At 65.0% G+C, this 67,761-nt stretch overlaps 3 protein-coding genes and 1 long non-coding RNA gene across 4 annotated transcripts in view; 1 reads left to right on the top strand and 3 right to left on the bottom strand.

Annotated features, from left to right (window-relative positions):
* IGF2 (insulin like growth factor 2) overlaps nt 1–7,466 on the bottom strand; it is a 10,877-nt gene extending 3,411 nt beyond the window's left edge. Inside the window, 5 exon segments of the mRNA XM_058690036.1 lie at nt 1–16; nt 295–312; nt 314–447; nt 2,281–2,443; nt 7,302–7,466. The exon segment at nt 1–16 is cut by the window's left edge and continues 3,411 nt beyond it. Of these exon segments, the coding sequence (XP_058546019.1) occupies nt 1–16; nt 295–312; nt 314–447; nt 2,281–2,443; nt 7,302–7,463 (493 nt within the window). The 5' untranslated portion in view covers nt 7,464–7,466.
* Nucleotides 7,467–13,418: 5,952 nt separating this feature from the next.
* On the top strand, nt 13,419–15,870 carry LOC131488334 (uncharacterized). Its single transcript, XR_009250168.1, has 2 exons — nt 13,419–13,605; nt 14,482–15,870. It is a non-coding gene; the product is annotated as an uncharacterized LOC131488334 (long non-coding RNA).
* A 10,424-nt stretch (nt 15,871–26,294) lies between these two features.
* Nucleotides 26,295–27,246, bottom strand: INS (insulin). Its single transcript, XM_058690037.1, has 3 exons — nt 27,169–27,246; nt 26,787–26,989; nt 26,295–26,500 (listed from the first exon to the last, which is right to left on the bottom strand). The coding sequence occupies exons 2-3, from the start codon at nt 26,971–26,973 to the stop codon at nt 26,355–26,357; spliced, it is 333 nt and encodes a 110-aa protein (XP_058546020.1). The 5' UTR covers nt 26,974–26,989; nt 27,169–27,246; the 3' UTR covers nt 26,295–26,354.
* A 2,199-nt stretch (nt 27,247–29,445) lies between these two features.
* Nucleotides 29,446–36,878, bottom strand: TH (tyrosine hydroxylase). Its single transcript, XM_058690746.1, has 13 exons — nt 36,777–36,878; nt 35,258–35,470; nt 34,024–34,198; nt 33,722–33,810; nt 33,242–33,309; nt 32,894–32,944; nt 32,345–32,490; nt 32,129–32,264; nt 31,918–31,987; nt 31,250–31,306; nt 30,914–31,009; nt 30,655–30,788; nt 29,446–29,833 (listed from the first exon to the last, which is right to left on the bottom strand). Exons 1-13 carry the CDS (start codon nt 36,864–36,866, stop codon nt 29,674–29,676), a joined length of 1,485 nt encoding a protein of 494 aa, XP_058546729.1. The 5' UTR covers nt 36,867–36,878; the 3' UTR covers nt 29,446–29,673.
* Between the last annotated feature and the right edge of the window lie 30,883 nt (nt 36,879–67,761).

The following is a 67,761-nucleotide window of genomic DNA, read 5'->3' as shown; positions in this document are numbered from 1 at the left end:
ATCTGGGGAAGTTGTCCTGGGGGGGGGGGGGCGGGGAGGACCAGTCAAGGGGCCCCCGCTCCCTGGCTCCTGCCCCCAGCCACCCTGCCCTCCCCCGTGGACCCCTCAGCGGCCCCACACGGGGAGGGGGCTCGCCTGCCCACGGGGAACGGCTGGACGGCCGGCTCTGGACCGGGGTCCTTGGCGTGGGGGACCCGCAAGCCAGGAGCTGGCTGAGCCCCGGTCCCCCCAGAGGGAGGGCAGGAGAGCAGGGTCCCCCACCACCCCCCCCCCCAGCAGCGGCCCCGTGCCTACCGGAAGCACGGTCGGAGGGGGTCGACACGTCCCTCTCGGACTTGGCGGGGGCGGCGCAGTAGGTCTCCAGAAGGGCCAGGTCACAGCTGCGGAAGCAACACTCTTCCACGATGCCACGGCTGCTGCGGCGGTTCACGCGGCTCGCCGGCCTGCCTGGAAGTCCCACAGGGGGAACGAGAGCCGCCCTTGAGCACCAAGTGCACCACAGCCGGGCAAGGGGGCGCTGGCCCCGGGGAGGCAGAGCGCCAGCCCCTGGCCTCGCGGTGCCTCCCTCCTCGCACGGACGGTGGGCACGGCCTCCAGGGTCCACTGCCCAGGGAGGTGGGGAAAGTGCGCAGGCGTGAGCCCGTCAGGGGCCCAGCCGCCCCCCCACGATGCGGGGCGCAGGGTCCCGTCCTGAAGGCCACGCTGGGACGCAAGTGTCCTCCCTGAACAGAGCAGGACCCTGGGTGGCCCGTAGCCCTCGAGACTCCGAGGCAGGCATGGGAGAAGAAGGGGAAGACGGGAGGGGAGGAGTGAGGACCTGCATGAAACCACGCCCCCCTTTCCTCCCGTCGTCCCCGCCCCTCCGCTGCTTGGGCTCCAAGGTCAGCTGCAAGGAAAAGTCCGGCCCTCGCCTTGGAGGGGGAGGGGGAGGCGGGGGGAGGACGGGCGCCAGGGGGGAGGAGGTCCCACTGGGTGGGAGCTCGGCCCAGCCCTCCTTGCAGGAGCCTCACTCCCTGGGCACCAGACCCTACGCAGTGCCACTTCCTGCCCCCAAAAGGAGGCAGGTGCGAGGGTGGGGTGGGGGGGGCACAGGCAAGGCCAGGGTGGACTGGGCTTCCAGAGCGTGGAGAAGCAGGAGTGCTTTTCAAAGAGAAGCTTGGAGAGACCAAGGCTGGCGTCTGTGCGGCCCGTTTCACCGCTGGGTAAGTAGAGGCTGCAGAGGGGGATGCCGCTCGCTCGGGGAGCAGCAGGGCCAGGTGGGACCACCAGGGTCCTCACCATCTCACCTCCCCCGCCCCCACCCGCGACCGGGCTCCTGTTGGGAACAGAGGTGGCTGAGCCCGCAGCAGGGAGCTCGCGCTCCCCACCTTCAGGGTCAGCCTGGGTCTGCTCTGCAGTCCCTCCCACTATCCAGATAAATGCTCCCCTGAGGCCCAGCTTTCTGGGAGGGGAGGGCAATGGCCCACGCCCCTGAGGAAGAGGTCACCTCCAACTGGGGGCCCCACCCAGGGCCCGGGTCAAGGAAAAGCAGCGCTCTAGGGGAAAACCCAGCCCCAGGATGGACCTGGAAAGAGAGAAGCCCAAGAAACAGCCAAAGCCCACGCTGAGGCCCACCCCTCAGGCGGATGCCCCACCCCGCCCCCCTTGTAGGCAGGGCCTCATCTCCTCTCCTGCAAGCCTGGGGTGGGGGGAGCTCGGCACCCCCCCAGCCCATGGGGCATGCAACACACGCTTTGGTTTTTAGGGGTCTCCGGTCCGTTCTACCAAACGCTAAATCAGGTAATCCACAAATACCTGCCCGCCCACCATCTACATGTCAGACGCACCCCTCCCCCCCCAGATGTGTGGGAAACTGTTGTGCCCACAGCCCACCCAAGAGCAGGTCAGGAAGAAGCAGTGAGGGAAAGTCCGCCTCCCTGCCAGGACTGGGGTCTGCCTCCAGCCCACCCTGCACCCCACCCGCACCTGCTACGGCCTGGCCCCCACCTAGATCCCACCCTGCCTGGGAGGAGAGCGTTCTACTTTTCATCGTGTCACAGGAAGGTCAGGGGTGTAGGCACCACCCATGCTCACTGCAGGTGCCCAATAAATGTGGACTCCAGGGTCCCAACTGTGCTCATGGAGTCTCAGTAGCTTCCCTCTGCCTGGCCACCCACACCAGGTATCCCAGGAGGTGTCCATGGGCGTCTGGGAGACGGGAGGGAGGACTCCAGCATTTAGAGAGCACCTGCTGGGTGCGCCCCCCCCCACCCCCGCCCCAACGCGCACTGGGCTACTTACTGAAGTAAAAGCCGCGGTCCCCACAGACAAACTGGAGGGTGTCCACCAGCTCCCCGCCGCACAGGGTCTCACTGGGGCGGTAAGCAGCAAAGCAGCACGAGGCCAAGGCCAAGAAGGTGAGCAACACCAGCATCGACTTCCCCATTGGGACCCCCATCGGCATCTAGGGGCGGAGACAGGAGGCCATGAGCCAAGTCCAGGGCTGGAGGCCACTCCCGCCGCCCCGCCAGGCCGGGGCCTCTGGGAGACACCAGCCCGGCCACCTCCTGATTCCAAGTTCGGTTCCGGCTTTAGATCGCCATGTCCTAAATGTGGCCGCTCTAATGACCGGAAAGAACGCGTGCTCTCCTGCCCAGGCGGGGTGCGCAGTCGCCCCAGGTTTGAGCGGATGTGTGTGAAGCACATCTTTGATGGGCACCAAGTTTCACGAGGGGATGATCGCCCCCGCCGTCACCACCGCAGGGGCTCAGCCACACCCCAGAGCCGCAGGGGACAGGGCTGGACACTGAACCTGGCCTCTGTCCTATGAAGTCATGGGGGGGCGGGACCAGCGCAGGGCAGTGGCCACTCCGCGGGCCTCCCCGCATCAGCCAAGATGGCAGACGGCCCCGCCCCACCGCAGAGCTGTGTGCATCCCAGAGGACCTGCCCCCCTCCAAGCAGCAGGGGTCCTGCTGTGCCAATCCCACCCCTTCCCCCTCCCCCACAGCCTCTTCCACCCTCCCAGCCACCCCCCACCCCCCCACTCCCCCCCCCCCCCCCCCCGGGGACTGAGCAAAGCTCAGGTCGAGGATCCAGTGGTTACTATGCAGTGCAGCCACACTTCCAGGGGCCTCATTCTCCTGAATCGCCCAGTCCCCCACCCCAGCCTGCCCTGGGCACCCCAAAACACACAAAAAGGCCAAAGGCCTCCTCTCCGGGCCTGGCATCACACCCACCCTCCAGGGCCAGGCACCTCAAGGTCCCTGTGGGTTCATCAGACCCTCTCCTCACTGAGGTACCAAACCCCACCCAGGGAGCTGGAGAGAACAAGTCAGGGCAGCTGGAGGCTGGACACCAGGTCCTTGGGGCCCAGTCAGGACCGAGAAGCACGTCTCGGGACACACCCCCTGCCCGGGCTGTGTGGCTGCAAGGCCCCGGGGCCAGGGTTAGCCAGGCCCCTTAAGGCTTGGGAGGGCTTGGGAGGGGGCCTTAGGTTCTCTTTTAGACCCAGCAAGCTGCCCCTGCCCCCTCCAGAAAGTGGAAGCACCCCCCCCCCTCCCAACCACAGGCAGGTAGCCCCTGGAAGCCCTCCACAGGCCCAGGTACAAGCCCCTTCTGGGGCGACAGTCACGGCCCAGTGCCTCCGAGCCCACTGGCACCCTGAGGCTACCCGAGCCGGGGGCTGGGCAGCCTGCCCGGATGTGCCCCTCCCAGGCTTCACACCCGGTGGGCTCGGGGCGGGGGGCGGGGGACAGGGCGGGGGGGCCACCACGCAGCATGCCCCTTCCCAGCCTGGAGCGAGGCCGCTGCACGCTAGGCCCAGGGAATTTCTGGTGCCATAAATCGTGCAGGAGAGGAGGCAACCAAGAAGGGAGCACAGTCCCGCTTCAACTCGGCTAAAGAGCAGAGGCCAGCTCCACAGGAGGGTGTGAAGTGCGCCCCCCCTCACCTCCTCCCGCCTTGGACCGGGCCCCAGCCAGTCTCCCAAGCTGCCCCCCACCGCTGCCCCCTTCCAAATTCTAAGAACAATCTGGCCAGCTAGTGACCGGGCGCCTTCCGAGCGAGCCACAGCTGCACCCTCTGCAAGCCAGCCACTCCAGTGAGGGGTCCCGGCCGGCACCAGCGGAGAGCAGAGGCTGGGTGAGGGGCGTGCCCTCTGGGCCAGGTGAGCCAGCGGTGGCGGGGAGGAGGGAGGCCAGGGGCAAGGAGGGCAGAGGCGGAGAGGAGGGGCTGAGGGGCTGAGGCCCGAGGCCCCCATCAGCGGGGTGGGCAGGGCAGGGCAGGCCGGAGCGAGAGGGCAGCGGGGGTCCTCGCTCAACAGCCCCGGTTACCTGCAGCTGGACAGGAGGCTCGCTGGGGCTGGAGGAGGAGGAGGAGGCTGGAAGGACTGCCTCACAGGAGAAGCTAATGTCCAGTTTGCAGGCTGGTCAGTGCTTTGGCTTTTATGTCTGAGCCGGCTCCTCCCAGCCCCGGCTCCACCCTACCCCCCACCCCTCTCCCTGCTGACCACTCCCCCCGCCCCCTTTGCTCCCGCCCCCTCCCTCTCCCCAGCCAGTCCCTTCTCTCCTGCACCCCCAACAACTTGCTCCGGACCACCCCTCAGCAAAGTACCCCGGGGTGGGGGTGGGGGTGGGGGGCTCCTCCTGCACCCCCAGCCCCTCTAGGCGCCAGGCAGTGGGGGGAAGGGGAGGCAGGGGGGCTGCTCTACACCCCCTTGCATGGAAAGTTCCATCTACCCCACTGGGCAGGGGCAGTTACCCTCTCCAGGCTGTACACTCCTGCCCTTCGGAGCCTTCCACCGGCCCCTCTCCCCAGATTCCCCGGTGGAAACGTTGGGGACAGGGACAGGGAGGGGGCTGTGTGTGTGTGGGGGGGGGGTGCACCCGCGCGTGGGGAGGGGGGGTCAACTGCACATGTGGCGCCGGGTGTGAGCCTTTTGCCAACTCGCCCCCTGTTCCATCCTGGCCCCGCCCACCCCGTTTTCCTCCTTCAGTCTTGCTGGCACGGCGTCAACATACCAGGGTGGGTTTCTGAGGCTCGCGCCCCTCCTCGTTACCCGGCACCCTGGGGGACACGGCCCGCCCCCGCACGGCACAAATCGCAGGCTTTCAGCAACACCCCGCTGCACCCACAAGCCGACCAGGAAGTCGCCTCTGCAGACAGCTCGCACCTCCCTGGGCACTTCCCGAAGCCCCCAGCCAGCCCCCCCACCCCACCCCCGCCCCTCCTCCGCGGCGCTGGGGAGAGCGCGGGCTTCGCCACCGGGAGCCGGCCCCGCGGCCTCCTCCCCTCCCCCCCACCCCCGCCCGGGGCCCGCCGGGGCCCCCCGTCCCCTCCCGGCCGGCCCGCACGCCGCTTACCTGGAAGCCGGCACAGCTGCGGCCCACCTCCCTGCTGCGTATCGCAAACCGAGCAGCGGGCGCTGGCCCTCCTGCCGGACACTCCTGTGCCAGCGCCGCTCTGGCCGAGTCGCGGGGGCCGAATGTGCGACGGGGCAGAACGGGGGGATGGCTTTTTTTTGGGGGGGGGGACTCGTCCGATCGTCTGGGGAGGGCGGGCTGTCCGCGGGCTGGGGCGGGCCAGATGTTGTACTTTTAGGGGGGGAAAGGGTATCGGGAAATGAGGTCAGCTGTTGTATCAAGGATAGAGGGGGGCAGAGATAGTGAGAGACACAGAGAGAACGTGAAAGGGGGGGGGCCGAAGAGAGGGCGAGAGAGGGAGAGAGGACAGCGAGAGGCGGGCAGGCTCGCAGCGGGGGAGAACAGCGCGGAGAGAAACAGAAAGCGTATAATTAATCCGCTTCGGGACGGCGAGGCGAGAGGGCGGGCGTGGAGGGGGAGGGAGTCGGAGGCAAGGAGCCGGGGGGGACGGGAGGGAGCGAAGGGCAGGCTGCGGGAGAGCGGAGAGCGGGCGCCGGGGCCAGAGGCCGGAGAGGGGGCCGGGGAGCACAGAGAAGCCGGGGCAGGGCGCGACGTCGAGGGCCGGGGAAGGTGCGGAGGGGGGCGGAGCGGAAGGGCGCCCGGGCCGCGGGCGCCCAGCTCGGATTGGGCCGACGGAGCCCTCGGCCGTCGCGAGCCCGGGCCCGGGGGTGGGGTGGCGGTGGCGGTGGCTGCGCCGAGCCGCTCGGGACGCGGCGAGGAGGGGGGAGCGGCCGGCCGCGCGCCGGGGAGGGCTGGGGGACAGCGCGGGGGGGTGACAACGCCGGCGGCCTGCGAGCCGGACTGCCTGCGGGGGGGACCGCCTCCTCGGGCGAAGCGGGGGCGGGCGTTGAGGTAGATGGAAGAGGAGGCGGCGGGGATCCGCAGGCCCGGCGGAGCGCGGCCCCGCCGACGGCGCCCGAGGCGGGAGTCAGCAGCGTGTCGGCGGGCGGCGAAGACGCGGGGCCGCCGGCCGGGTGGAGGCGCTGGCGGGCCGAGCGCGGGCGGGCGTGGGCCAGGAGGCGGGGGCGGCCGGAAGGGGGGGGCCGGGGGCCGGCCTGGCCTCACGCAGCTCCGCCGGAGAGCAGGCGAACTGCGGGCGCCAACGCCCGGCTCTTATAGCCGCGCCACCCCGCGGCGCGGCGCCCGCTCGGGCCCCGCTGGCCCCGCGCCCGCGCCAATGGGCGCCCGAGGGGCGCTGGCCCCGCCCCCCGGACCGCCCCCGCAAGTCGAGCTGGGGGTGGGGTGGGGGGGTGGTGGGTGGGCCGCGGGCTGGGGGCCCCCGGCCCGGGGGCGACGGTAGGGGGGGGGTGCTGTGGGGTGCTCGGGGCCAGATTGGGCTGGGGGCGGGGAGCGGCAGAATGCGAAAGAAATCCCGAGTCCCGAGTCTCGCGTTCTGAAGTGTGTGTCGGTGGGGGGGAAGGGGGGGAAGGGCGGGGGGGAGGGGGGACGCTCGGGTTCCCGGGATCTCTAGATTCCTAGGGGTCTCTAGGTTCGCGCACGCGGGGGGCGCGAAGCGAGAAGGGTGGGCGGTGTCCCGGGCCCTAGCGGCGGCCGAGGGCTACGCGGCGGGCGCGCGCGGTCCAGAGTGAGGAGGACGCAGGTGGTTTGGCGGCGCCCGGTCGGGGGGGGGGGGGGTCCCCGAGTCCCGCGGGGAGCTGCAGGGGAGGGAGGAAGCCCGGGGCTTGGGCATGGCGCGCGGCCGCCACCTGCCCGAGCAGGCGCGGCTCCTGGAGTCGCAGCAGCCAGAACCTGAGCGCCCCCCGGTGCCGCGCGGGAGCCGGGGTGCAGCTGCGGCGGCCGCCAGGTGCGGTTCCCGGGGAGCGCCGGCCGATGGGGCTGACCGAGGCCGCGCCTGGCCGGGGACGGAGGAGCAGGGCGGGAAGCGGCGCTCCAATCCTACCTGCATGACCGAGCTCACCGGGGTTCGTCTAAGCAGCTCGCCTTTGGGGCCCACCCAAAATATCCGGAGAATGGTTCCCCCGTCCTCACTGCGTTGGACTTGCGTAGACTCGGGTTCGGCCCCGGGGGCCACCACGATAATTTGGGGGTCTGGGGAAACCATCTCCTGGAGAGTTTGGACGACGTAAGAAGTCGTGATTTTTACCACGTCAAAACCACGCACAAGCCCCGGCGTCCCGCCCGCCCCTCGGCGCCCCCGGCCACCCGCGCCTCTCCGAGGGGAAGGGGCCGCCGCCGGCGGAAGCCCGCGCCGGCTCGCCCCCTCGCTCCGCCATCAATCACTTCGCCCGCGCTCCGCGCGCGCGCCTCCCCGAGTCCCCTGCCTGGCGGACTTGGAGGCGCCGCGCCGCCAGAGCGGGGTGCGCCTCTCCACGGCGTCCCTGCGACCCAGCGCCAGGCCCTCCCCAACTGGGGGCCGCCACGGCCCCTTCCCCCCACGATCGTGAGCTTTGCAAAAAGCAAACGAAAGCGGCGCGGGTTTCGGGGCGCGCGGCCCCAGCAGCAAGCGCGGCCGCCGAGCCGCAAGCCCTCAGCGGACTCCTGCGCCCTCCCGGCGAGCGGCGGCCCCGGCGGGACAGTGGCGGGGCGGGAGGGGAGCCGGGCCGGGGCCGCGGAGGCGGCGGGGAGCTCACCGCAAGGCTGGAGGCTGGAGGCTGCGTCCGCGGGCGCAGAAGGAGCTGAGGCAGCAAAACGAGCGCTCTGAGGCGGCGGTGGACGCTGCTGAAGGTGAGCGAGACCCCGGGGGCAGTCCCCAATGTCCGGGGGCAACGCCCAGTCCGTTGGAAGACCCGGGGACAATGCCCAAATTTGGGGGAAACTGGGGGCAATGCCCAGTCGTTTTCCTGGACGCGGGAGAAGCACTGCCCACGTTCTGGCGGATACGCTGCAGGGCCAAGTGTGTTGGGGGAACGCAGAGAGAAATCTCCCAAATCCGAGCAGCTTGGGGGCTTTCGTAGGAGACGAAGAGAGGCCTGAAACTCGTGCCCCGCCGCCAGCGGGACTGAGAAAGCTGCCGAGGGGCTGCGGGCGGGCCGGGAACAATGCCCAGATATCGGAAGGCAAGTCAGAGCTCCGTGTGGTTTGCGGCCGAAGGCCCCAGTACCCCGACGTAGGAGACCCGAGGGAGGCTCCCTTGATGTGGGGAGCTGTAATCAATGACTAAATCTGAGACTCCAGATACAGGGTCCAAGTCTAGTGGATCAGGGGAAGTTGCTCAGGGCTCGCGGGGGCCAAGAAATCAGAGTCAAACATGTGGGGGCCCTAGCATCTTGGTCAGCAAGCTTAGGGGGAACCCTAGTCTAATTTGTGGGAGGTAGGTTTTGGGGTGACTCTGGGAAAATTCTCAACGCGAAACGCAGGGGGGACCTAAGAGGCACGTTATCTAAAATTGGGGGAAGTGAAACACTGAACACACTTTGGGGGGGCTAGGCAAAGTCTCAGTGTGGTGACGGGAAATACAGAATTGCTTCCACAGTTGACGAATGCAGGTTAGTGGCCTGGATGCCTGCGAGGCCAAGGAGGGGAACTCCATAATTGTGGCTTTGAGGAGAATTCTCACTGTCCTGTAGGGACTCGAGAAATACTGTCTAAATGGAGGAAACTGGGGTGTGATCAGTACACCTGGGAAATCCAGAAAATCCATGTCCTTTTATATTTTAATTTTCTATTCGATTTCAATTAGTTTATTTCTGATGAACAGGGAAAAAATATACTGTTTTCTTGGGCACTGTCTACAATGGCCCAAGTTTTGGGGATCCATGGGAATTGTCCAATGGAGGCAGAGATCTAAATTTCAGGGACCCTGGTTAGTAGCCAGGAAGCTTGTAGGACACAGGCCCATAAGACCTGGGATTTCTAGGATATTTTTTGATCCCTGGACATTTTCATTTTGGGGAGCCCATGGGAAGCTGCCTAAATTTACGGGGACCTGGGGCAAGGGTCATAAATTCAGGGGACTCAAAAATCAGTGTCCAAAAAAGGCTCAGTTGTTTTGTGGAAGTGGGGGGAAAGTCCCAATTTATTTTGAAGGGCTGGGAGACATGTCTCAATTTGGAGGCCCCAGAAAACTAATTTTTGAATCTGGGGATCCAGGGAAGTTACTCAGAGTCCTCAGGAAAATTGGGGATCAATATCTAAGCTTTAAGGGAAAAGATTAAGAGTTCGTAGGTCATGAGGCCTAGAAAATCAATGTCCAAAACTGGTGACCTATGAGGAGTTTTCAGTGTGTGAGAGACCCAGGAAACATTGCTTACATTTTGGGTGACTTTGTGGGTGCCCAAGATGCTTTGGGGCCCAAGGAATTTTGGGGCCTGTGTTGACGGGCCTGGAAGGCAATAAATAATATTTGAGAGGACAGCCCAGCATGTCCAAATATAAGGGAACAGGAAAAGGGTCCAGTGTCATCCTGGGATTTGAGACCACTGTCTGAATTTTAGAAAATCTGGACTTTTGTCAGTGAGCCAGTGGGATACGGGGAAATTTTTTTTTTTAATACTCAAAATCTTATGATGCGGAGAAAATATTCAGAATATTTGGTTCCTGGGAACACCCAACAGAGCCCGGTATAAGGAGACAGGGGCTTTGTGCGAGCGTCTGTTTTGTGCGCGGTGGGACCCAGGGGAACCTGCGTAAACCACAGTCACCAAGAAGCACATCTCGGGTAATTGCTCAGTGTGCTTTCGGGGTCTGGGTGACAGTGTCTAAACTGTAAGGGACCTGATTAGTGGCCAGGGAGCTTGGAGAGCCCTGTAAACAAACGCTCCCACATCTTTCATGGCACCCCCCAACACACACACAAATTGGTCAATGAGTTCTGGGGATCAGAAATCAACCTCTGAACTTTGTAGAAGGCACGAGAAAAGAGCAGACTGTCTGTGGTTCAGAATAGGGCTTGGTGTCCTTTGGGTGTAATGCCTACATGTTAGTGAAAGAATAGGGAAGCCACGTTCAAACTCTGAGGGTTCTGGGAAGATTGCTCGTGGTGTTGGGGGAACCTGGGAGTCTTTGTGTAAAATTTAGGGAACCCAGGCTGGTGCCAGTAAATTTGTGGAACGCGGCGGATAAGATCCCAAACTGTGGTGAACCGGGAGAACAGGGCTTCAGTGTCGGGGAGCAGAGCAGGGACAGAATGCTTGGGAGACCCCGAATTTCACGTGCAAAATTATGGAGACACAGGGGAAGGGCTTCACTTGTTTTGGAGACGATGCCTAAGTGCCAGAAAAACACTGTCCACCTTCTGGGGAGCCAGGCAAATGGGTCAGCATGACCACAGGACCTGGGGGTAACGTTTAAATTTGGGGGGATCCGCATTGGCGGTGTGCGGATCGGTAGGATCGGAGCAGGGTGTACAAAACTGTTAAGAGCCTGGGAGAAAATGCCCAGTGAGTTTGGGGATCCAGGCCACTAGGTGAATCTGGGGGAACGCAGCCGGGGCTCGTGTTTCCAGGTCCCCGGAAATTGATGTCCAAGAAAATTCTTGTGACCTGGGGAAATGCTGGATGCATTCGGAGGGCCTGGGAGCAAGCCTGAAATCTGGAGGATCCCAGGGGGAAAAAAAATAATAATGCCCGCGTTTGGTGGGAGCAGGGAAGTCGCTCGGTGACTGGGGACCCCGGAGGTGGAGGGCTGCCTCGCAGCGGCGGAGCCCCGGGTGCCGGGCAGGCGGCGCGCCGCCGGCGCTCCCCCGCGTCTGGGGTCTCGCGCGCGGAGCAGGGGCGCCCTCCCCGGGGGGCGCGGGCGCGGGCAGGTAGCGCCGGGCCCCCCGGGGCGCGCGCCCCGGAAGGAGCGTTGCTTCTCCCTCTTCTGCCTTCTGGCGCGGTGAGCGCGCCTGCGGCAGCGGCCCGGCGGAGCGGGCGTCGGGAGGAAGGGAGGAACCCGGGCGCGGCTCCCCGGCGCTCCCGGGGCCCCGGGCTCCCTGCCCGGCCGCCTCCGAGGACGGCCCCGCGCTCCCCGTCGCCGCCGCGCCCCACGCGCTCCCGCGCTGCGAGCCTAGGCGAAGCCGCGGCCGGGCCGCCGCCGCGGGCAGGCTCGTCCCCGGCTCGGCTTGGGGGCCCTGGAGCACCCCAGACGGCCACCCCCCGCGCGCCGGGGCGCTCCGCGAGCGCCGCTCCCGCCTTTCCCGGTCCCCAGACGACGGCGAAGCCCATTCGCTTGGGTAACTGGAAAGAGGGGAGGGAATGAGGAACAAGAGAAGAGCCGGCATGGGGAGGAGGGACGGGGCAGGACCGCACGGTGGCCAGGGTGCCAGGGGTGTCCTTTCGTTTTCTCAAAGAGCATTTTCACGCGAAGTCTCTCTCTCCCTGCCGGGAAAGTCAATTGCTTAAAAGCCAGTACTGAACCCGACGCAGGCGCAGGGCGCTGGCGGCAGGAACACGGCCACCCCCTGGGAACTGGGCGATCTTGAGGGTGGGGGGCAGCGACCCTGGGGGGCACCTGAGGGGTAAGGAGCTGCGAGGAAAAAGGCATTGCTGGGGACAGAGGAATGGTGGGGATCCTGGGGCTGGGACAGCATCGCTTGTACCCAAAGTCACCCCACAGAAGGACCCCAGTTAGAGGGGAGCAGCTCAAAGCCTGACATTGTGGGAGGGCAGGGGTTAACGCCACTGGACAGGTGTGGGGACCCAGTCAGGGCTGAGGCAGTCCTCCACATTAGTTTGGCAGGACAGGGACACCCCCCCCCCCAATGAAAAACAGTCCATTTTCCACCCAGAGCCCCAGGCACGTGGGGAATGTTCCCCCTTCAAATTCCAGTCCACATCAATCACCCCGTGTCCCATTCCAAGAACATCTGGCCTGTCTCCCCCCACCCATCACCGCCCCCTCCCCTCTCCGCCAGCCTTCGCAGCCTCCCGTGTCCCTGGCTTTCTGGCCTGGGCGGGTGTGCCTGGGGACGGAGGGAGGGTGAGAAGGGAGCTTCAGGTGCCTTGAAGTCACTCCCCACTGTGTAAAGACCTGTGAAATTGGGGGGGGGGGGTGAGGAACGGGGTCCCTGGGAGCCCAGCACAGATTTTGGATCCTTTGGAGGGCCTCTGCTTATGGACAAATTTAGCCCCCCCCCCCCCCCATTGGCTCTGCTCTGGGTTCTCCACCTTTCCTCCAGGCCTGCTTCCCCAGGGGCTGGGAGTAGGGGGCGTCGTGTGCTGAGGTGACAGTCCCTTTTCAAAGTGTGGGCTTTCCCCCTGGTTGGGGGTGCCTGGGGGGCAATCACGCCAGTGGCTGATCAGTGGGTCCCTCCCCTGCTTTCTGCCCACACAGGCGCCGGCCCTGGAGAAGCCAGGAGAAGCTTGGAGAAGTTCGGAGACGTGCCCTTCAGCTGCTGCCTGGACCTTGGAGGTAGGACGGCTGAGGCCACTTTGGGGTGCCAGACTGAGCCATCAGGGCAAGGGGGGAGCGCACATGTTCTTCCTCCCCCCGCGGGGCTGCCTGCTGAACCCTCGCCTTATTTAGTCAAAAGTGTGGCTAGAGGGGCAGGCTTGAAGGGGGCAGATCCGGGTCACCCTAGGGCTCAAAAAGGGCACTGGCCGCCCCTGGCCAGGACCAGCATCAGGCTCTCCCCGACTTCCGGCCCTCCACGGTAGGAAGGGAGCTGCAGCTCAGGCCGTTGTGGGGCTGGGGTCCCTTTTGCCCAGAGCTTGGCTGGCGGAACTTCAGCCCTACCCCACCCACCCCCACCCCCCACTGCCCTGCTCCAGCACCAGGGCAGCACAAGCCTCCCCTGCAGATCGCAAACCCATGCTCCACGGAGAATCATCATCCCCCACGATTGGGACTCACCCACTGATCCTGGCCTCTACACGCCAGGCCTGCGGCTGGGCTGCGCTCGCTCCCTCCTGCCTCCCGGCTCCCCGGCTCCCCTGCTCCCCTGCTCCCCTGCTCCCAGCAGGCAGCCTTTCTCCTTCCCCGGCTCCCTCCCACAGCTCTGGCTCCAGGCTGGCCGCCCCTGCTCCCTGGGTCGAGCCCAGCAATCTACAAACCCTGCTCCATTCTCTGAGGGTCCCCTGAGCACCCCTCCCTCCCTCCCCACCGCAGGGCACCCGCCGCCGCCGCCGCCGCCGCCGCCGCGCGGCCGCCGCCGAGGCCCAGGCCCTGCTCTGAGCTCCGGGAGGGACGCAGCCGGCACAGCCCCAGCTGGAAGTGAGGGACCAGGGACCCAGCGGGTCCACCCGGAACCACCAGGACCCGACAGCACGAGCTACCCAGGGCACAAGACACCACAGGCCACAGATCAATAAACCAAAAGCCTAAAAGTAGGTAGGGGTCGGGTGGGGGGCGCAGGGGAGGGGCACTGAGCACTGGCACACTGGGGAAGGACCCAGGCAAGGCCGCTATTGTACTGTTTTATGTAGCGTCTGGAATAAAGACCCCTTTAAAAGAATGTTCTTGGCCTCTCTCTGATGGGTAAACCGGCCTAGAAGGGGGTCACCTGCTGGGTCCCTCCCTGCCAGCTCTGAAGGGTGGCCTCTGTGACTTGTGGGTCCAGCGCAAGAACAATCACCTGCCCCACCCCCACTTCCAAAGCTCCCCAAGACCCTGGCGCAGAGCACCCCTCCAGGGCAGCTCAGCGTGTGCCCCCACCCCAGTACCTTGTCAGTGAACCGTGAACCGCTGTGGCCACCACCACGGAGCTTGCTCCAGAAGTGTCCCAGGCACTCTGGCCCCAGGGCTTTCTAGTCCCCCCCCACCAACCCCCACTCGAACACACACACAGGAAGCCCCTCCGGCTGAACACAATGGAATCCTGACACCGGTGCTCTAAGGCCCTCCGCCTCACTGCAGTGCCCCTGCTGTCCTTGGGCCACTACCTCCCTTTCTTCTCACAACTGAGCAGTCAGGAGGTCTGCGACTGCCACCCACTTTGACAAATAGGGACCCAGAGAGGTCAAGCCACTCGTGTGAGGTCCCACAGCCCAGCAGCCCAGGGCAGGGAGGACCTGGGTCTCATGTGTCCCAGCTGAGCCCAGGCTTCCTGGGGTATCCTGATTCACAACTGATGAGTTTTCCCTCTTCCCCTCCCTGTTTTCTTTCCCCTTCCTCCAATTCTGTCCCCACCTTGTCTGCACCCCCCCCCACCCCGCTCCCATGGACTGCCCTGTCCACCTCCCTTGCCCTTCTTCTTCTTCCAGGAGCTCCCTTCCAAGGACGGCTGTGGAGCCCAGATGGCAAGGGGCTTGCTGCACCCACACCTGAGCCACCAAGGGACAGGCAGGCACCAGGAGCAGACCCCCTGACTCACAGATGCCTGTGGTGTGACTCTGAATACACCCCAGCTTCCCTGGGCCTGAGGGGAGAGGCGCTCCATGAACTGAAGGAAACAAGGCCCTGGCACAGACCCTGACACTTGGAGGGCTGAACCCGTGGACTCTTCTGCACAGCCCTGGGGGTCTGAAGACACTCACCTCTGTGGGGCTGGGGCTGGCCACAGGCCTCAGTTCTGAGCGCGAGGGGACCACCTGGGCCACAGGCCGCAGCAGCTCACCTCTGGGCTGGGTTCTCCAGCAGCTCTGGCTGGCTGTGACTCGGGCTGTGGCTCCAGCTGGGGGGCAGCCTGGGCTGGGGGCTCAGCTGGGTGAAATGCCGGGCCCTGGGTCTTGGAATCCACCTCCTCCTCAAGGAGCTCAGCAGTGACTTTTCGGCCCCTAGGGGAAACACAAAGGTGTTCCTGAGATGAACACTTTTAAGACAAGTCCTCTGCCAGCCGGAGCCCCATCCCCTCCTCCTCCCCTGGCTGTTCAGTGAGGAGGCCTGAAAGTCACCTTGCCAGGGTTTTGGGTAGTAGCTTCCTTTCCTGTCCTTATGGCTGCCTAGCTCCCCCTCTTTCAAAGTACAAGGGAAGGAGGAAGAGGCCCACAGTTCACCTAAAGCTGGACTTCCCAGCAGCCAAGCCTGAAAAGGTTGCTTGCCCACAGAGGCAGGAGACCCTTCTGTTAGGTGGCCTGCCCCTTCCTGGCTGGTGTGGACTTGTGCCTGGGCATGGGGCAGGGTTGCACACAAAAGGCATGCCTTGGGGGGATCACAATACACAATATGACCCCCCCCCCACCTCCAACATTCCCACCTTGGGTGGAAGCAAGGAGGGGGTCAGGAACAAAACAAAGGGCACAGCTCTATATTCAGAAAGCCCCTGGATGGTTGGAGAGATACAGTGGGACACTGAGCTTCCCTGGGGAAATGAGATCTGTCCCCACAAACACCACACTGGGTGTATGGAGGAGTCTGGGACCCCACATGGAGGGGACAGAATCGTGCACTCCCCCGGGAAACTGCCCTTGCCCCACCACTCAGTTCTGTGGGCAAGAGACGCAACAGGAGAACTGGGCCCGCCAACAGGGAGAGAGAAGCTTTACTCTTTTAATCCTGCCGTGGGTACAAGCTGCATTGCCCTTCATCCTCTTCCTTCTCACTCCCCTTTCCAAATACTTAGTGGGGTTCTTTGGTTATGGTCAGGAGGTGTAGGGAGTGGGGAGAAGGGGGGTGCTTTGCTTTTAAAATGGTATAAAAAAACTGCTCCAAAATCTTGGGCCCCCGGCCCTCTGCACAGTGTCCTGTTTGTCTCTGGTTGGGACTGGGAGGCGGGGGGGGGGGGGGGGGGGGTAGGGGGGTGGGGGCGGTGGTGGTGCAGCAAGAACAAATTTCTCACACAGAAAAGCCATGCCCTTTACATTTGCAAAAACAGCTGTTCACTCCTGCTGGGAAGGGCAGCCCTACCCTCCACTCCTGCCCCTCCCACTTGGCCTGGCAGATTAGTGAAGGAAAACCTATTTTCCTTGCAAAAGCCTCTGTGACTCTGTGGGACCTATAGAAAAGCCCCCTCCCCACTTGTCTTTCTTGTACCCTCCAAAGTTGAGGCTGTTCTTAGGAAGCTTGCCCTCACCCTTCCTCCTGCAGCAGAGGTGTGTCCCTCCTGCGAAACGGGGATACTTTTAGCTGCCTCAAGCCCCCAGCCCACCCGTGCCTCAACACTTAGAATACAGCTTTTCTCTCACACTGAGAGGCTGCAGCAATAGGGAGGGAAGCCCGGTCACCTGTACTCTAGTCGCTGCGTAGTCCCCGAAGCTCCCGGGCGGTGGATGAAGAGGACAGGGGAGTCACTGGTGCCCAAAGCTCTCTGCTGAAACTGCCCGGCTGATGATCCGCTGGTCGGGCCAATATTAGCAGTCGCCGCCAAAGCAGGGGGTGTTCTGGCTGTGGTGCCCAGACCCTCCAGCCGGGTTGATGGGGAGGAGGAGGTGGGGGACGAGGCTGAGGCTGGAGAGACGATGAAGGGCACTTTTAGAGTGTGCATATTAACAGCCCCTAGAAGCGGGAGAGGGTCTCCACCGCTGAGCACGGCACCTGCTCAAATGCCAACTGAAATTACAGTTTTGCCCCTCACCTCCTCGTCCCCTCCACGCCTTTCCTCGAGCCCCTCCAAATTGGGTAGCTTTGTGCCCACTCAGTGGTGCTGAGGCCACTGGGCAGCTGGCTGTGGCACCTTCTCAGGCCAGGGCACATGCATTAGGGGGTGGAGATTTGGCCAGCCCCCTAACCCCACGGAGAAGCGTGTGTGGGCGTGGACATAAACCGGAAGTACTCCCTTTAGCTAGGAGGTGGGACTATCGGGAGGGGTGGAGAGTGGGCGGGGGCTCCCGAGATTGACACCTGGCAGTCACTTGACACCCTGGAATGCCAGTGGGCGTGGCACGGGTAAAATGGCGATGGGCCATATGCAGAATGAAGCAGGGTTCGAGAGTGATCAGAAAAACCTCTCTCCAGGTGCTCCCAAGGCAGCTGCAGTGCAACGTCGTCATGTCCCTCCTTCTTTCAAGGCCAGGGGCCTCGTCTGGGAGTTTCCTCCCTTCACCAGTTACTCCTGATTGGCCCCCGTGCACCGCATGCATGATGGCAGATGGCAGCTCTGAGCACCAGTCCTGCTTGATCACGGACACCCTGGGTGGGATGCTGGGTTCACAGCCTTTGAGTCTGGCTGAAACTCCAATCGAAGCACAGCCTCAAAGCCATCAGCAGCTGGGGGAGGGCCCAGCAGATGTGCTGCCCTGACTGGACTAAATCTCACTGGGAATTTAAACCTCTCTCCCAAGGTTGCAGGGAGAGCAGACCACAGAGCAAAGACTCGCTGAGAGGCAAAGACGTCTGTACTTCCCAGAAGGCCACCACTCCCATCCTCCCAGCACCCTTGCACCCCAGTTTACCCAGCTTACTGGTACATGCTGGGGTTTAACTCTCTCTCTCCCTTTCTCTCTCAAGCCATCACCTGAACTCCCTTCCTTAGCCAAAGGGAAGGGACATCCAATGGAGAGAATAAGACTTTTGGTGGGGAAGAGAGACTTGAGGGGGGTACTCAGGTCTGGCAGCTGTGCCCCAAAGGATGCGGATGCCCCAGAGCCACACCACCTCATGGGAAGAGGGCAGGAGGGACTCTTTGCTGGGCTCTTGGATGGGGAGGGATGAAGGGATGCTAAAGGGCCTTAAGTCAGGTCTGGGCACATAGAAGGGAGTCAGTGTGAAGCAGTCCACAGTTCCTGTGGTGCAGCAGTCACCTGCTTGTATGGGCTCTGTGGCTTGAAGGCTTTGCATCCTGTGCTGTCCCCTGATATCTGCTGCAAGATGCCCAGATGTTTCAAGGGGCTATTGCCAGGTTCTTATGGGAAAACTTAGCCAGGACTTGCCAAGCCACATGTGGGGCTAGGGAGAGTGAAGGGCTGACCCCAAGCCAGACGTGAGGATTTCATGGGAGGCTCGCCAGACTGAGAAGGTGGGCAGCTAACAGGCTGAAAAGGAAGTGGCCTTTCAAACCCACAGATCAAACTCCTGAAAACGTGGAAAATCCCAGCTCCCAAAAGGTATCTTGAATCTGAATTTTGCCTTGATCTGGATTCCCATCTCAGGCCTGGCCCAAAAAGGAGTCATGCAGGGTTATTTTAGTCTATCAAAATCTTGGAGCCCAGAATGCTCAAGCAAGAGGAAAGGAGCAGAGGAAAGGGTTTTGGGTGGGGAGGACCCCTGGAGGACTAGCTAAGCCATGGCACCACTGAGACAAGACTAGAGGCTTTGGGGGTCAGGGAAGTGGGTGTGGGGCTTGTGACCCACAACCCTACATTCCACTTGTTTTCCTTGGTGGAAGGAGAGCACATGGCCTATAGGGTATACAGGTAGTGGGAGAGAACACACAAGGGACAAATTTGGAGTGCAGGGAGGAAGGGACACCTCATAATAATAACTTCATTGCCCCTCCTGCCTTTAGGCCTGGGAGAAGATCATCCCATCCTGGGTCTCTGGCCAGGTCCTCACTTATTCAAGAGAGTCCTGGAGCACCCCCAGGAAGCCCAAGTGCCAGGTTTCCTCCACTCGGCTGCTTGAGCAGCCTCATGCTGACACCTGGCGGCCGCTTCTAGAATTAAAGCGGAAAGAGCCCACCAGTTTTAGACACTACAACTTGAGACTCTCTGAGGAGAGGGCTGGGGGGCAAAGGTACATTTCTCTCTATGGAGGGGGCCCCTACATCATCAGGGTACAGGTGATCTCTACCCTTTTGTGCTCAGATCTGAGGCTCTTATCCACCTCCATCCTGGCATTACAGAACAGGTGGTGGAGGGAGGCATAAGGGAATTCCCCCCATTTGGGGGGCTCCCCAACACCAAAGGATGTGGCAAGGTGGATGCCCAAAGCCACAGGTGCACCACTTTCCAGAAGCATTGTTGTGTTCTGAAAACTAGAGGGCCCTGTATTACATTCGTATCAGAATAAAATCAGATCGATTACTGAGAAGCTCCAGGAAGAATGTTGGGACCCCGTCCAGAGGCAGAGACCCTGGGATGAGCAGGGATGGGCTGAATTTTGCTGTCTGAGCTCTCTTCCCAGCAGGGCTTTCCAAACCTGGCCCGAGCCTGACACCTTGTGGCTACTTGTAGAAGTGCAGCTGCAGCCTCAGAAAACCCACCTTTCCTTAAATCAGTAATAGCCTTTTGGGCAACTACGTCACTTTACCAAACCTCAGAACTGAGACAACCCGCAACCCCATTCTGAACACGCTAGATTTTGTCCCAGGAGCCTGGCACCGTCGGATACCATATGGCTCTGCCGTGTCCAAGCAGCAGGTAGTCTGACAGGCCAGGGGAGGCTGCTGGGGGCTGCACACAGCCTTGAAGTCCCAAGGTCACATCACAAGGGCCCTGGGGGAGCCAGCCTGACAGAGCCCGGGGGCCACGTTGCACTGCTCACACAGCTATGTGTTCACATGGGGGAGAGGGATGGGTAGGGGAGGCTTGGAGGCTGACCCAGTTCAAGCCCTGGCTCTGCCAATGGATGTGGGCAGGTCGGTTCACCCTCTGACCCTCATGGGTCCCATGTGGGGGTGCACAGAGGCCCAGACACCAGCATCTGGTGCTGGGTAAATGCTAATAAACACCCGTTATTCTGCTCTCCCGATGTGAATGTGTATTTGTCCCTGACTCCCCTAACCCTTGGCACTAGAACATTCTCTCTTGAGACTGTATGGAGATGCATCCTAGACCATTGGTAGCTAAGCCACAGGGTCTGGCTAGTGCTGGGACACCTGCCTCCAGAGGCCTGTCTATCCCCTGCAGGTAAAAGTCACTACCCAAGAGGGCTCTGGAGTTTGGGGAGAGGGAGCTCAGCCAGGGCAGGGCTGGTAGTCTGGGGAGTCCCAGGAGCTGCAAAGATATCTCCCCCATGAGGGTCTTGAGCCAACAGGTCCCCAGGTTGTACGCTGGCTTTGCTCTCCCTTCTCCATTTCTCTCGGCTGGCCCCATTCTCCTTTCCGTGTAGGCCCCCCAGGACCCCAGCCCTGAGGCTCCTCCCTCGGGAAGCTTGCCCTCCTGGCAAGGGCCCCCACATGCCCATGGACCACAACGTGGGGACTGCATCATCTTCCTCTTGCCCGTGATCCTGGGAGGAGAACCAGATCCATGGTACTGTGTCTGTGCCACAGAGTCCCAGAGAGGCAAGCAGTTTGCTGGACACTGGGAACAAGCAGCAGAGTCGGGACAGATCGCTAAGCCTGAAGCCCTGCCTTGGCCTTCCATGACCCCTCACCCCCACACCTGGCCCATGGGGGACAGGGCATCATGTGGCAACACGGTCTGGAAGAAGTCTGTCTGCTGGGGAAGGAACTGATGGTGTCCGGGATGGGCCTGCTGATCACTGCTGCGGCAGGCCCCGGGACCGGTTCCCCGCCACCCCCCACTCCCACCCCCACCACATGCCTTGCCACCACACTGGACCCTTCAGCAGCCAAGGCAGGGATGGTCTCCTCTGGTTTCCCTCAGATAAATGAGGAAACTGAGGCCCAGAGATGTTCAGGGTAACTTTCCAAAGGCCACACAGCCACAAGCAGCACAGCAAGGACTTACGACCCCTGCCTGGCCTCCCAGCTCTCTCCCTTCAGCCTTGCGCCAGCCCAGGTCGACACTCCAGCTGGCCCCGCCACGCTGAGGCTTGAGGGGAGGGGAGGTGCCCACATGTCCTCCAGACCTTAGCCTGTCCCTTCTTTTTGACCGGGACCAGTGCACGCCCAGCCATGGAGAAGGGCCTGGGGAATATCAGTTCTGTGTGAACACAGCTGTCACTGTGACTCCACAGAGAGTGGCATGGGCTATACCTGACTCGCAGCCATCCCTGGCCTAGGTTTGCTCCACCCATAGCGACAGCCTGACATGGACTTGTCCTCAAGGTTGAGATGCCTTTGTAGGGGCACAAGACACCTCCTCCAGGAAGCCTCCCAGCTTGCCTTCTGTTATGAGCTGATTGTGTGACTAGAGCTAACTTCCACCAGAGCCTGACCTCTCTGCCACTTCCTTTCCCACAGCTGGTCTGGGGTCCAGGAAGCACCCCCAGTGAGCAACCAAGGATCAACCCACCCTCTGGGCCCTGGAGAGGGCCTTTCCACCCTTTCCCTACCCCTGCCTCTTGAAGATCTCCTTAGACAGGATGAGCAGACCTCAGGAGTGTACCATGGAGAGCCAGGGAGGGCCATGGAGGGCCACAGAGAGCTACAGAGGGCCATGAAGAGGCAGGTAGGGCCAGAGAAGGCCATGGAGGGTTGGAGAGGGCCAGGGGGGGTTACAGAGGGCCACGGAGGGCCAGGAAGGGCCATGGAGAGTCAGGGAGGGCCAGGGAGGGCCAGGGATGGTCAGGGAGGGCCAGGGAGGATTGGAGAGGGCCAGAGTGGGGATAACAGAGAGCCATGGAGGGCCATGGGGGGCCAGGAAGGGTCAGGGAGGGTCATGGCGGGTCACAGAGGGCCAGGGAGGATTAAGGAGGGCCATAGAGGGTCAGAGAGTGTCAGGGAGGACAGGGCAAGCCATAGCTCCAGGTTCAGAGTCTCAGCTTTACTCCAGGACCTCCCAAATTCAACTCCTCCCAGCCCCATTCTTGCTGCCCACTGAGCATCCACGTGGGACTGAGCCACAGCTCAGAACCTGAGGTCTAAAGAAGGAAGAGAATTTCCAAGGTCCCCCCTTGGGCGTTGGGGGGCAGGCAAGGTGGCCCCGCGGGAGGCTGGGCCGGAACAGGGCCAAGTTGTGAAGTGAGGATGGCCTTTGAAGAACAAAGGGGGGGCTCTGAGTCCCAGCGTGAACAGCCACAAGCTGGCAGGGCTGCTGGGGCGCGGGCTCTGTTTTCCAAAAACACAGATGGGCTGGGAAGGGGGTCAGAGTGAGGCCGGCGAATGTGGCCCCCTCCCCCCCAGGTTCTGATGGCTCAGCAGCCTCTTCCACATGGGGCTGGAGGGGGCGGGGCCAGCCCTCCCCCTCCCCCCTGTGCCCCGCTTAGGCTGGGGGCCCTACTGTCCTCCCTGTCAAGGCCCAGAGACAGGCACGGTGGGGAAGGACCCCTCGTGGGGTCACGGATGGGGAGCCCTGAGTGTGGCTGGTCCGGGGGTAGGCCTCCTGGGTCTAGAAATTCTGAGCCCCTCTGGGTACAGGGAGCTGGGGGAACAGGACTTATGTCCACTCCTGGCCTGATGGATCCCAAGTGCAGCATAGCCACAGACCCAGCGGTGCCCCCAGGACCCCATGTGGTCAGCCCAGTGCCTTGAAGGGTGGGGACTGTGGGGTGACCTTGTCATATGGCCCGAAGCCCAGCTTCCTGGGGAGCCCCAGGGAGACCGTTGGGACCGGTCCCCCCACAACTGCACACAGGCAGGAGGTGGGAAGTCTGAGCTGGGGCAGGGTGGGGCTCCTTGCACCACCACAGGCTGACTAGGCTGCAGGGGACATGGGGAGACACTTCGGTCGGCCTCCACGTTCGAAGGAATCTGCCTCCCTGTCCCTGTGAAGAACCCAGAAACAATACTGCCGGGTGGAGGGAGGGAGGCAGGAGGCCCCCACCTCCCTGTTTATCTCTGCGGTTCCCAGACCCCTGTCTGCCTCCGTCCCCAAAATGTTCTTTCTGGCACTGACCCCTCTCCTGCCAGCAGCCGGCGGGGACAGGGGGTAGCACGGGAAGGAGGGAACCCTGGCCTGGCAGTGACGGCCACCCCCCAGCCCCCAGCCTCAAGTCCCTCAGAGCCCTGCAGACCCTCAGCAAAAGCTCCAGCTGGGTGGGCGCCTGGCCCTCCGCTGACCTCGGCTTGCTCAGCCACACTGTGTGTGTGTGTGTGTGTGTGTGTGTGGGTGGCTGAAGGAAGTCACCCCCAAGGACCTCCCTTCCACCCCAGGGCTCTGCATTTCTGGGGATCGGGGCTCAGGATCACCCTGGAGACTTTCTCAGAATGTTGGGGACCTGGTACCTTGTCCAGCTGCTCCCAGGGAGAAGCCTGGACCAGAAAGACTGGGGGCCTGAAACACTACACAGCCCCTCTCCTTCCTAAACCTCAAGGCCTCTAGAGCCTGGGTGGCCAGCCCATCGGGCATTCCCGGAGGCCCCGGAGAGTGCCCAATGGCAGGAATTGGGAGACACAGATCCTTTCAGAGAGGACGCAGGGCCTGGACCGCGGGAGTCGCATGCAGCAAAAGTGGGGCTTTGGTGCCCTCTGCTGGTCATATCTGTGAATGGCCGCCCTGGCCCTCTTGCCTGGCTCGGACAGGTGCCTAGGCGCCCAGGGACGCCACTTGCACTGGGGGCCTCACCGTGCCTGGGCCCGAGGGCAGGCTCCCTCAAGGGGAACACAGGCATCTCCCCTCACGGCCTCGCTGGATGCAGAGACTCCGGGGCTCAGCCGGGTCTCTGCCAGGGGGCCTTGCCAGGAGCTCAGGTCACTGGCTCCTGGTCTCGCTCCCTCTCCTGGACCACACCACCCCCGCCCCCCCCCCCCCCACCCACAAGGCACCGGGCCTTCAAGAGCAAGTGGACCCACCCTGGCATCCCTGCACCCACCCCCTTGCCCCTCAGGGTCTGCTCAGGCCTGGAGAACAGTGAGGACGGTAAATATTTACTGCCGACAGGAGAAGGCAAATACTGCCCCAAGGGCCAGGCGGAAGTGCCCGTTCATCGGTGCCGGAGGCAGCTGCACTGGCAGAATGTCCTCAGCGTGCGGGCACCAGAGGGACAGGCATCCTGGCTCCAGCCTCAGTCTCCCCGTCAAGAACACAGGTGCAACAGCTCCCACCCCACATGGCAGTGTGATGGCGAAACAGAACAGACGTGATGGCAAGTGTGCGGCTACAACGTCCCGGGGAGGCCCTGGCCCCCCAGTGAGGGGGCTGGGGGACCCGGCAGGGTCAGGGGACTGCTCCTCCACACCCCGCTGCCCCGGGCTCGGGGGCGTTTGGACTCCTGCCCCCCACGCCAGGTGACACGTAGGGCTGGGTGTGGCCAACACCACTGCCAGCCCCATGGGCGAGGGAAGCCCGGGTTCCAAGGGCAGGCAGGGTCTGAGGACACGGGACGATTGTCCTCCCGTTTCCCAGAAGGGGCGGAGCATGGCCCGGATGGGGTGGCAGAGGCATGGCCTGGGGCTTGGCTGCCATGGGGTGACCTGGGGTCCCCAAGGAGCAGGGGCATCTGAGGTCCAGTGCCCAGGGTGGTGCCAAGCAGGAGACAGGGTCTGACCTCTCCTCTGCCACCTGAGACCCTGGTGACCTTGGGCATCTCCCTGCCTCCCTTCTCCCTGCCTCCATGAGCTGTTTGTGGAGGGGCTCTGGAGAGGGTCCCACACACCTTCCCAAGATCACAGCCATGGCCGGCTGGGGGCTGGGGGCTGGGGGGAAAGGCTCACCAGGAGGGCCCTGCCCCGGTAGCAGGGCCGAGGGTGGCCTCCGACCACGACCGGGTCTCACGGGCGGGTGGTCTTTCCCACCCCGTGAACATGGACCTCCCCTGTGGCCCCCGCCACACCCAAGACCAGCTATGCTGGGAGTCCCCCCCCACCCCCCAGCTGGGATAGCCCCATGTACCCCTGGGCCCCAAAGGGCTCCTGCGCTCCCTTCCACAGAGTTTTCCGGCACCTGTGGGCCGCGGGTGGGGGTGGGGTGGGGGGGACACCTGGGCCATTTTCCAGGATCTTGCGGGGACACAGGCTTAGCTAACTGCTGCCTCCAGGACACCCTGACCCCGCCAGCCTACTTCCCGTCCCAGCCGCTCCCAGCCCAGGCCACGGGCACTTACGTACCTCAACTTCTGCTGGACGCCCCTGCCTCTGTCCCTGTGGATGGGGCCACCTGCTGTTCCCATGCACAGTCCCCCCCCTCCTCTTCCGGGTCCAGTGTCCAGCCGTCCGCTCCAGGGGCGGGGCTAGCTGGGGACTGCCACAGCTCTGGGGGTGTTGATGTTGTCATGGGGAGGGGGCGGCCCTGCAGGGAGCCCCGGGGCTGCGGGCAGGCTGGCCGGACAGCCAGGTCCCAGCAGGAGGATCTACTTTGGGCTCCGAGGCCACCTCTGAGCGGTCTGCAGCCTCGGGGGGCCCAGGCGCCCGGCCCCGGGCCCAGCCATCCCAAGCTCCGGCCCGGGCGGAGCCTTAGGAAAGGTGCAGATTGGTTTGGCTTGGGCGGCCGGCAGGCTGGCCAGGCTTTTGTGCAGCCAGGGTCACCCGCTGACCTCCCCGGCCACAGCCAGCCCAGACAGCCCCCAGGCTCCCTGGCATTCCAGGTGGCGGCTTGGGCGGTATGCCCAACGGACCCACACTGGAGGAGGAGGGGTGTGAACCCCTGAAGACCTGACCCCCAAGTGACCTCATTCTTAGGCCCGATGGTACTTCTGGGACTGAGCGCCGGGTCTGGGGCTGCTGAGCAGGAGGAGAGGGCCACAGGGTGGCAGGGAGACCGGCCCTGACCCTGACCCTGGCCCTGTGGGCTGCAGTCTTGGGGGGCCACAGCCGGGATGCCGCTGCGCGCTAAGTCTGAGGGCCCTGCCCAGTGCCCGTGGGGTCTGAGTCCGTCCGTCAGCTCAAGGGGTGCCGTGTGGCTTCTCCTGACTCCTCCAGGGCTTCCTCTGGCTCGGTCTGCGCTGGGGCCGAGGCTGCCCCGGTCCGGCCCAGAGCCGGGTGGTGGAGGGGCCCTGAGAAAGGCCAGCCCCGGACAGCCTCTTGTGCCCTTCTCTGTCCCCTGCCCCTGCAGGACCCCCTCCCCCACCCACCATTCCAAGGGCTTCCATCAGAAAACGCACTAAACGTAGAGCCCGCACCGCTAGGTGGGGAGAAGCGGCTGGAATGTTCTCATTCTCTTTCCTTGGAAAGCTCTCTGGGGGCCCTGAGAGCTCAAGGCTTTTGAATTAAGGGACTCAGCTCCCAGCCGGCCCCCAGGGCCCCCCAAACCCTTCTCTGTCTTGTCTTGAAGCAGCCAGGGATGGGGGCGGGGGGGGGGGGAGGGTGCCCGGGGCAGCGGGGGGTGGGCAGACAGGAGCCTGCCCGCGCCCGGTGGGCGTGGGGAAAGCGCGGAGGGACCCGCGTAGACAGAGGAGGAAGGGGGTCTCTGCGGGCCCCCCCCCGCCCCTGCCCCCGGCCAACACCTCAGCCCCGTGCCACACAGACCACGCGAGCGGGGCTCGTGCAAGGGTTTATTGCATGGGTTGGGGCGCAGGGGCGGCGGGCTCCGGGCGCCCTTTAGTTGCAGTAATGCTCCAGCTGGTACAGCGAGCAGACGCTGGCACAGCATTGCTCCACGATGCCCCGCTTCTGCAGGGGCGCCTCCAGGGCCGAGGGCTGCAGGCCGCCCGCGCCAGGCGCCTCCCCCAGCTCCGCGTCCTTCCCTGCGGGACAGCAAGGCGGACGGCCGCTCAGGGACAGACCGCGCCGCCCGCCCGCCCGCCCGCCCGCGTGCCGGCCGCGGGGCGCCCACCCCGCCGCAGGCTCCGGGGCCACAGGGCAGGGCCAGGGCAGGAGCCCACACGGGGGCCCTGGGTGCCCGACGACGGCCTTTCGGGATGTGACCAGGGGAATGTGTGGTTTTTCTTTTTTAAAACTCCGGCCCGATTCCCCCGGGGCGCCAGGTGGGCAGCCGGGGTGGGCTGCTGAGCGGGGGCAGCGGGGGCTCACCCTGAAGGTCCTCCGCCTCCCGGCGGGCCTTGGGCGTGTAGAAGAAGCCACGCTCCCCGCACACCAGGTACAGCGCCTCCACCAGGTGGGAGCCGCACAGGTGCTGGTTGACGAAGGCTCGGGTCGGGGCAGGGGTCCAGAGGGACAGCAACGCCAGCAGGGGCAGGAGGCGCGTCCACAGGGCCATGGCGGGGGACAGTGACCTGGGGGACGGGCAGGGTTGAGGCCGGCGAGGGGCACGCGCCACGCCCAGGACCCCCGCCCTGCGCTCGCCCCCCAGACGCTCTGTGCTGGGAGCCCTCGTCCTCCCGCCGGCTCGAGAGCCCGGGCCCGGGGCCCCGACACCCTGGACTCGGCTGACGGGGAGCTCGTGGGGACAGACCTGCTTGCCGTCCGTGTCAGGGTGCAGGTGGTCCCGGGGGGTGCTGCTGGCTGCTGGGCCCCGCTGGCTTTATAGCTCCCGACCCCACCGCCTGGCCCATCAGGGCCCCCTGGTGACAGTGGCAGATGGCCTGGGGCTGAGGCTGCGATTTCTGGACCATTTCCCCGGTGCTGGGTCCGCGGGAACAGCTCCTCGGTCGTCAGCACCTCTCAGGCCACGGGGTCATTAGAGTCTTAACGAGGGGCCCGATGGCTGCTCACAGCTGGGGGCCAACGTCTCCCCAGGAGCAGAGCCCCACCCAGACCTCGCCTGAGCCACATTTTCCACATTAGTCCAGGGGAGCGGGGGGCCCCGGGAAGGGGGATTCTGCCTGGACCCTGGGCCCATGCCACAGTTTCCAGTCTTCCTCCTGGGCCCCGTGGGTGGCGCATGGGGAAATATCCCCTCCCCGCTCACGGCCCTACCCCTACCTCAGCATAGAAGCCTCACTGAAACGACCCCCCCCCCCAGCACCCTGGGGTGCCGCAGGGAGAGCTGAGCTTGGGGACCAGCCACCGTGTGGACTCTGGGGCTAGGCCTCTGTGTGGGGCCCCACATGACCCACCCACGTATCCTCTGGATGCCCACCCCTGTTTCTGGAGCCCCTGCCCGTCTCCCCCATGCTGACCCTTTTCAGACCATCAGCCCCGTTGGCTGCCACACGGTTTGGGTCCCTTGGTGCTCCCCAGCCCCCTGGACAGGACTAGGAGGGAGGCCAGGACCCTCTCCCCTCCTCCTGCCACCTGCAACCCTCTTTGGGCACCCCAGAGTCTGTGGGCCCTTTCCAGCTGAGAAAGGAGCTCAGCCTGCCTCCTCCTCTTGCCTCAGACCAGAGCGACAGGAGGGGTGGGGATGTTCTGCACCCACTCGCACCCCCAGCATGGACCCCACTCTCCAGCCTGGGAAATACCGAGACCCCCTGCCCAGGAAGTCCTGCTGTGCGCCCCTGGAGCAGCCACGGGACCACGAAGGGGCTGGCCACCTGCTCCGAGCTCAGCCCTGCCCCCCACGCGGGACCCTGTGCAGGCTGGATGCCGGCTCTCACGGGCACCTTCCCCACTGCCGCTTCCGCCCAGGCCATGCTGAGGCGGTGCCCGCTGTGACCCCCAAGGCCGCCACACAGCAGGGGAGGTCTGGGGGGGTCTGGGTGGAGCTAGAGGCCAGGTGAGAGGGCACAGCCCAGGGGCCGGTAGGGCTGGAGGGGGCCGGGGCTAGCCCTCAGCCCTTCCCCAGGGCTCACCGCCGTCAGAAATGGCCCCCCTGGGGTAAGGGAGACCTGGGCACAGACAAGGTGCTTAAGCCACAGATGAGGGACGGACAGGCCCCCACGGAGGGCTTGGGGCAGAGGGTTTTGCCTCGAGGCCTTTGACAGATGAGTCGGGGTTTGCCAGGCCTGCCGTCCTAAGAGCTCAAAGCCAGGGAGGGCCCTGGAGGTGTGTGGTGGTGAGTGGCCGCCAGGAGTGAGTAGGGCCTGGGGAGACTGGCTGGTGTCTCCCGGGAAGCCCCCAGGCCGCTCTCTCCAAGGACCAGGGGTAGGGGTGGGAGGGGGGCACCCTGGGCTGGGCCAGCCGTGGGGAATGCCGGGGGCCCGAGCCGGAAGGTCGTGTCCAGACCCTTCGAACGAGCGGAGGGGCAACTTGCAGTGCTCGGAATCCAGCCCCAGGCGCGTGGCCGGGGACGCAGGCCCAGAGAGGTCATCTGGGAAGCAGCTCAGCTGAGCACTCCGTCAACATGCATTCTGGGGACAATTCCCAGGCCCTGCTCTGTGGGGGTGGGGCCCCTGTCCTCCTCCTAGGGGGGGACACGAAGCTTGTGGCGAAGGCCAGGCCTGCAGGCCTGCCTCGAACAGCGCACACCCCTCCCCCCCCCCCCCCCCCCCCCCCCGTCCCCCGAGCGACCGCACGGCTGTGAGCCCTGCCCCCACCCCAGGGACCGCCCCCCCCGGCCCCGCCCCCATGCTGCCACAGTGCTGAGATGAAGAGGCTCAGCCAGGACCCCCTCGGCCCTCCGGAGTTGCCGGGGTGGGGTGGGGGAGATGCTCAGCACAGGCTGGTCCTCTGGGGTGAGCCGGGCATCCAGGCACAGAGGGGTCTCCTGCCTGGCCTGGGCTGCCTGGCGAGGTCTCGGAGGAGGCGGAGTACAGAGGTGAAACCCTAGAGCAAGGCCAGGAGCCGGGTGTGAGGTCCCCAGCACACTGTCACGGCCCCGGAGCCCAGCACTCAGACGTGGAGGCCGGGGAGGTGCTCAGAGGGATTCTCTCCTTTATTGAGATCGTGAGCGGGCAGCGCGCAGCGTCACGGGCGGGACAAGGACGCTCGCAGGCCGAGCGGGGAAGCAGTGGGGCGGGGGTCAGCGGGGTGGCCTCCAGCAGGGACAGTCTCCAGCGGGCTCTGGGGCTGCCCGGGGACCCAGCCCCTCGCTTGGGCAGGGGCCGGGGGAGGCGGGGGAAGGGTCTCTCCCGCTGTACTAGCCGATGGCGCTCAGCGCATGGGTGAGGGTGTGTAGCTCGTCCTGGACGCCCTGCAGGGAGCGCCGGATGGCATGGGGACTGTCCAGCACATCGATGGCCAGCGTGTACGGGTCAAACTTCACGGAGAAGGGGCGCTGGATGCGGGAAGCATAGTTCCTAGGGAAGGCAGTGGGTATGGACCCTGGGTCACCTGGCGGGGACTCAGGGGACCCTGGGGAGATGGGGAGGAGCAGGGGCAGAGTCTGCGGCCTCCAGGAGACGGCCTCCTTCATCCCCGCAAGGCGAGAGCTGCCTGCACCCCCCAAAAATCTCCGTGTGACCAACTGTTCGGACAAGATGGGAGACCGAGCCTACTGCAGGGGAAGGGACAGGGGAGGGACAGGCCTGTTCCAGGCAGGTCTCTGCCGGACCCCCATCCCTCCCCACACCTCCTCCAGGCGGCCTTCCCCGGGCCGTGTGCTGTGCAGAGCCCCAGTTCTGTTGCTGGTCCTATGCTTGCTTGTGGGATCCAGCCCTCCCCCCATCTCCACTCTGAACACACCGCCCCTGGGCCTCAGTTTCCCCTGACTCGAAAATAAGACCCTCTCCAAGGATGAGCAGGTGGGACGCATCTCAGGCTTTGCCCTCTTGCCCAGACGCCGGTGGTCACGCGCCCTCAGCCCCCCTCCCCAGGAGTGCCTGCTCCCTCCAGGCCCCCCAGGCTTTCCACACCGGCCCTCGGCTGCCCCTGCCCCTCTCCTCTGTCCCACCCCATGGCACCAGCTGCTTAGAGGCTGGGAAGGACCCCACACATCCTTCTTACAAAGGTCACACTCTGCCTCCCAACACGTGGCCTTGACCCGCCCACCAGCAGTTCTCCCCCTCCCTGGACTTTTTGGTTGGGGGTCCTACTGTGGGAAGGGTGTGCGCAGTGGGTTCACAGGCCCGGGCCGGCTGCAGGCTCGCCCGGCCTGGGGGCACCTGGGGGGCCCGGGCACCTGAGTTTGTCCTTGGCGTCGCTGAAACTCTCGGACACGAAGTAGACGGGCTGGTAAGTCTGGTCCTGGTAAGGCTGTACGGCTGCAGCATCCGGGTCGAAGGCCCGGATCTCGGGCTCCTCAGACAGAGAGTGCTGGGGGGAGGCCGCAGGGTCACGGGCCCCCCACCCTGGCCCGCGGCGTCCCCCTCCCGGGGGGCCTCCCGAGGCCTGGAGGCCATGTGGGTGGGGCAGGGTCCCCTGGTGGGGGGTGGCCTCACCAGGAGCTCCCCGTAGGAGGACAGCAGTCCAGCACCGTAGGCCTTCACCTCCCCATTCTGCTTGCACAGCCCGAACTCCACCGTGAACCAGTACAGCTGGTGGGACGGGCACAGCGTTGGCAGAGGTAGCCGCTGCCCACACCGCGGCCCACCTACCCTCGGGCCTGGGGCACCACCCACCCAGGGCAGAGCCCGGCCAGACTCTGGCAAGGTCACAGCATAAAGGTGACACTCCCCGGACAGAAGTGGGGGCCCAGGCCCAGGTGGGGGAGCCCTGCCCTGAAGCCAGGCACCCTGGGGCCAGCCCCCCAAGGCCCTGCAGGGGAAGGCGCCCACCGTGGACAGCTTCTCAATCTCCTCGTCGGAAGCCCCCAAGGACGCGAGCCCGATGTCCTGTGGAGGAAAAGGGAGGCTGAGAGGGGAGAGGCTCGGCCCAACACTGCACAGGCGCCTGCGTGGGGCGAGGACACCCCAGGGGCCTCCTGGACACCAGCTAGGACGCAAGGACCCTCTGGGGATTCGGGGACCCTCCCAGGATCCGGGGAGCCTCCTGGAATGGGGCATCTTCCCAAGATGCAAAGGTCCTCCAGGTATACAGGGCCCCTCCCAAGATGGAGGGGACCCCATAGGTATGCAGGTGTAGGGGGCCCTCCTGGGATGCAGGGACCCTCCCAGGATCAATCGAGGGCCCAAGACGTCTCTTCTGGAAGCAGCCAGCAGGTGGCAGCACAGGCCGTGGGAATCCGCCCGCCCGCCCGCTGCGCCAGGCCACCCAACGAACGCCTCCTCATTTTTATAAGCGTTTTGCCCAGAACAGGTCTAAGTGCAGCCAGCGAGGCTCACCCACCCCTCTCTTCCAGGACGATGCCTCTCCCTGAAGCCTCATGGGCCCAAGTGGGCACCGTCCAGCCACAGAGGGACTCGGGCAGGGCACTGAGGCTCAGGCAGCACGCCCCCCAGCCCTCAGCCCGGCGGGTCCCGGGCCTGGGGCCTGGGGCACAAACCTGGGAGAACTGAGCGAAGGTGCGGTCAGCCAGCATGGGCACGTGCCCCAGCAGCTCGTGGCAGCAGTCCCTGTGGGGGTGGGGAGAGGGGCGGTGCTGGGGGGGTGGTCCAGGGGTCCGGCTGCCCGCCCCCGGCCCCCCCCCCTCTCTGCCGGCCCCACGTGGCGAGGCTGGGCGGCAGAGGCAGGGCCCGGTGCAGGTGCACACTCACGGCTCTGGGGAGTGCATGGGCGAGGAGGCGTGTCGGATGTACTGGGTGCACTGGAACACTCGGAAGGCCAGGCTGGCCAGGAAGTCCCGGGCGGACAGCAGGCCGGCCACGGGCCGCAGCTGGAACCCTGTCCGCTCTGCAAGGACCCCGGCCGGTCAGGGCGCCGGGCAGGGTGGGCGCCTCCCTCCTCCGCGCCTCTCCCCGCGGCCCGCGCACCCTTCAGGAAGCGGGACACGTCTTCCAGCTGAGGGATGCTGTCCTCCCGGTACCCGCTGAAACGCTCCAGCAGCTGGAAAGCCTCCAGGTGTTCCCGGCAGGCGTGAGTGACGTAGAGGCCCTTGAGGGTGGTGTAGACCTCCTTCCTGCAGGCGGGGGTCTCAGGCGGGGGTCTCAGGCCTGGCTGTGGTGCCCCGCGTCCCCAGGCAGCCAGGCCTGCCCCCGACCTGGATGCCGGCCCCTCCCCTCCTCACTGTGCTCTGCCTTCGGCAGGCTCCACGGTGGGGGAGGGGGGGTCCCCACTGCAGGCCTCTCACTGGACCCTGGAGACCCTGGCCACTGGGAGGGGCCTTTGCCCACGGCTGTGGGGGGTTCCAAGGGACGGAGGCCGTGGGGACGGCCTGACCCACCACTAGCCTGTCCCTCTAGACCGACAATCAGGGCCTTGGGAAGTCCTTTCCCCACCTGGCCATCACACGTGGGGACTTGGGGGGTCTTCCCCTGGCCCTCCTTGCCCCCTCCACCCTGGGATGGGCACCGGGGTCTTACCAGGTGGCGATCTCCTCGGCCGTGTACTCCACACGGGGAATGGGGTCACCACTGCAGAGGGGGGTGTGCAGTCAGTGGGGCCCCCTCGGGGGCGTGTGGGGAGGTCAACGGGGCTCCGTTGCAAAGGGCGTGTGGAGAGCAGACAGGAGGGGCTTGGGGCTGGACGCCCAGCTGGCCGTGTGGCCTCAGCAAGCTGCCTGGTTTCCTCGACGTGACTTGGGGGCCCAGGCCAGTGACCACAGTGACAGTGTTGGCCAAAGACACAAAGACACCCCTCCCCCAGTGTGCCAGTGTGAGGCTACAGGACAGGGTCTGGGTCCCTGGGGCTGAAGCCCCAGGGGTCCTTACTGCTTGTACTGGAAGGCTATCTCGGCGATCAGCTTCCTGCGCTGTCGGTACGCCTGGTCCGAGAAACCCTGCCCACACAGTGGACGCGCTCAGGAGGCCGTCCCCCGCCCCGCCCCACCCCACCTGACCCCTCCCTTCCTGCCACCGCCCCCTCCCACCTGCTGCCCCGCCTCTCCCCGCCCACTGCACTCTCCAGCCCAGCCCGGCCCCTCCCCATCAGTCACCCCTCTCCCCGCCCACCGACCCCCCCCCCCCAGCTCGCTGGCCCCCTTCCCTGCTCACCACTCCTCCCTGCCCACCAGCCCCGCTATGGCCAAGGCACCGGCAGGTTCCTGGCGGCTGCTCTTAGCCAGGCCTCGGTGGTTTGGCCAGGAGCTGGGCAGCAGACAGGCTCCCCATCCAGGGTCGGCCTGGGGCCCACACCCACCACCCTGGCCACGAGTATGGGGACACAGGAGGCCCCGGGAGGCGGCAGCTCACCGGGTGACCCAAGTCCAGGTCAGGGTCAAACTTGGTGACCAGGTGGTGGCACTTGTCCAGCTCGGAAACTTTCCTTGGGAACCAGAAGACTTCGAGGAGGACGGAAGGGACACAGGCCTGTGTGAGCGTCGGGTCTCCCCCGGGGCTTTCTCGGGGGTCCCAGAGGGGCAGGAGGCCCGAGCCAGCAGGGAGGGGGTCCCCCAGGCCGCACGTGCGGTCACCTCTGGGGTCCCCTGCGGGAGCTTCTCTGCCCCCATCTCAAGGTCACGGGTAGCCCTCAAGGGCAGTGGAAGCAGCATTACCCTTGTTCTCCCTGGCGCCCCGCACGTCCTCAGCCACCCGGCGCACGGAGCTGAGCAGGGCGGGCAGGTCCGCGCTGGGCACCTCACAGCACACGAAGTATTCCAGGTGGGGGCCCCCTGCGCGCGGCCTCTGGGCCGGCCGGGTCTCCAGGTGCCGGATTTGGGCCTCAAACGTCTTAGGGAACAAGGGAGAGAGAGATGGAGAGAGAGACAGAGACGGGGAGAGACAGAGATATGGAGAGAGACAGAGAGAGAGACGGGGAGAGACAGACGCAGGAAGGGAGAGGAAGGCGGAGAGCGGAAGGAGGAACCGCCCCGGGCTCTGCCCGGAGGCCCCGCCTAGACCTTTGCTGCCAGTGATGCCCATGCTGTGCTCCACACTGAGGTCGGACCCGCGGCCTGGGCCGAGCTTGTGGCTGGGGAATTGCATTTTGACCAGTGTGTGTAATGGGAGTCGTCACCGCGGCCTCTTAACCCATTGTTGTGGGTGACGTGATGTGTCCCTCGGCCACACCCAAGCAGCCTGAGTCCCCAGCCGTTGGTCAGAAGGTCCCGCCATCCCTGGTGGTCTCATCTGGGCCCACTGGCCACCGGCCGCACCCAGGGGCTGGGGGGGGGGGGGGGGCCTAGATCCCACTGTGACCGGACCAGGAGGCTCAGGCCCCCTCTCAGACTAAGCCCGCTGAGAGCCTGGGGGTCTGGCAGGAAGGCTTGCTCACCACCGCCACCTCCCGTTGCCCAGCAACGAGGGCACACGGGTCTCGACGGGCCCTCAGGCCACACGGCGTCCAGGAGCTGGAGCAGGCCAGCTGTAATGTCATTTGGGCATTTCTGCCAAGGGCCAGCGTCCTGCCCGGCCTGCTGTGGTCACAGCATCTGATGCAGTCGGCCGTCACGTTAGCCAGAGCCCATCAGGGGCAGGCTATGAGGGGACCCTACTGTCCAGGCCGCCCTGCCAGGAGCCACACCCGCTCATCCCATGTGTGAGGGGGTGGGGGCGGGGCTGGGAGGGGCAGCGGGGCTTGGTGGCCTCAGCCCAAGGGCTCAGGTTCAGGGAGTTTCTGAGATCACGGGGGGTACCGTGAGGGCCACAGGGTCCCCGGAGCTCTGGGGGAGCAAAGCCCCCTCTCCCCCCTGCCCTCAGTGGCCTGGGCAGCCGGGGCTGGCCCCTGAAACAGCCAGGTCCACATCCACACCAGCCACACTGGTCACACCAGTCACCTGCTGCCCTCACCTCGAACGCCTTCACGGCCCGGGACAGTGAGGCTTTGGCGCCCCGCAGGGTGAAGATCAAGTTGAGCGTGGCCTTTCCGTCCTTCTCCTTGAACACTGCGGTCTCCAGGGGGTCCCCGGGCTCCGAGGAGGCGGCCCCCGCGGCCTCTGCCTTCTCTCGCTCCTTGCGAGCGTCCTCGATGAGGCTCTGCCGTCGGCCGATGAAGCGCGGGGACTACGGGCAGAGAGCGAGCCAGCTCCCCCTGCCCTCGGGCCACACCCCTGCCCTCGGGCCACCCCCAGTCCCAGGCTCTGACCCACTGGTGCCACAGCACAGGCTGTGCACTTGGGAGGGACCGGCAGGCCAGGCCTCGCCTATGTCCCCACCGGATGGCGGAGGGGGGGAGTGGGGGGCAGCCAGGAAGATGAGCGGCCACAGAGTGGCGGGAGGATGGGCCCACGGCACCCCCAGGCGGCCTTGCCTCTGTCCCCAGGCCCTAACGGGATGAGGCGACAGGAGGTGTGACTCAGGACCCTGAGGTAGACAGCGGCCAGAGCGCTGGGGAAGGCAAGGAAGTGACGTCTGGCTCCTGGGAGGCCCCCCCAGGCCAGCCCCTCGGAATGATCTCTCCTTAGGGTCCCCTCCTGGCCCTTCCCCACAGCACAGGGACACGTGGCCAAAGTTAGCACTTCGTCTGGACCCAGGTGCCCAGGGCGGCAGCCTGTCCCCAAGACCAGAGCCCCCAGGCCTGCGTGGGGGAGGGGCTGCATGTCTGGGGCTCATCCCTTGGAGCTGAACTTCCAGGAAGGTTCTGGTACCATCGGGTCTTGGATGGTGGTGGTAAGGGTGCAGGAGAAGCCCCTTGAGAGTCCCCACTTGACCCCGGGGGGATGGACAGAACTGGGGGGGCTGGGGGTGTCCCTGGGCCTCCCTGGGTGGGGAGGCCATCTCACTGAGAACCCGGGCAGGGGGCGGGGGGAGGGGGTGCAGTGGCCGCCTGCAAATCACATTTCCAGAACCCAAAGCCCGTTTTCCTTAAAGGTCGAAACACGAAAGCCTATTTGAAACGTTGGGGGAGCTGACTGTTCCGAGACATCCCTGAAGGCCCCTCTTCTGGGCCGAGAGGGTCCTGGAGGTTCTGGCCCGGTGAGAATCCCCAGTACGGACCTCTCGAACTCAGGGGGCCCCCGGGTGGTAGCTGACGCCTTGGGGACCGTCCTGGTGGTCAGGGGGGCCCGGGGTTGCTGGCAGGGGAGGTGGGATTCAAGACAGGAGGTCACACGCGGGCACAGACGCGTGGCTGGGGGACGGGTGACATGGCAGATGGAAATCGCCCTGGAGCCCCGACCGCCCTGGGGCTCGGAACCGGGGTCCGTGCCTGTTGGCCCAGCACCTCCCACCACGAGCCACCGCCAGGGCCCGGGACGCGGTCACACGCGCACCACGCCCGGGGCCACGGCGTTGCGGGCACCCTGAGTCTGCGGCCCCTGCCGGCCTTCGGGGGACACCCCTGTGCTTCCGGCCCGTTCCGGCCTCTTACCATGATGGCTTCGGCCTGCTTGGCGTCCAGCTCGGAGACAGCCCTGCGGAAGCCCTTGGCCTGTGGCGAGGCGGCGTTGGGAGTGGGCATGGTGCGGGCGTCCGTCCGGGGCTCACCTCCACGGCCCTCCGCCAGGCGGCCTCTTATAGGCCGAGCTGACGTCAAGGCCCCTGTGGGCCCCCCACCTCCCACCTCCTCGCCTCCCCTCCTGCCGCCTGAGGGAGGCGGTGGGCGGGAGCCGAGTCGCGCAGGAGAAAGGGCTCTGTCCCATTAAATCTAATTGCGTCCCTGCCGCAGGCACCCGGCAGGGCAGCGGCCCGCGCTCTGAATCATCTCGGCTCCGGCGGGAGGGCTCTGCAGGGCTGGGGACAGCTGGGGCCCCCTTAGCTCCACACGCCCAGTGGGGGGACTGGCTGGTACACAGGGAGGTGCCATTCCGGGCCCCCCAAGAGCGCCCGTGACACGAAACCCCGCACCTCGGTGGCAGGTGGCCCAGAAACCCCCAAGACGAGAAATCCGGACCCAAACCTCGGAAGGATGTCGGGAGGCAATCTGCTTTTCCCGAAGATTCTTCACCAAATTTCCCAACAGGGTCCCAGCAGGAGTTCCATCTGTCCCTTGTCCCAGGTCCCTGTGGCCGGATCCCCAGGCACCGCCAGTGATACCTGGAGTGTTCCGGAAAGGCCCATCCCTCCAGTGTCAGGACACTGGGAAGCCGGGTGAGGGAAGTCTGTATCGATTGCCCCGTGGTTTCTGTGGCCTGTCCCCCCCAGCCTGCAGCCCACCCTCTCACGGCCCACTGCTCCCTCCCCATCACAGGTGCCACCGTCCTGGAGACCAGGGGACAGGAGGGGACCTCTCTGCAGCTGCGGTCCGGCGTGAGTCCCACGACATCAACGTGCCGGGAACGTAGGCTTCCCTTGTGCCCTGGGCATTGTGGGCTCAGCAGGGAGGGTCTAGACCACAGCCCATCTAGAAGGGCAGGGTGGAGGGAGAGGAGCCCCCCGCCCCACCCCGGGAGGCCACTGCCCGGCCACTCCCTTCCAGAGACAGCGCACTGGAGGTGGGTGGTCCAGGCAGACGTACTTCCCAGACTCCCCTCCTGACCTCTACAGTCCACCCCCCGGCTGGTCACCTCCGCCTCGGCCCAGGACCCACCCACTCTTCATCACAGTGGCCGGCCGCCCCCTCTCCTCCAGGCCCGATCCCCGCACTGGTCTGACCTTGTCATTCTCTGGCTTCACAACCGTCTGTGGCTCCCCACCACCCCCTGAAGGCAGCCTGAAGCCTCAGTCAGTGCGAAGAGAAATGCCTGCTCCCACCGCCCCCGCTGGTCTTCTCAGCCTGGGCCAGTCCCACTTCCTGCTCCAGGAGGGCATGGGGCTCCACGATGCCCAGCTTGAAACACTCACCCCCTTCTTCTTCTGGCGAGCTCCTACACATCCCACAAAGCCCGGCTCAGCCACCATTCATCCTGCGATGGCCGTGCTTTCTTGCCTCTGGTATTAACCTCCCTGCTCTGCTCTCCTCCTGGCTCATGCCTCCTGCTCTACAAACACCCTGAGAGCAGGAAGCCCACCAGCTTGGCCCCACTGCGTCTCCTGGAACCTGGCGTAGGCCCCCACCTGTCTCGTCTCCTAGCCTCTGGGCTCAAGGACACATCTCAGTGGCCTCTGCTTCTAACGCCCGGCCCAGAGGAGGCCTTTCCACAGGGGGTGAACATAGGCCCTGGATGGCAGTGGAAGAATTTGCCCCGAGACCCCAGCAGTGAGGGCGGGAGTCAGACTCCACCCCAGGGTGCAGGCTTCCGTGGCTGCGCCTGAGCCCCCAGGGTCCCAACCGGCATCCAGGCCTCCTGAAACCCTGGGCAGGCTCCCTGCCGCCAGGAGGCCCCCCAGGGCTCTCATCTGCCCCCTCTGGGGTGGGCTGCTAGGGACCCTTTAGTGATGTGGTCCAGGCCCGTCCGTTTGCCCAGGGGGCGCGGGCAGGGGCTAAATACCGCGCAAGAGGCGTGCGGACCTTTGCTGAGTGTGGATTTAACCTTTCGGCAAATGTCTTCTGCTGACACAAATATTGTTTTTTAATTCCTTCGCCTACCTGAGCCAGCGGGGGCCCGCATGCCGGTTCTCTGTGGGGGCTGAGCTTTCCGCATCCTTCCCTGGGGTCAGGTGGCCGTGGGCAGAGGGCAGAAGCCCGTGGACACCCTCCCGCTCTGGCCTCCAGCTACACCTGACTAGGTGTCTGTCTGTCTGTGTGCATGTCGGCCCGTCCTGGGAAGCCTGTCCCACATAGCCGCCCTCCGGGGCTGGCTGGCCATGCTGGGCCCGGTCTGGGCCCCTCCTCCATGCCCCCAGGTCCACACCGGCCAATGCTTCTTTCCTGACTCAGCACCTCGTGTTCTCCGGCCTGACCATGGGTCCCCCTGCCTCCAGGGCCTCCCAGGCTCAAGCCTTCAGAGGGTGATCTGGAGCGCCTGCTGGCAGACCGTTGAGGAGTCTGTAGACCCATTCTGCAGAGGGGACACTGAGGCCCCAGGCGCGTGATTCTCTGGTCCTGCAGAGTCTCGAGCCCGGGATTCCCAGCTCCCAAGACACAGTCCTTTCAGGGATTCCATGGTGTCGGTCCCCAGGCCACAGGGCAGGAATCAAAAGGGCAGACAGAGACCACCCGTCCCTGCCCCAGGGACAGAGGACAGGGCTTCGAACACTGCAGAGGCAGTGGGCACAGGAGAGGGCACGGGGCCCTGCTGACCAGACAGCCCTGAGCCAATGTTCCCTCTGGAAGCCACCTCTTTGTGCCTGGGCCTCCGGAGGACTTCATAGCCCATAATGACAGGGTGCCGCCCCCTGGCATCGACCGGAGGCCTGGCGTGGGGCAGGGGCATTCAATCTCGGCTCCGTGGCCACGCCCCTGGGCACACCGCGGGGCCCCCTGGGGGACCCCCGCCCTTCCTCTCCTCCCCGGACCACAGGCCGGACATGAGCTGTGGAGGGAAACCGAGGTGGCACCTCTTCTGGGGGTCCTTGCCCGGTCGCCCCACCGTGGAAAACCACGTGCACACAGCCTGAGGCTCGTGCTCTCCAGAAATCTGGAGGTCGAGGGCTGCTTCCACGGCGAGAGCAGCAAGAAGGGCTTTGTCAGGGGTGTCACCTGCGTCCGGGAAAGGTGCACAGCTCTCTCTCTCTCTCTCTCTCTCACACACACACACACACACACAGACACACACACAGCCCCGGGGCCCAGGGCGTCCGTGTCTCCAGAGAAGCCTTGTCCAGACCCCTGAGGCTGGGACCAGTGTTCTGCTCACGGGCCTTCACGGGCACACACACGTCCCGCTGAGGATTTGGGGGACACTCAGTCCACGCCTGGGCCCTGGGGTCCTCGGGGGCTGCTGGGGCCGGTGAGGCCTTTGTCCCCCCCTCTCCTGCCCGGGGCGGCTGCATAGGCCCTGAGGTGCGACCCAGCCCGTGGAGGACAGAGGCCCAGCCCCGGCCGCCTGCCTCTGGCCTCGCCCAGGCCCCTGCGTCTGGAGACGGGCAGGGAAGGAGTCGCCCACCTTCCCCCAAGCTGCAAGAAGAGACCCAAGATGCCCTGTCACACGGCCCCGTCAGAGCTGAAATGTCAGAGCAATTAGCCCTAACGAGGCCATCGGATGGAGCTGAGCAGCTGGGCGGGCGGGTGCGGGGAGCGTATGGCAGGCCGGACCCAGAGCCGGCGCCCCACGGGTCGATCCGACGCACTCAGGATAATTGGGCACTTGGAAGTCAGACCTGGAGGAGGAGACGTGAGTGGAACAGGACGTCTCCCCCGCCCCGCCCCCTCCTGGGGCCGCCTGGCTCCCTTCCCCTTGCCAAGTCCTGCCAGGCCCTCAGGCCCAATGTCTGTGCCTCCTCCTCCAGGAAGACCTCCTTGCTGGCAACCCACCTTTGTGGGGGTGGGAAAGGGGATCCTGGCTTGGCCCCTGGTCCCATCCACACGGGGACGAGGGGCACCAGGTTCCACTGACACCAGGGATCGGTGCCCTCGGGCCTCCGGAAAAGCTCTCCACGCCTTCCCGAAGCTCCCCGTCCAAGGTCCCTCCCGCGGGGGCCTGGGGCTGGGGCAGCCCGGGCTGGGCTTCTGCTGGCACGGAAGAGAGGGCACAACCCACATGTGGTCCAGACCCAGACCCCCGCATGAAGGAGGGAGGCAGTGCCTGCAGGATTCGCGAAGGCCGAGGGGACTGGGCAGCGGTGTTCCTTCCAGGCGACCGAGGGCCCCGTGGGGGCAGAGGAGGGAGGGGGGGGGGGGAGGGTCACAGAGGCCTCAGAGCGAGACAGCCTCGGGCGGCAAGGGGTCTCTGCAGCCCCTGATGACGGGCCGTCCCCCTGGGAGGAGGGGCAGTGTCTCCCGACCCGCAGAGCACCCCGACTGTCATGGCACCCCCTTACGCTCACGCGCCTTCGAGAACAGGATGCCGGCCTCACATCGGGCTCCAGCCCAGTCACCTGGAGGCCCAAACGGGACATGGAGATGCAGGGGCCTGGAGACGCTGGCCCCTGGCTGTGCCTTTACTCGTCTGTGTGTGAGTGTGCACACGTGCGTGTAGGTGTCCTTTGGGTGCCCGTGTGCCCAAGTGTGCACTTGGCGGGCCGCCGGGCCTTGGAAGGCCTGACCAGCCGTGGTGGGTGATCCACAGGGGGCTTCCCGGCTCCACGGCCCTCCGGACCCTCACTCTGCCACGGCCGAGGCCCCGGGTTCCCGCCAGGTGCTCTTGGTCCCCTGGGGTCCGTGCCCATCGTCCCCAGGCACCCCCCACCCCGCCCCCGCCCCTGCGGTGACTCAGCCTGCCCGGCCCCTCCCCCGCCCCTCCCGCTGGCTCTCGATCTGACAAATTAGCCCCTGAAGTGCAGGAAGAGGACGCTCCCTTGTCATTAGTCACTCAGGGCACCGGCAGCTGCGCTTTGACAGCCATCAGATACAATTGCAGGGCCGGTGGCCCCCAGCCCCCGCGTCCCCGCCACCCGCCCCACCCACGGCCCCGCAGCTCCGGGCCTGGCGGTGAGAGCTGCCTGGTCCCTCGTCCCTGCCGCTCCGACGGGAGGCGGGGGGGGGGGGGGGCCCGGCTCTGGGCGCCCCTCCCCTTCACTGTCACCTGCAAGGCCCCGGCTGCATTAGCAGAGGCACGGTGGCCGGGAGGGGACGGCGTGCTCTGCTCTGATGCTGGACCGGCCAGCTGGACGTCAGACCAGCCAGTGTGGCTTCCTTGAGGCCTCCCTGGGCTCTGCCTGGCGCCCAGAGCCTCCACGGCGCCCCCCAGCGGGGCCTGTCCACCTACATCCCGGGGCCACAGGTGCCTCGACAGTGCTCCCCGCACCCTCCTCCGGGCAGTGGGCTGGCGGCCGGGGCCGCCTCCGAGTCCTGACCCATCCACCCGCTCTCACCACCGGCCTTCCCCGTGGGGCCGCTGGGCTCATGCCTGCTGTCTGTCTTGTTTCAGGGAGGTGTGGGGGGCTGCTCCGAGGTCCCCCGAGGTCCCCACACAGCCATTTTGGGGATGAGGCCTCGGTGGCCGTTCCCACCCCTGGGGGAACGACAGGTCCCGGCCCTCGAGCTGCAGGAGACGCGGTGTTTTCCCTCATCTGTCCTCTGGAGAGACATTTTGCTCCCCCTGGCACCAGAGGCCCAGAGCTGGGGGACCAGAGCACCGGTTACACGGGAGGCCCGGAGAGGGGTGGTCGGTGCTCCCTGTCCACTGCGGGGGGGGGGGGGGGAGCTCCACCGGCCCCGAACCGAGCATGCACACCTGAGGAAACTGAGGCTCAGACAGAACAGGCGGCCTCAAGCACACGGGAGGAGGAGCCTGGTCGCCTGCCCCGGCCAGGGGCGTTCCATGGGCAGCCAGCTCCGGGCCCAACCCGAACGTGCGTCCCCCTCTTGGGCCGAGCTCGGCCTGCCCCTGCTCGGCCTCCCCTCCCCCTGCAGCAGGCATCCTTGCCCCAGGGGCCAGCGGGGCTGAAAACCGAGTCTCCGGCCCTGCGGGGCCCTGGCAGCTGTAATCCTCCCGGCCCGGGTCTCGGGCAGCAGGGGCCGGGGGCACAATGACTTCAGGTGCCTTCGGCTAATCCCGGGGCTCAGAGGAGCCCCCGCCCCCCGCTGACATTTCCAGGCTGCGCGCTGCTGACCCCGCTCGCCGTGATATTTAGACAGGGCTTATCCGCGATTACTTATTTTTGATGACTCCGGGGCCCGGGAGGAGCTCAGCTGACGTGAGCTGGCCCTCCTGGATCTCAAGCTTGTTTTTAATAAACTCGTCCCAGCTGGCCCAGCTCCCTCTGCCACGGGCCACAGTCCCCATGTCCCCGCCCCCCCCACCCCCCCAGCCCCGGGGGCTGGACAGAGAGCTTGCGGAGGTTCTCCTGTGGCTGTTGGACGGGGCCTCGGTTCCCACACCAGGGGCAGGTCCCACGAAGCCACCAAAGCTGGGGTCCCTGACCCCCACCCTGCCCCCGCAGTGGGGGTCAGGAAAGGCCGACCGCTCCATCCACCAGCCTGTTCGCACATTCACCCGCTCGCACACCCAACACGCATTTCCTGGGGTGCCCTTTGAAAACGACGGGTCCCTGCCTCGAGAGCCTAGTAATTGGACAGAACCTTCCAGGCTTCTGTCTCTTTGTCTTTGTGGGCACATCTGTCCCCTGCTTCCCCAGTCCCTGCGCAGTGGGCCCTGTGTGCCTGTTAAAGAAACAAAGAGAGACGTTCGGCGGGGGGGGGGGGGGGGGGGGGGGGGGGTGGCAGGTCAGGGTGCTGGGGTGCCCACAGTGTTGGGGTGCACCGTGCCAGCCCTGGCTCCCAGCGGCTGCCCGCAGGCCTCACACCTGCTCTGGCCATTCTGCCTTCTCCACCCCTAAGCCCACCCCACCCCCCGGGCAGGGGTGCCCCACAGGCCCCTCGGGACGCCCTCGCTGCCCTCCCACCCCACCCCCCCACCGCCTGCAACTGTTCTCCATCCCAACTGCTGCTCGTGTTATTGGTTTTGAAAAAATAATTCCTGATTTTTTGAAATCATGGTAAAGTAGACATAACAAAAATTATCATATGTCCATTTTTTTGAATGTTTATTTTTTTATATATATATTTTTTTTTTTATTTTTTTTCAACGTTTTTTATTTATTTTTGGGACAGAGAGAGACAGAGCATGAACGGGGAGGGGCAGAGAGAGAGGGAGACACAGAGTCGGAAACAGGCTCCAGGCTCCGAGCCATCGGCCCAGAGCCTGACGCGGGGCTCGAACTCACGGACCGGACCGCGAGATCGTGACCTGGCTGAAGTCCGACGCTTAACCGACTGCGCCACCCAGGCGCCCCTTGAATGTTTATTTTTAAGAGAGAGACGGAGACAGGCTGCGAGTGGGTTAGGGGCAGAGAGAGGGAGACACAGAATCTGAAGCTGCTCCGGGCTCTGAGCTGTCAGCACTGAGCCCGACAAGGGGCTCAGATCCACGAACCACGAGATCATGACCCGAGCTGAGGTGGTGCTTAACCGACTGAGCCACCCAGGCGGCCCCACCATATATCCATTTTTAAGCACACAGCTCAGCGGCACTAAGCACGTTCATACAGTTGTGCGGCCGTTCCCCCCCCCCCCCGCCCCCGTCTCCAGAACTTTCCATCTTCCCAAACGGAAGCTCTGTCCCCGTGAAACACAAACCCCGGCCCGTCCCCCAGCCCCAGTGCCCACTGTCCACTCTCTGTCCCCGTGAATCACGGACCCCCAGCCTCTCCCCCAGCCCCGGCGCCCACCGTCCACTCTGTCGCCGTGAAACACAGACCCCCGGCCCCTCCCCCAGCCCCGGCGCCCACCATCCACTCTCTGTCTCCGGGAATCTGGAGACTCCAGGGGCCTCGTGTGAGGGGATCACACGTGAGCATCACGTCCCCCGGGTCCATCCACGTGGTGGCAGGTGTCAGAACGTCCCTCCTTGTCAGGACTGAGTGACAGTCCAGGGAGCGGACGGACTACGTCCATCCACTCGTCCGTCGGTGGACACGGGGTCGCTTCCGTGTTTCAGCTGCTGTGAACGTGGGTGTGCAAATACCCACTCGAGTCCCTGCTCTCAGTTCTTTGGGTAAATACCTGGAAGAGGAACTGGGGGTCACACGCTGGTTCCAGTTCCAATGTTTGGTTTGCACCCGCGCACACACCCCCCCACACACACACACCCGCACACACGCTCACACGCGGAAACCCCCAGGTCCCCGGGGCCTGGCCCTGCAGGCCGAGCCCATCGGGCAGAAGTGGGAGCTCCGGCACATTCCTGGGGCTGCTGGGGCTGCTCCCTCCGGGTAGCCGGAGCGCCAGGTTTCCGAGGCTTCCCCAGCAGTCCGCGTGAACCACCTTCCTGTTTTGCCCAAGTGACGGGCGTGAGGAGGAACCTCCCTGACCCTCTCAGGCTCCCAGTCACATCCTCCTCCTGCGAGAGCAGTCCCTTCTCCCCCCCTCCTCTCCCCCTCCCTGCGGGGACTGTGCCTTCTGTCCCGGATGGAGGACCTCTGCCTAGGCTCTGGACGCCAGCCCCGTTCCGCAAGGACTCTCCCCCCGAGGCCCGGCCCGCCTGTCCCTGTGACGGAGACTCTCGCCACAGAAGGGTCGGGCGGTCAGCCTCTGCCGTCACAGTCCTGGCCGCCTGGGCCTTGTCTAGGAGCCCCACCCCGAGTGGTGCCCGCTAGAGGGGGAAAGGCAGCCTTCCTCCGCCTCCCCCGCAGCCCTGGGGGGGAGTCCCCGAATTCACCATTAAGTGGATAAGAATTCCACAACCTCAGCCCTGTTGCTTTCCTTTTACAAACTGCAGGCAGGAGGCTTGCCAGGATCTTCTGGATTGGGGTGAGCAGCCCTGCGTCCCCGTGGACGTGGAGGGGGATGTCGCAGCGGGGGGGGGGGGGGTGGCGTGCGACCTCCTGGGCGGATGCTGAGGTTTTGATGTTTATCAAAAGGTCAGGGGTTACGAAAGGCAGAGCAACTCCGTCAGGGTGACAAGCGTTGACACACAGCAGGCGCCCCTAAAGACGGAGGGGGGGACCAGTGCCCCCCTCTCTGCGGGGGGGAGGCGTAACGTGAGAAGCTTGACTCTGTCCAGACCGGCTAGGGCCACGCTGGGGACTCCCAGGGCTCAGACTGTCTGGGGGCTCGTCTGGGGGGCCGGCTGCAGGCGGGCAACCACTTACCTTCCCAAGGACATTTGCTCTGGGGCACAAAGCTGCAGAAACTCAATCCACCTTTGCAGTCTCCGTCGGAAGCGGGGGATTAGGGACGGTGCTGGGGGCATGCAGGGCCGGATCTCAGGGGTTCTGGTGGGCGGTGGGGGGGACACAGGAACTTCAAATGGCCTCCTCTGGAAGGACGCCCCCCCCCCCCCGACGCCTGCCCCACTGCCCACTGGGTCAGGCGAGCCCGCTCCTCCTGGGTCTGTTCCTCCTCTGTGCACAGACAGTGACCTTCCAGGCCAGCATCCTGGTCCCCCTTTCCTGGCCTCGCCCTCTCTCGGGTGGGGATCCCCGTGGCTGGGACTTGTGTCCCCCACCCTATCCACCTCCTTCTCCCCATTCCGCACATTGACTCCGTGGCCCCGGGGTCTTTCTCCTCCTCCACATCCACACAGGCATTTGGGGTTACCAACCAGAGCACGCTGTGGGCCCGTGAGACGCCCTCGGTGGGCTGGGACCCGAGACGTGCCTGGGGGCGTCTTGCCTCCTCCAAGCTGCTCCGCTGTCTCTCCCTGGCCAATGTCCTCTGACACTAGTGTCCTAGTGACCTCCCCAAACTCCACTGCCCCGGTCACACTCTCACTCAAGCACCGCCAGTGGCTCCCGGTGCCTGTTAGCGCCAGCAGGACCCCATCGGGCGCACAGTCCCAGAGTGCCCACCAGCCCCGCCACGCCTTCCAGAACACCCCCTTCCCTCTGCCTGCACACTTCCACCTTCAGATTCCAGGGGAGGGCCTCCCCTGACCCCATGAGATATTTTTGGACATCAGTGGGAATGGACACTGACCCCGACCTGCTTAAGAGGCCCCAGGGGAGCTTGGGGGCACCAGACAACGCCCCTGGGGAGTCCACGGGGGCCACAGAGACGGCCAGCCCGCTGGCCAGCCCTCTCTAAATTACAAACCACCCGGCAATCCCACCGGAGGCTGAGGGGTGCAGTCACTGCCAATAGAGCCCGATAGGCAGAAGAGCGAGACCCGCCCAGGTGCCCTGGGGGCGCTGCGCATGCAGGGGCAGGGGGCGGGATGCCCTGGGGGGCTGCCCACGCCGCAGGGGCAGCACTGGAGGGCTCCTGGGGACTGGCTGCTGGAGAAGGCCGGGCCAGGCTCGGGGAGGCTGCTCTTGGTGACGAGCTCCTGAAAAGATGAACACAGATGCTTGCACACACACAGGTGCACACACAGACCCGTGTACACGAACACTCACGTGCCCGAGCGTCCTCTTGCACAGGCTGTGGGGGGACGGCCGTGTCCACCGGGAGCCCGTGGTGGGTTTTGTGTGCCTGCGCGTGGACGCCCACATGACAGAGGGGGGAGCCTGCCTGAAAAGCGACCGCAGAGCTGGCCCTGCTGCCCCACATTTCACTGACCTTTGCCAGTTTAGCGCTGTCCTGTCTGCTCAGCGTGCCCTGAGGGCTGGCTGGAGGGCGGGGGAGGGCCGAGCTGGGGCGGAGCCAGCGTCTCCAAGAGGCGCTGGGCGCACAAACCCACCCTGGGGCCCACAGAGAAGCATCCCTCAGGGGCCCTTGCTGCCTCCCTGCGGGCTGATCACCGCGGTGCCTGGGGATGCACAGCGGCGGAGGCAGCCCGGAGGGAGCCTTGCCCCCACCAGACAGGGGAGGGGACCCCCCAGGGCAGGCGGTCCCAGGCACACAGCCAGGCAGCCCAGGGGCGAAGTGACAGAGATCCTCCCCGCCCTGGTCCCTGGTCTCCGATGCAGGCAGAGAGGGAAGGGCGGGTCCCTCCTCCCCCTCCGGTGGTGGGGTGCTCCCCGCCCGGCACAGAGGGCAGAGGCGGCCGCCCGGCCTCCTGGAACCCGCGGTGCCTCCTGATCTGATTACGGCCCCCAAACCCGAGCCAGGGCGGGCACAGCCTGGGGGCCCCGTGGGCAGAAGGCCCTGTCCCTCCAGATGGCCAGGCTCCACTCCTATTCATTCCGTCTGCATTAAAAGCCTCGGGACCGTTTATTGATTTTGTAATAATGACCTGTTATCTGCCGTTACGCAGCACAGTGAACAAAATGAAAGGGAACAGGAGCCAGCGGGGAGCGCCGGCCGCCTGCCGCTTAGCGCCCCCTGCGCGGGGGCGTCTCCGAGCATCTTCTGCCCTGGCTGTCCAGCTCCGCTGGGCCCCTTCATGCAGCCCGGCACCCAAAGGCTGTCCCCAGAGTCTGCACAAGCCCTCCCGCTGTAAAGGGAGCGGGAGGGACGTGGTCCAGGGCGAGGTCGCACGGGGGCGCGGAGACATCCCAGCGCTGCCGTGTAAATGGCTCGGAAAGCGCTGGCCTGTCTCATTACGCTCCGCGGCCGGGTTTCTGCGGAAACAGATACGTATTAATCGCCAGAGGAGACCATTATTGTTCCCCTTATCTGTCCACCATCGACCCTGGGGCCGCGGGGAGCACGACACGCAGGCACACGGGAGAAGAACCGCAGGAACATGGAAATCTAGGCGCCCCTGGAGCCGCTGACCTGGGTGCTGAGGAAGTCCGGCGCCGGCCCGCAAGTCCCGTGCGCCCACCCGGCCACCCGGAGCCAGTGTGCAGGGGCTGGGCCTGGGGGTGGGAGAGAGACGCCCGCGCCTGTCCCCCGTCCAAGGCGCCTCTGCATGGTCGTCTCCAGACTCACCAGCACCTGGACCCCAGGCTGGCCCCGGAGAGACGCGCGGGGACTGGGGGCCACCCCACGGGGAAGCTTCGTTTTCCCCAGTTGTCCCTCGACCCTGTTGAGATTTTCATCGGGCACGTGGGATCCTTTGGGAGCCAGGTGGACGGGATGTTTGTGGCTTGAGGTGTGCTACTGAAGAACCAGATGGGGTTTCTTTTCTTTATTGATTTTCGAGAGAGGGGGGTCGGGAGGGCTGAGAGAGAGAAGCCCAGGCAGGCTCCAAGCTGGCAGCACAGAGCCCGACCTGAGCCGAAACCAGGAGTCGGACGCTTCACTGACTGAGCCCCCAGGCGCCCCCTGAAAACCCAGTCTTAACTGAAGTCTTGATTATAAAATTAATCTGGACTCATTAGAAAAACTGAAAAGGACAGAAGTGCATGGAGGAACAAATACCAAGTTTTCCTTCCAGAAACCCTAAAACAAACAGAATGGCCCCTAGGAGACAACCTGATTGCCCCCAGGAGCCTGGACAAGCCGGGGTGCTCACTTCGGAGGGGCCCCCGTGTGTGATGGCGGTCGGAGCCCTTCTGGCACGAGGGCCCCCCCCCCAGGTGCTGGCTGTGTTCAGGGAGGCACAGGTGGACGTGTTTGGGGGCTCAGCTCTTCAGGCGTCTCTCATTCTTTAAGGCAGGATGCAAATGGGCCCACGTGGCCATGCACGGTGCCCGGCGGATGCTGGTGTCGTGGTGACAGTCTCTGTGGCTGAGAGAGCCGCCCGCCGCCCCCCACAGAGGGCCCGTGGTGGGATGTGGCTCGATTTCTCAGGACGAATTGGACCTCCAGGCCGGGGGCCGCCCCCTCCAGCCTGGGACCTGACCCCGTACTCGGGCGGCAGGATGCCCCCCACCCCGGAGGCCTGGGTCCCCTCCACCGACAACGGGCCTGTCCCCAGCTCCGCTCCATGGGGCCTCTCCTCGATGGAAGAAGAAGGATGGGCCCTCCCAAATTCACCCCTGCTTGACGGAGGGGAGTGGAGGGCAGGGGGCATCCCACCAAGCCCCCGAGACCTGGGCAGTTTTCTACAGGGGAGCAGCCTCGGGGTGGCCTCTGGGCCGAGTCAGTTCTGCACTGGGGGTGCGTGGGGGCCCATGGCAGACAGCCACCCCCCCTTCTGGCAGGGACAGGGGACCTCCTGCTCCCGGGGTGATGGCCGGCCACAGCCCCACCCACCGAGGGCTCAGGAAGGCCATTCTGAAAAATCCTGTTGCTGTATGGGGTGGGGGGGGGCGGGGAGCCTGGGGTCCGGGTTCGATGCCCCCCGGCACCTGGCAGGAAGGAGGCTCTGCCCCCCGGGGGCCGCTCCCAGGCACAGAGGCGGACGGGAGGGCCACGCCGGAGAGGAGGCCCTGGTGCCCACCTCCTGTCAGGGGTCTTGACCCAACAGCTCATGAGGCACTGGGAGCTGGCGAAGAGACGGGGTGGCAGTGATCACTAACAGTGGCCAGCCGGTCACCGGGCCTGGCATCCCCGGCCCAGGCTGTGCTTCTGCTGCGGGCTCACGGCGCTCTCTCCCGTGGGCACATCCTGACCTTGCCGGCGGGCACCGTGGAGCTGCTCTGCTCCTCCAGCCTCTCCACCAGGGAGGCCCTGGTTTGTGTCACCCTGACAGGTGACAGCCGCCCTGCCACCAGGGGTTGGGGGGGGCAGAGAGAGCTGGGGAGACGGATGGAAGGACAACGGGGAGTGGGGACTTACTCGGAGGACAGGGGTTGGTCTAGGGTCTTGGGTGGGGGGAGCAGAGAGAGCCGGCAGGCACAGTGGGGAGGGCAGGGATGGAGAGGGAGGGCAGAGGGGGGCACAAGCTCACCTTCTCGCAGGCACTGAGCTCCAGGGCACAGGGCAGGGACCCTGAGGGCCATGCAGGGGGCGGGGAGGGGGAGTAGAGCCACCCAGCAAGGACCTCCTTCCTTGCCGTCCCCCTCACCACCGGGGCCGGGTGACAGAGAGGCCAGCCCCTCCTCAGGCCACACGCCTGGGACCCTCCGGACTCAGCCCAGTGCCCCCCCCCCCAGCAGCACACCCAAGCAGCACGTTAGGAGCCTGGACCCTGCACCCAGGGGCCCATCACCCGACGTTGTTCTTGTGGCACAGCTATCTGTGGACTGTGTGTGTGCATATGTGAGTGTGGGAAACGTGTGTGTGCGAGTATGGGTGTGTGCGTGGGTGTGCGTGCATGTGTGCAAGTGTGAGTGTGCACGTGCATATACAAGTGTGGGTACATGTGGGTGAGAGTGTGGGTGCTCACGCATGTGAGCGTGTGCCCGTGTGTGTGCGAGTGTGGGTGTGCATGCGCGTGTGAGTGAGTGTGTATGCACGCGTGCGGGTGTGCACCTGCCCAGAGGTGACTCACGATGGCTGCAGGGGGGATGACGCCTGTCCTGGGAGGGGAAGGGACACCCGATGGAGGGCATCGGGTGTTGGTCCTCATGACGCAGTGGGTGGGGATCCACCCACTGCCGTATCACCATGGATGGGGCGGGGGTCAAGGGACCCATCTGTGACCTTGAGCAGGTGGCCAGCCCTCTCCAGGCACTGGGTTCTCTCTCCAGCGGTGGTGGAGGGAGGGTGGGGTGGTTCTGCAGGGGTGCATAGGGGTGTGCACAGTGGAGTGTGTCGTGGGGGTAGATGGGTATTTCTGCAGGGTGAGCGTGTCGGCATTGGGTCTGTGGGGGGAGCGGGAGCGTGGGTGGGACATGGACGGGGTGGGGTCCACAGGCCCTCCCAGCACCCCGAGTCCCACACCCCCGGAGCTTGCCCTGCAGACCCCCGCACCTCACTCACACGCAGGCCCCCACTGCCCAGCCTGCACTCACCGGCTCTCTGGGCCCGGCGCTGGCCGCCCTCACAGCCGTGGACCCTGAACGGGCTGCACCCCCCACACCCCAGCTCGTGCCCCAGCAGTGCTGCTCACACACCCAGCCCTCTCTTGCTTCCCGCGGGGTGCAAACTCCCCTGGGGCAGTGACACGCCGGTCGTCTCTGCCAGGCCACCGAGAGTCCCTGGGTGTTGGGGGCCAGCCACAGCCCTGACCAGCCAGCTCTTTCCAGGCGTTTCCTGCCGACTGGCTCCCCCATGCGGCCACCTGGGGCATCACCTCCCTCCCAGCCCACCCCTTTGTGGGCAGGAAAGAGGGGGCAGCCTGCCTGGGGAGGGAGGGGTCCAGCAGGCAGCTGGGGGTCAGGGGAAGCCTGCAAGGCAGTCCGTGGAGGGACATCTGGGCCCTTTGGCGGGGCTCAGGGCCAGCCGCAATTGGGCTAAAGGGCCCAATTTCCCGGACCCTGGGCCTAGAGGCCGGGTTTGCAGTCCTTCCAGGGTTCCCGACATGGGCAGTCAGTGGGTGGTGCCTTCCAGGATGCGGTCAGCAGCTCAGGTCAGAATGTCAAAGGTGTGCACGCCGGCCCCAGACACCTAGGAAGGAGCAGGGGCCCTCCCGGGGTTCTCTGCGCCAGGACCCCCGCACGCCCCTGGGGTCTGCCTGCCCACCCGCCCGCCACCCAGGCAGCTGCCCTGATGCAACCCCACAGGGTCCCTTTCCCATCACCCCCATCTGACAGATGAGAAACGGGGGTCCGGAAAGGCAGTGAGTGGGGGGTGGGACCCAGGCTGCCTCTGCCTCCTCGGGGAGGGGGCTGGCGCCTCAGGAGCAGGGGTCCTGCCTCGACGGAGGGGTGGCATCCATTCTTGGGGGTGCGTCAGGACCTCACATCCGGGTGGGCAACCCCGCAGGGGGCATGTGACTATCTGGCCCACGTGGGGGTGGGGGTGGGGGCCGGGCTGGGCCTGGTGCTGGTCTGGGGTCTTAGTCTGGTCCTGAAGAGGGGGGCACCCGTGTCTTGCTGTACAGCCCAGCGGGTTTGGGGGTCCAGCCACCAACACCACTGCCACGCACAACCGTGGGGGTGCAGAGGACCGCTCACTGTGGACACGGGGCTCTCCGTGGGGGCGGGGGGGCAGGGCAGAAGGAGTAGGGCTGTGTGGCCCCATCAACAACCTCCCTGTTCCCCTGTCTGTCCCTGTCCCTGTCTCTGTCTCTGTCTCTCTCCACCCCCCACACACATAGACACACAGACAATTAGGGAGGAAGATAAAAGTCGCAGGCAGGACCCTGGAGCTGCCCGGCAGGGTGACCAGGTGGCCACACGGTGGGGCCCTTGCCCCAGTTTCGGATTCTGTGTCCACCAGCCCACTGGGGACTGTGGTGTTTGCTTCCCCAGGTGATAGGAGGGGAAGGGAGGGGTCAGAGGTCAACAGATGCCAGCGAAGGGGGGTGGGACAGGGTGGGGGGCTGGGCCTCCATCAGGCCGCTATCAGGGAGCCCAGGCAGGCCCCAGGACGGAGGAGGAAGGGAGGGGACCACCGAAAGGCAGCGTGCTGGCCTGTGACTGTGGTGTCCTGAGCCCCGCAGCTGCTGTCCCCCAGGCCCAGGCCACGCCGCCTCCCTCAGTCTGCAGGACTAGACTCTGGGCCGCCTCTTCCAGGCAGAACAGAGTCATCCCAGCACCCAGGAGCAGGTATGGCTCCCTCGGGTGGGGTGGGGGTCCCCAAACTCGTCCCGAGTCCCACCTCACAGCTCTGGCCCTGCCCTGTGGCCGTGGTCTGGCCGATGGGTGCCGGGCCTGAGGACACAGGGGTCCCCAGCACACATACACACGCATGCCTGTGCCTATACACACTCGCACGCACACACGTGTGCACTGGCCCTTCATTCAAGTGCAGGAGAGGGTAGAAGGCTCAGCCCAGAAAGAGCCCCCAGGGCCGAGGCCTCGAGGGAGGGGCAGACAGACCCCATCTGGGGACAAGGAGAGCTCTCCCCAGAGGCTGCTCCCGGAGAGAAGGTGCACCCCTCTTCACAACATCCTCCAGGGGAAGAGGTTGTGACCCTGTTGCATGGCTGTGCTTGGACCCCCTGCACACCATCCGGCCCTGGGGGGACAGAGGGCCAAGCCGTCCCTGCTGGAAGGCCTCTGAGCCCAGCCGGCACCCCGACCCCGCACACACAGGGCTGGGCCTGCCCACTGGCTGGAAACGTTGGGGCCAGAGAGATGCCCAGAAGCTGCCTACTGAGCAGCCCCAAAGTCCTCCTCCCAGGTGTCCATGGTCGGCCCAGAAAAGACCTCACAGACACAACCAACCAGAGACCCTGGTCACACAGCAGGTAGGACCCGGACGGCTCAGCCTGGCCCGTCTGCCCTCGGAAGTCTGACTGCCACAGACAGGCGGCCTGGAGGACGTGAGTTGGCATGAGTGGCCACCACAGCAGAGGCATGGTCCTGGGGGGTGCCCAGCACAGCTGGCACCTGTGGGCAGATGCCACTCAGGGCTGAAGGAATCACACACAGCCCCACCTCGGGGCTCCCAGCCTGGGATAATTGGGGGGAGCCCACAGGAGCACAGACCTTCCACGTCCCTGAGCGTACCTGCAGGGAGCCTGGGTCAGATGGTGGGAGGTGCAGGCCAGTTGGAGAGCCCAGAGGCCCTTTACACCCCCCTGCTTGGAACACCCTGGTCCTTCTTGGCAGGCCAACCCCCTGTCTCCGCTGGGGCCTCACTGACCACTCCCCACCCCACATGTCCCCTTGCCCACCTCCACCAGGGCCAATGAATGCGTGGGTGGATGTCTGTGGGGGCTCCCTGCCCCTGTACTCAGAATTTCCAATGTCAGGTCCACCCTTCCCTCCTCAGCCTGGGACTTCCTGAGACTGGGACACTGCGGATAGGGCCTCTGGCCAGCTGGGGTCCCTGGGCCCATCACAGCCTCCAGTGAGGAGACTGGCCCACCCAGGCCCTGGGTATCAGCAGGCCCCCAAGGAGCTCCCGCTGCTTCATGGCCAAAGGAGGCCATTGGACAGGACCTCCAGGCCATTCCTACATAACAGATCCGCTCTCAGTGCTGTGGGGCCAGTGATGGGTCAGGTGTGCATGGTCAGTGCCAGAAAGTGTCCAGCTGGGGTGGACTATCCACTCCTTCAATCACTCCCAGGCCATCCGGCCAGGTGGACTGGATTCCACCCCCAGGGTACAGGGTGACCGGGTCCCCACGGCACCCACTCTCTTGATCCTCCAAAGCTAGTGGGAGCGACTCCTCTGAGAGACTCACATCTCACACCCCTGAGGTGGCCCCGCCCCCGCCCCTACCCATGGCCCACCCTAGCTCCTGACCTGGGGTCAAAGCCCATGACTGTGCTCTGACCACCCACTCACACGCCCTCCTCCACACTCATCTGACCACCTGCCCTGCACGTGCCCAGCACCCGCCTGTCCTCATGCACTCATTCAGGCACCGGATGCATCCACACAGTGGACAAGGGTCACCCATGTGCAAAACAAGCATGGTGTCAGAGTTGGCCCAAACCCCAAGTTATCTTATTCCCTGGGAAGGTGAAAACAGATAGTTTCAAAGCAAATGGATTAATACAACAGTCCAACTGCTTTTGAATGCTTTCATTCATTCAACAAAGATTCCTGGGAGCCCACTCTGAACCACACTTTGTATGGGTTTATAGAGAAATGTGGACTGTAGCCCCCACAATTTCATAATCTAATAAGAAATAAGTTGTGTTTTAACTCATGTCCATTTGCTCAGTAAATGGGGAGGTGGATAGAGAGATTGGATGGATGGATGGATGGATGGATGGATGATGGTGGGTGGATGATGGTGGGTGGATGATTGTGGATGGATGGATGGATGGATGGATGGACTGATGGATGGATAGTGGATGGATGGATGGATGATAGTGGATGGATGGATGGGCATGTGGACTGATGGATGGATGGTGGGTGGATAGATGGATGGATGGTGGATGGATGGATGATTGTGGATGGATGGATGGATGGATGGATGGATGGATGGATGATGGTGGATGGATGGATGGATGGGCATGTGGACTGATGGATGGATGGTGGGTGGATGGATGGATGGTGGATGGATGGGTGATGGATGGATGGATGGATGATTGTGGATGGATGGATGGATAGACTGATGGATGGATGGTGGATAGATGGATGGATGATGGTTGATGGATGATTGTGGATGGATGGATGGACTGATGGATGGTGGATAGATGGATGGATGATGGTGGTGGATGGATGATTGTGGATGGATGGATGGACTGATGGATGGTGGATAGATGGATGGATGATGGTGGTGGATGGATGATTGTGAGTGGATGGATGGATGAATGGATGATGGTGGGTGGATGATTGTGGATGGATGGATGGACTGATGGACTGATGGATGGATGGATGATGGTAGATGGATGGATGGATGGATGGGCATGTGGACTGATGAATGGATGGTGGGTGGATGGATGGATGATTGTGGATGGATGGATGGATGGATGGACTGATGGATGGATGGTGGATAGATGGATGGATGATGGTAGATGGATGATTGTGGATGGATGGATGGACTGATGGATGAATGGTGGATGGATGGATGGATGGATGATGGTGGGTGGATGGATGGATGAATGGATGATGGTGGGTAGATGATTGTGGATGGATGGATGGACTGATGGACTGATGGATGGATGGATGATGGTAGATGGATGGACGGATGGATGGGCATGTGGACTGATGGATGGATGGTGGGTGGATGGATGGATGGATGGTGGATGGATGGATGATTGTGGATGGATGGATGGACTGATGGATGGATGGTGGATACATAGATGGATGATGGTGGGTGGATGATTGTGGATGGATGGATGGACTGATGGATGGATGGTGGATGGATGGATGGATGGATGGACTATGGTGGATGGAAACTGAGAAGATAGACCTTTGCCATGTTCAGAATGCCCTCTAAATCTACATTCCTGGTTTAGAAGCTCAGTCCCAGCTTCCTGTGTGCTCTGAGATATTGGGTCATTTGTCTTGCAAACAGGCCTCAAAGGCCTCTAAGTTGCTAAAACCCAAAGCTTTCTCAATGTCAAACCTGGTGGGTAGTCAACATAACCCCAAAGCCCTGGTCACCTGGGACTTCACAGGCACAGCAGGAGCCACATAGCTGCTGCCCCTGGTATCTGGCGAGTCCTCAGCTGAGTTTCTGTCCACCGACTCAAGGTTGAACGGGTAAAGACACGGACCGCAGATAGATGCACATATTTGCACAACAAACCCCCAAAAGGAATGCCAAGACCCGACAGGAGAATCCTAAGAGCCATCTGCCTGTCCACGTCCCTCTCTCCCCTAAGCCCAGCTGAAAGGTCACCTCCTCCAGGAAGCCTTCTCTGAACCCAAGGGGCTCCCCTGTCCTCTGTCCCTGGGTCACTCCCTCAGTTCTGGACCATGTCATTCTCTAGCGCCTGGCTCTGTCCTGGGCACCCACCCGGCTCTGCCCTGAGCAGGGAGAAGTGTATCTGTGCTTCCCGCACAGGTGGGAAGCAGAGGCCAGACCCCTCCCTCCTCCAGCCTGCAGCCATGACAGTCCTGGACACAGTCCCCACCAGACCCCTTCCTCCAGACCCAGCCCTTTGTAGCACTCAGAGAGGTGGAAAGCATAGCCCAGGGAGCAGGGAGGCAGCAGGGCGCTGAGCCTGCCCCACCCACCACTGCCTGCAAGTGTGACTGGGAAAGCCTTCTCCACCAGGGCCTCTGCACACAAGCCCACGCCCACCCAGGGTGTTCAGCACTTTGCAAGGGTGAGGGGATGAGGGGCCGTGCGGTGGGGGGTGGGGTTGGGAGGGTGGGGTTGTCCAGCTGGGACCCGGGACCTCCTGGACACTCTGCCCCAGAATTCACTACCCCTCCCCCCACCCTGGGGGAGGTTTGTAATCCCTGGTCATAACCTGTTGGTCCTGTTTGGGAGGGAAGGGCCGCCAGATTCTTGGGGAGCCCGGGGCTCAGGCGTTGGCTGGAGGAGAGGTAAGTTAAGCGTGGAGGCAGCAGGCCCGGGGACTGGTGTGCCCAGGGCCCGCGCGTGTGCGGGAGCTCTTGCCACGGTGAAGCACGTGACCACGTGGGAGGCCTGTTGTGTGCACGTGGACACAAGCCCGCGTTCCTAGTGCCCAGGTGTGTGCTGTGCCTGTGGACGGGTGAGTGTGCACAGGGGTGCCTCCTCCCTCACCTGCCCCGGTGTGCACACAGGGGTCTCCGACAGAGACCCCGGGCCCGCAGACGCCTGGCTGCCCGAGGCTCTGGGGTCCCAGCTGGTTCCCCACTGATTGGTGCTCTCCGGGGGCAGGGGCGGGGAGAGGGGGGAAAGACCCAGAGGCCCCAGCCCAGCCCCTCCCCTGCTGAGGCCCTGCCCTCCTAGTAGGTCTCCCTCCCGGAGCGTCTAGCAGAGAGCAGAGGGCACGGGCCCCCACCGGGAGACCCCACCAGATACCGACCCAGAGCGGGTGGCAGAACCCCTCCACGCTCTCGGGGTAGCAGCCAAGGCCCGTGGTCAGCCGCGCCATGTGTCTGAGGCCGGTGGGCAGCTGCCCTCTCCCTCCTGGCGGCCACAGGAGGCCCAGGCGGGGACCTGAGCCCTCAGCCACCCGGCAGCCTTGGGGAAGGTGAGACCTCCCGCCTTCGCCCCGTCGCCTGCGTGAGCAGCCGTGACCCTAAGGAGCCACACTCACCCGGAAATCTCTGCAATCCTGAGCCATAAAGAGGCCACCTGCCTTTCTGAATCTGTGATTTTATAGCAAAATGAAGAGATAAGTCAGCTTTGATTCTGGCTCCGTTTTATGAGCTTATGTTTTTATTCCCTCTTTTGTTCGGGGGAACAAACGGGTTTATGGCTGGGCTTCCCTCTCTCCGTCAGCTGCTCCGATAAGGCCTGGTCCCGGTCCCCTCCCACACCTGCTGCGGGTGGGCCTGGGGCCTCTGGGCTGCTCCTCCTACCTGGGGTCGCTGGGAAGCCCAGGGGGCAGGCACCACCTTCTGGGCCTCCTCCACCGGGACAGGCATGTGTCACGGGGGGGCCGCGCACACACTCGGCTGCCGCTCAGCCTCTCTCAGAGCTCCCGGAGGCCCCCAAAGTGAGCAGGCTTCTGGCGGGGGGCCGGGGGCCACAAGCCTCCCCACAAGCCAACTCCATGCGGCCCAGGTTCTGCCGTGTGTGGGCCACAGGGCAGTGCCCGGCTTCAAAGAGACAGGAGGAAGCCTTTGGGCCCCACCCCTGCCCATCTGGGGACATCAAAGGGGCCTGCCCGAGGGGTGGCAGGCGGTCGGGAGGGCGCGGCACTGCCCACTGCTCCATCTGCGTCTGTGGAGGGAGCGGCGGGGCGGGCCAGTCCCACCCTGGGGCCCGCAGGTGGCCCCTCATGGCGACTCCAAGCCACCACCCTCGGGCCTCTGGGAAGTGCCATCGAGGTGGGTGCATCCCCTGGGGGCCAGGGTCTGCCCCCAGCCGGTGGCGCCTGACAAGTGGCAGGGGGTGTGGTGGGGGCTCCCAGGGACTGTGACACGACCCCACGCCACCTCCTGACCACCGGGTGGACGAGTTTCCAGACGCTCACGGGAGCTCAAGCCCGGGATGATGGCGCTGGGGACCAGGCGGCCACATTGGGCTCTGGGTCCCGTGGAGCCTCTGGAAAGGTCCCCCCGTCCTTCCCCCAGGGTCAGCGGGCCGGGCCCGTGCTCTGGAGAGCCGCTCCCCGCCCCTCTGCAACCTCGGAGGCCCCACCATACCTCCTGCGTCCCAGATGTGGAGAAGGATGGACGGCAGAGGTGGGGTGACAACCAGAAGTGCCCTTTGCTTCACCCCTGCATGAGGGAAGCTGCATCCTGGGAGGCGGGGTCACCTGGCAGGTTGCGAAGCCCGGATGGGCGGCTGGGCGTCGGCCACGAGCACTGCCCCAGTGGGCCTGCTGGGGCTGGACAACCTGAGAGCCGGCTCCCCTCGGCCCTGGGTCCTCTTCCTCCCACCTCCCTGCAGAAGCAGGGGCAGGACAGCCTTGGCCATTCTTGTTGTGTCGGCCCCGCTCCGTGGCCCTCGGTGTGGGCCTCTCCTTGGACCCACTGGGGCCTCCGGGTCTGAATGTGACACACTCTCAGGTCACGGTGTCTGCCCTGTCCCCTTGCCCCACACGGGGTGCAGGAGGCCTGCAAGCTTTCCGACCCCATTCCCGGGATATCTGACGGAATCCCAGCTGGGAGTGGGGCTCGGCAGCTCCCGGATTCTAGAGGATTCCTGGGCAGGAATCCCCACCCGGGGCCTCCCTGGGTGGGTGTGTCTGCAGAGGTGTCCCCACGACAGGATGCCACGGCCAGGAACAGACTCAACTGTGGGGGGCGGCCGGTTTTCCCGGGGAGGGAGTAACGGGTCGATAATTGACGTGTGGGACAGCGCTGCCCCTGACCTGGGCTGTCCTCAGGGGCTCGTGATTCACAGCCAAGCCCACACCCTGCCAGCCTCCTGCCGCTCCCCGCAGCTGGCTCATGGTCTCCTGGACAGACACACCCTGTGACCCGGCTCCCTGCCCCGGGGGTCCCAGCTGGGCCGTTCGTGCCCACGGGAGAGTATATGCTCTCACAGGACAGGCTCCAAGCAGGAGGGGCCCCAGGGACCATGGGGTAGGGGCCACGGGGGTCGAGTCCCCCTGTAGGGACGGCGGGCCACAGGGCCAGGCACAGGCACTGCCCGTGGACAAACCGGGGGAGGGGTCACTCCCAGAAGGGGTCTCACGGATTCCGACCCCCTTCTTCACACCCTTCCACGGAACCAGGCTTTGCCTTAACGCCTCCGTTGGCCACGCGGTAGTCTCACAGTGACGGCCACAGTGACCAACTTGTGGGGGTGAGCCCCCCTCAGACACCGCCTGCCGGAACTCGCTGGAAAGATCCAGAAACTGGCAGAACAGGCAAGAGCCCAGAGGAGGTGGGAGGCCCCTCGGTCAGGGAGCCCCGGTGCCGGGCGAGGAGGCCCAGGGAGGCCCGTATGGGGCCGAGCCCGGCCACCGCGCGTGGGGCCGGAGGGGCTTCGATGTGGGGATGTCAGCCGACTGAGTTCTGGCGTTTGCCTTCTACGCATGTGCACAAAGTGTCACAAACCCGTGACACGGACCCTTCAGCAGAGAGCCTTCCACGGGCATGAAACGGAACTCCGAGCAGGAAGAAAGCACCATTTCATAGCTTCGTTTCTAGACCTTCTGCCCCGCGGAGATGACAGTCGTGGCTCGGCCTGACGCGGGGCTTGGGGTTGGATGTGGTCCCGACCCCCCACCGTCCGCCCTGCTGTGCCGTGGGCTCCACCGCTTTCCAGAAGGGAGCCGGGCCGAAGGCTGGGCGGGCAGGGCGCTTCCCGGGGTCCCCGAGCTGGTGAGGGGTGAGGTCAGACACGCTCGTCACAAACCTTCCCGACTGTCAGGCGTCCCAGCTGGTGCTGGCTCGCTGGGACTTCAGCCGGGGCTCCGGCTGGCAGAGCTCTAGCGGGCTTCCCAGCTCGGGCCCCGAAGCTGAGCGTCCCGAGAGAACCAGGCCTGCGCCCGTGGGTGTGCTGAGCACCTGTGGGTGCCCGGCCCTGCTCTGCGGGTGGGGACGGAGACGCACCCTCACACACACCCCACCATGACCCGGGATGCCCAAAGCTGGCACGGGAGAAACCCCACCGGGGCAGCAGGAGCAGGGAGGCAGTGCCGCGTAGCGAAGGTGTGTTCCTCAGGCCTCGCCAAGGAGCCGTGGGGACGAAGATCTTCATGAGGCAGCTCCCCGCGAAAGGAGCAGCCGTGCAGAGGCACTGAGGCAGGGCGTGTCTGCTGTGTTTAGGGAACAGCAGGAAGAGTGATGGGGAGCCGCAGTGAGTAGGGAGGGAGTGGAAGAGCAGGTAGAGGGGGACCACAGAGGGAGAGCGGAGCGAGGGGACCATCGTGCTTCTGCCCCTAAGGGTTCAACAGGAATGGAAGGCCCCCCTGGGCTCCAGAAGACAGGACCAGGGGCTCTCAGAACTACCTACAGGGTGTGGTAAAATGCAGGCCCCTGCCCCATGGCCAGGCCCAGGGAAGCACCAGCAAAGCCCCAGGAGCGTCCCTGGGGTGCCCTGAGCTGGCAGGCCCGGGGAGCCCAAGGCCCGGGAAAGTTTTGGGGCAGGAAGGGGTGGGAGTTGTGCCCTGTGCGTGCAGGGGGCCCTTTAGCCCAGCTCTCCACCGCAGCGGGCAGCCGGCCTTCCCGTGCCACCCAGCTCCAGGAAGGAGGACAAGACGGCTGCCGAGCAGAAAACGGGGTCACTCGCCCACGGCCACGAGCGGCCCTGCGAGAAGCTGGCGGCTGCCCACGTCACGTGCTGGGCCCGGCCGGCCCCACATTCCAGAAATAACCCGTCCCGGGGCTGCCCTGCTCGGCGCCATGGAGGCCGGGCCATGCGAGTCTCACCATATGTCCATCTGGAGCAGGGGCAGGTGGTGCCCACTCCCGCCCTGGCGCGGCCGGGCAGACAGCGGCAGTGCCCCTCGGGCAGCAGAGGGGCGGCAAGACCGCGGCCCAAGGCGGGGGCTGGGACAGGAGGGGGGAGCGGCTGGCAGGGAGCAGGGTGGGGGGGCAGCAGAGAGGGAAGGCACCAGAAGGGGGACTGAGACACACACAGAGGCAGGCCTGGGAGGGCAGGGAGGATGCGGGGGGAGAGGACGGGGCATGCCGGGCCCCCCCCCCCCCAGAGGGCAGTGGCTCAGACCCAGGCAACAAAATGGAACAGCCGGGAGCCAGAGAGGTAGGCGGGATGGGACGGCGGAGGGGCGGCCCCCGGAGGGGAGGGACAACGTGACTCAGGCTGTCAGAGCGGCCTCCCCCGGGCCCACTGTAGAGGGAGGGGCAGGGACAGTCCAGCCCACCAGGGAGGGTGCGCTCGGAGACTGAGAGGGGCAGGGGCTGGGGACGCTGGAGGGCCGGAGGGAGCCCCTGCTGTCCCGCAGGCCCCAGGCAGGACCTAGAACAACTGGGGCTCGGAGGCTGAGGGTGAGGCTGGGTGGGAGACCCCACTGGGCCCTCTCTGTGCTCCCCAGGTCGCCCCGCCTCCCCTCCCCTCCTCTGTGGGCCTGCACTGTCTCTGGCCCACCTTCCACCGTCCCCCCACCAGGAGGAGACCGTGGCCGATGCATCCTGCCCTCCCCGGGGGTGGGTTCCAGGCCTTGTGCGTGCACACCCCCAGGGACCCGGCACTCACTGCCTCCAGAGGCCACCCTCACCTGGAGCGTCCTTGGGAAGGAACCCCAGCCTGTGACACCTGCCCAGGGGCCCCAGAGGGGCAGGGACAGCCCTGCAGAGACCCTCGGACATAGTCACCTCCCTCCGCCCGACCTGCTCTGTCCAGCCTGAGGGCCTCCGCGGTTCTACCTCATCGCCAAGAGCCAGGCGTGGGGAGGGTCAGCGTCTGCAGTCCCTGCGCCCGCGGGACGTCTCCTTTGGGCAGAGGGGCCAGTATGTCAACCTGCTGGGCGACCTCCAGGGAGGGGCCCGGGCCTGCATGCCCCCACCCGGCCCTCTGCTCACACTCCCCCCAGGTCTCTGCCCAGCCCCTTGGTGGCGCCACGGAGGGGATCCGGACTAACCCCACTTGCTGTGGTCATGACCCGTGAGGACCCACCGACCGGCTTCCACATCCCCATTCTGTTGTGACTGGCACCTGTGCGTGTGGGTGGGGCTTACTTGCCTCTCACTGATAGGAGGCCAGAGAGGGGGTGACGCTTCCAAGATCGGGTCGCAAAGGGCTCCGTGTGCTCTCCCCAAGGAAGCCGTGCCCTCCCACAGTGAGGCCCTCGAGGCAAGCCCCCCACGCGTGTAGAGGCGTCACGTCAGGGCCGTCGGGGAACAGAGACCATCCCACCGGGCGGGACCCTCCACAGCCTGGGTCTCCCCGGAAACCCCTGCGGCGAGGAAGTCCTGATTCAGCCTGTTTTGCCACGAGGAGGCCAGCTCAGAGAGGAGGCGACCGGTCAACTCCTGGCAGGGCCGCCTCCGACCCCGTTGCTTATGTGCAAAAACTTGCATTCGTGCCCCGGGATGCTGGCCCAGAGTCAGAGGGGGGTTTGCACCACCGTCCAATCCAGAGGAGTTTGGGATAGAACCCCCACGGGGCACGGGGAGGTCAGGGAAGGCTTCCCGGAGGCGGCTCCAGAAGGCTCGGCTGGGAGGGCGGATGCAGCGCTGCTCTTGGTGGGATCAGGGTCCGAGGGGAACCCTCCTGTGGTGGGTGGGGGGAGGGGACTGTGGGGGGTGGGTCACCAGGCGGGACAGTGGGTTTCATATGCAAAGGTTGAGGAGTGGCCCGCGGCCCGGGAGAGAAGGGTCCCAGTGGAGCCCATGGGGCTGAGCCTGCCGGTGGCCAAGGGTGACGTGGGTGGGGTAACGGGTGGTATGTCCGGGGGTCAGAGGGCAAGGACTCCTGCGCCCAGGAAGGCAGGGAGTCCCCTGTCACGAGCTGCTGTCCTACTGGGCCTGTGCTGAAGGACAGGGACCCCGACCCCTCACAGCCTGGCCCCCGGCCACAGCCGAGACGGGTCACTGCTCGTCCCTGCCGCGGGCCTGGAGGATTGTGGGGTCACGTCCGGGGAGCTGCCCCAGGATGACAAAGGAGCCAGCATACTCCCTGTCTGCCTGTGGCTCCAGGCGGGTCAGAACCGGGCTGTGGGCCCGCTCTGGGAAGCAGTCAGGGAGCTGGAGTCCAGCAAAGGGTCTGAGTGTCCCCCGGCCCCAGGGTGGACCTGACCACGGGCCCATCACCCCGGCTCCGGTCTTCAAGAGAACAGACCAACAGTCTCCTCCAAGGATTCCGGCCCTGGTCACGGCACTCTGGCCACCCCTGGGTTTCAACAGAGACCACCGCCCCCCGCCCCCGTGTGCAGGCCCCCAGGGCACAGGGCCGGGACTTCGAGGTGACCTGGGGAGGAGGCGGGCCTGCAGGTATCCTGGGGGGCAGGACACCAGGAGGAGCCTCCAGGCAGCCCTGAGAGAGGCTGCCCCTTGGGGACGGGGTCCCCCCGGCCTGCAGACGCCACAGGGAGAGGAACCGCTTCGCCGTTTTACAAAGGGCCCGCTCAGAGGGGCTGTAGGAAGAGAAGAAATGTGCTCGACTCTTCCCAGAACATGGGTGGAGAGCCGGCCCCGCCCCGAGGGCCTGTCCACCGCAGACCAGCCTGGCTCCAGGCGGCCTCGGGGGTGAACGGGGTGGGTAGGCAAGACCCGTGCCGGGGCCAGGCTGATGGCAGGGAAGGCGCGGCCCAGGGGGAGTTTACGGCCACCTTTCGGAGCCCCCAGCCCCGGCAGCCAGCCAGGCCCCTGCACCTGCCTCCTTGTTTGCACAAATCCCTTCCCTAATAGACTTAATCATGGAGCTTTGATGGCTGTGCCAGGGCCCCGCGCAGGCCCCCCGGCCACGGCAAACAAGGACACCATTGTCTGTAGCCCCGCCGCCGGCTGGCCTGTTAATGGGTAAACCCAGCGGACAAGGAGGGCCCCTGCCTCAGGCCGGGTGGGGAGCCGCTGGGCTCGGCCTGGGCACACCGGTGCCCATGTCACCAGGGCGCTGCTGTCCCGCTCCGGGGGGGGCCCCATGGGCCAAGGAAAAGCACTGCTTCTCCCTGTTCAAGAACCGGCCTCCAGAACCCTGGAGCCGGGACATCAGTCCAGGGAGGGGCCGCTGGGAGAGCCACCAGCCAGACAGACAGCCACTCCACCCCCACCCCCCCCGCCACGGGTGGGCGGGTAGCCTGGACACTCAGTGCACTCCCAGACCCAGGGGATGGGCAGACACAAGAGCGGCCCTCATCGTCCCTGGGGGGAGTGGAAAACGGTGTGGAGAATGGCCTGGGAGTTCCTGGAAAGTTCTGGAAAGTCAGACACAAAGTCACCACGTGACCCAGCAATTCCGCTCCTGGGTACAGACCCACGGCCGTGAAAGCAGGATTCGGGGAGACGTGCGCACCTGCGTTCACGTGTGCTCCGTGGGCGGATGGGGAAGCGGAGGGTGGTCCAGGGGCACGGGGAGCGACCCTCTGCCACGAAAACACCCTGCGGTGAACCTCCTAAGTCACTCGGAGATGAAGAAACCTGGCACGAAGGCTCTGTTTACACAAAACATCTGAGCACAGGAGGAGCTGAGCCCGGGGCGCAGAGGTGCACCTGCTTCGGGAGGGGGTGGGGGCGCAGAGTTTCCTCCTGGGCCGCTGGCAAGGGCCAGGACGAGGCAGAGGTGGGGGGGGAGGGGGGCACAGCCGTGTGTGCGTGCAGAGCGCCACAGAATCGTGTGCTTTAAAATAGCTCGTTTTATGCGATGGGAATTGCCCCTGAAAATAACAAACACGACCCCCAGAGACAGATGCGCAGACGGGAGCCTGGAGTGTGGGGACCCAGGGGGCCCGGTGACGGGAGGCACGGGGCCCGAGCCAGGGGCTCTCGGCTCACAGATGGGCCGTGACCTTGGGGAGGTGGCTTGGGGAGCAGCGCTTCCGGGCTGCCCTGCGAAGGTGACGGAGAGCCCTCCGGGCCAGCGGTGGCCCCACTCACACTGCCCGGCCTCCTTTGTGCTCTTCGGGTCCCCTTCCCACGATTCCATGCAGACCTACCACCCGCCAGCTGCTGTCTGGCCTCCCGGGACGTGGGCAGATCTGACACACGCTTCCGGAGGACGCCGGCAGCCCAGGCAGGAGGGAAGGCAGGACGGGGGCGTATGGCTCATCCTCGGGCACCACCCTCTGAGGACAGGGCTGCCACAACCCCAGCAGCCGGCCCTGCCCACTCACCCCTCCCGGCCCTGAGTCCCCAATCCCTCAACCTGCAGCCCTGGGCCGAGCAACAGGGTGACCCTCTCTGACCCTCGGTGTTTCCCTGTGAGATGGGGAGGGTGGACATCTGCTGCTGTCCCGGCACCCCTGAATCCCTGCCTCCTGCCCACCTCACTGTCCCTGGGAACAGAAGTGCTATCCGAGCCAGGACACCCCAGCTGCCCATGATGCACAGCGTCCCCAGAGCAGGCTCGCTGACCCTGCCCTACGGCAAGCCGCCCGTGACGTCCCCGTCACTCGGTGCTGCTGTCCCCTGGGGACGCCTGGCTCCAGACCCGCAGGGCCCTGCCCTGCTCCTGGAGCACCACCTTCGGCCTCCCCTGCCCCCGGGGGCCCCCTAGCTGGGATCCCACCCTGGACAGGACGCCCCTCCCTCTTCAAACCCCCCTCCCCCAGACCCAAGTCGTGGCAGTGTCTCTCTTTTTAACCCGACAGCCTTTATTGTTGCAGATCCCTAACGTCAGGTGCCAGGGCAGCAGGTGTCTTACAACTGAGAAGCCAGCTGCCATAGGCTACCTCGATATTTTTATCACAGAAAAATACACCTAAAATGTGCCTTCTTCATCGACTCTAAGCACGCAGCTCAGGGGCACTGAGCACGTTCACGCCGTTGTGCGCCCATCCCCACCCTCCGTCTCCAGAACTTTCCATCTCCCCAAACGGAAGCTCTGTCCCCGTGAAACACGGACCCCCAGCCTCTCCCCCCAGCCCCAGCGCCCACCGTCCACTCTCCATCTCCCGGAATCTGGAGACTCCAGGGACCTCGTGTGAGTGGATCACACGTGAGCATCACGTTCCCCGGGTCCATCCATGTGGTGGCAGGTGTCAGAACGTCCCTCCTTGTCAGGACTGAGCGACAGTCCAGGGAGCGGACCGACCACATTTTGTTTACCCTACTGACAAACATTAAGTGCACAGCTGACACTGGGGGTCCCTCTCGGGGGTGCGCGTTCTGTGGGTTCGGACAAACACGTGACGACGCGTATCCACCACTACGGTGTCACGCGGAGCCGTTTCCCTGCCCCCAAATCCTCTGGGCTCAGCCTGCTCGTGCCTCCCTTCCGTCCAAACCCCGACAACCACCCATCCCTGTACTGCCTCCCCAGCTCTGCCTTTTCCGGAACGTCACAGAGTCGGAATCACAGTGCGCGCCCTCCTCCGACTGGCTTCTGTCTCTCACTTGATCTGTCTTTACGGCCCCTCCGTGACTCTGCAAGTCTCCCTAGGCCGTTCCTTCCCTGGACTTCTAGACGCACTCAGTTCCCTCCCGCCCCCTGCACCCCCCACCAACCCTCCACCAGAGACTCACCAACCCCATTTCTTCCTGTCCTCCTTGCTCAGACCGCCGGTCAGGAGGCCGGGTCCCTGCGCCAGCA

This window comes from Neofelis nebulosa, chromosome 10, assembly GCF_028018385.1.
Source record: "Neofelis nebulosa isolate mNeoNeb1 chromosome 10, mNeoNeb1.pri, whole genome shotgun sequence".
Taxonomy (NCBI): domain Eukaryota; kingdom Metazoa; phylum Chordata; class Mammalia; order Carnivora; family Felidae; genus Neofelis; species Neofelis nebulosa.
Note: the sequence above shows the minus strand (reverse complement) of the source record. Positions and strands in the feature narration are given on the sequence as shown.

Excerpts from the sequence above, each read along its gene's own strand:
- INS (XM_058690037.1), bottom strand. The coding sequence starts at position 26,973 with ATGGCCCTGTGGACGCGCCTCCTGCCCCTGCTGGCGTTGCTGTCCCTC. Across the intron at positions 26,501-26,786 it reads GGAGGCGGAGGACCTTCAGG|GGAAGGACGCGGAGCTGGGG; the intron begins GTGAGCCCCCGC and ends GCTGTCCCGCAG.
- TH (XM_058690746.1), bottom strand. The coding sequence starts at position 36,866 with ATGCCCACTCCCAACGCCGCCTCGCCACAGGCCAAGGGCTTCCGCAGG. Across the intron at positions 30,789-30,913 it reads CCTCCTACGGGGAGCTCCTG|CACTCTCTGTCTGAGGAGCC; the intron begins GTGAGGCCACCC and ends GCCTCCCCCCAG. Across the intron at positions 29,834-30,654 it reads GACGCCAAGGACAAACTCAG|GAACTATGCTTCCCGCATCC; the intron begins GTGCCCGGGCCC and ends TGCCTTCCCTAG.